Source organism: Uloborus diversus, chromosome 4, assembly GCF_026930045.1.
Source record: "Uloborus diversus isolate 005 chromosome 4, Udiv.v.3.1, whole genome shotgun sequence".
NCBI lineage: Eukaryota > Metazoa > Arthropoda > Arachnida > Araneae > Uloboridae > Uloborus > Uloborus diversus.
The window spans coordinates 176,054,590-176,126,678 of record NC_072734.1 but is presented as its reverse complement, the minus strand read 5'-3'; the positions used below and the strand labels follow the sequence as shown (position 1 = coordinate 176,126,678).

Here is a 72,089-nt window from a genome sequence, read left to right as displayed (position 1 = left end):
AAATTAGTATATAATTCAAAAACATTATGTATTATGAATTAATCCAGGGGTCTGACCAGAGGAAATTTGGATCCGTTAACAAAAATACGATCACTCAAAACGGACCCTTCACAAAATTCCGATCAACCAAAACGGACCCTTCCCAAATTTCTAATCAACAAAACGGATCTTTCGCAAATCATTTATTGTAAATCAAATCTAAAATCAAAATAATGGCTAAATTTTCAAAAGAAGTGTCTGCATATTTCTGTGATCAGGGGTCTGTCCAGGATTTTTCACAGGGTCCGTTTTTTGTGAAAAATCAAATAATTTTGTGAAAAATCAAAAAATTTTGCAAAAAAAATTTTTTTTTGTTAAAACAAAATTTTAGAATTTAGAGATGGCACAAACTGCATCAATTAAACTTAAAAGTTGAGTGTTTTCCTCTTCTATGACGAGAAAATCATTCTGGATTTTTTTCTGATATTTGGGGGGGGGGGGGGGCATCGCTCTTTCAAGTATCAGTATTTATCTACCATTCTGCATTATGTTAAATTATACTAGATATATTTCTGTACAATATTTAAAATAATTGTAACAAAAATATAAATAAATAAAACAAAATTCAGAATAGGGTTCAGCATTCAACTTATTGACCCAAGACACTCTTAAAAAGCACAGAATTTCGTTTAAAACTTATAAATTCCGTGATTTTAACAAAAATAAAAAGATATTTCAATTGTTTACCTCTTAACAAACCTCTTAACTTATCAAAAATTCGAAAAATCGGATTCCCATAGCGGATGCAAAGAGATCGCAATTCTCAAAGTGAAGGCATCAAAGGTATAAAAACGGCTTGTAAAAGAAATATTTTTGATAAAATTATTTTAAAATTGCATTTTAGAGTCCTATGATAACATATCATTAATATCTGTGGACACAGTTGACCCCAAAAAAAAAAATAATAAAATAAAATAAACCATCTATTCAGCATTTTAATTTTTGACTCATAACTAGTGATGTGGATCGGGTAAATACCCAGCGGGTAGGTAAATATTTTTTGGGTATTTACCCAAGGCCTGGGTAAATACCCAAAAACTGGGTATTTTACAAAAATTGCAAAAAAGTGAATGGGATTTTTTTTAAAATCTAAATGTGAAATAATTGGTAAAACTGATAGATACATATATGTATTACACAGTTTATAATATTTTTTTATTGAAAGACTTGATGAAATCATGAAAGAAACATATGGTGAACCAAAGAATCTTTCTTTTCAATGTCATAATTGGAGAAGTATAAGCAATTCATTATGAACTTCAGGATTTCAAAATCACAATCTAGGTTAGTCATATCCAAAATGAAAAAAAGGAAGCATGAGGGATGTTTGGAAGAATAAACTGAGAAGTTATTAAGACTATCGTGTTATTTATTTTATTGATATTTAAGTGATAACATGGAAAATATAGAAACAGTTTTCACATTAATAAGCAAAAAAAGCAAAATATTCTTTTCTGTTGCCTTGCTCATTTGCATTTGCTCCCCTGTAGGGTGGGAAGGTAAATATTTTTTTGAGTATTTTTCCGAAGGCAGGGTAAATCCCCTAATAATTGCGCATTTTGCAAAAAAATTTTAGGTGGTATTAAAAGGTGACTATTTTCTTTTTTAAACATAAATCCTAAAATAAAAGATTAAAAATTTTAAATGTTTATGTATATTATGTGTGTGTGTGTGTGTATATATATATATGTGTGTGTGTGATACAGAATACACCTGAACAATTGAACTAAGTTTGGAGGAAATTTCTGCATAAGATATAGGTAGATAAATAGTAATAATAAATTGAGCGACATTTCGTTACATTTTGATGTCATGCAGGGACATATTACTGCGTTATAAAAGACTAGGACCTTAAAAAATTGATGTTTGCTTTTTTTGTAACCAGTTAATCTTTTTACTTTTTGTAGAATGGCTTTTTATATCTGAAATTTGGCTATCGACATTGATCAGGCATATCCAACACATTTAATGTGAATATCATATTAGATTGCTAAGCTGTTTCACACAATAATTCTTTAAATATGTGATCAAAATACAATTTTTGGGCAAAAATTTATTGTTTTGTATATTGTTGGTTGTATACAGAAAAGTATTTTAGTTGAATATAAATTTTTGAAATAAATACCCGGGTATTTACCCATTTTGGGTATTTACCCTGGGTATTTACCCCTAAAAATAAATACCCGGGTATTTTACATCACTACTCATAACAGAAAATGGAATTTTGCTTTAAAAACTTGAAATGAGAGTTCTAACAGAAATAAAGAGACTTTTCATTTATTTGAATCCTAATAAAGCAAAGTTAGCTTGAAAAAAGAACAAAATATGATTCTCATATCGGATGTTAAGATTGCATTTTTCAAAATGTAGACATCTAAAGAAAAAAAAAACGGTAATTAAAAGAGTTTATTTAAAGTTAATCATCCTTGTTAGCATCGAAAAATCAAAACCCATATAATTTTCTCCCAAAATAACAATTAAACATCGCACCGCACCGTAAAAACGCAAATATTGACAAGCCGACAAAATGATAAGAATATTTTCTAATCAAGTCATTATAAAGGTTCAACGCCAGACGCTAAGTGGTGATAGTTTTGAAGTTGGTAACCCTATCTGAAGCGATCATATTTTTTCCTCACCCTTACTATCCCTTTGCAGTTCTAAGTTCATTTCGCAGATATATATTATTATTGTTTATTAAATCATGAGCGGAGAAAAGTACTTACCAATGCCTTTTCAGAAAAGTTTACAACAACATCGCTGCTAATCAGCTGTGATAAAACAAACAACCATTATATTTATTTGGCAGTAGCAATTATTTATCGCTTGCAGGAGCATCGTAAGAGTGCCGATTTTTTAGTTTTTTTTTTCAAAATTAGCCGATTTTGTATAAGCTATTCCTTTTGTTTGACTTTAAAAAAAGGTTCCAAAAATTATCGGTTTATACACAGAAATATGCGTTATTTTGCTTTCAGATTTGCTCTTTCAATAAACAATTTGTGACATCCGATCTTGTTTATCAGAATTTTGTGAAGGGTCCGTTTTGTTTGATCGGGATTTTGTGAAAGGTCCGTTTTGTTTGATCAAGGTTTTGTGAAAGGTCCGTTTTGGTTGATCGGATTTTTGTGAAGGGTCCGTTAATGGACCCAAATATCCTCTGGCCAGACCCCTGGTGATGCTTACTGTTTCTTTTTTCACAGCAGAATCAAAATAGCCAGCAACAATGTTGTTGTTATAGATGTCTCTGAAAATGTTTTTTTTTTTTTTTTTTGTCTGTTGCTTGATCAGGGTCTGTCCAGGATTTTTCACAGGGTCCGTTTTTTGTGAAAAATCAAATAGTTTTGAAAAATGAATTAATTTTGTGAAAAATCAAAGAATTTCGCAAAAAAAAAAAAATTTTTTTGTTAAAACGAAAATTTTAGAATTTAGAGATGGCACAAACTGCATCAATTAAACTTAAAGTTGAGTGTTTTCCTCTTCTACGTCGAGGTCATTCTGGATTTTTTTCTGATATTTGGCGGGGGGGGGGGGGGGCATCGCTCTTTCAAGTATCAATATTTATCTACCATTCTACATTATGTTAAATTATACTAGATATATTTCTGTACAGTACTTAAAATAATTGTAACAAAAATATAAATAAATAAAATAAAATTCAGAATAGGGTTCAGCATTCGACTTTTTAACCCAAGACACTCTTAAAAAAAGCACAGAATTTTGTTTAAAACTTATAAATTCCGTGATTTTAACAAAAATAAAAAGGTATTTCAATTGTTTACCTCTTAACAAAGCGTAATAATCATTAAAAATTCGAAAAATCGGATTCCCATAGCGGATGCAAAGAGATTACAATTCTCAAAGTGAAGGCATCAAAAGTATAAAAACGGCTTGTAAAAGAAATATTTTTGATAAAATTATTTTAAAATTGCATTTTAGAGTCCTATGATAAACATATCATTAATATCTGTGGACACAGTTGACCCAAAAAATAAAAAAAAACAAACCATCTATTTAGCATTTTAATTTTTGACTCATAACAGAAAATGGAATTTTGCTTTAAAAACTTGAAATGAGAGTTCTAACAGAAATAAAAAGACTTTTCATTTATTTGAATTCTAATAAAGCGAAGTTAGCTTGAAAAAAGAACAAAATATGATTCTCATATCGGATGTTAAAAGATTGCATTTTCCAAAATGTAGACATCTAAAGAAAAAAAAAAGAAAAAAAACGGTATTTAAAAGAGTTTATTTAAAGTTAATCATCCTTGTGTTTAGCATCGAAAAATCAAAACCCATACATTTTTATCTCAAAATAACAATTAAACATCGCACCATAAAAACGCAAATATTGACAAGCTGGCAAAATGATGAGAATATTTTCTAATCAAGTCATTATAAAGGTTCAACGCTAGATGCTTAAGTGGTGATAATTTTGAAGTTGGTAACACTATCTGAAGCAATCATATTTTTTCCTCACCCTTACTATCCCTTTGCAGTTCTAAGTTCATTTCACATATGTATATTATTATTGTTTATTAAATCATGAGTGGAGAAAAGTGCTTACCGATGCCTTTTCGGAAAAGTTTACAAAAACACCGCTGCTAATTAGTTGTGATAAAACAAACAGCCATTATATTTATTTGGCAGTAGCAATTATTTATCGCTTGCAGGAGCATTCCAAGAGTGCCGATTTTTTTTTTTTTTTTTTTTTCAAAATTAGCCGATTTTGTAAAAGCTGATCCCTCTAATTTGACTTAAAAAAAGGTTCCAAAAATTATCGGTTTATACACAGAAATATGCGTTATTTTGCTTTCAGATTTGCTCTTTCAATAAACAATTTGACAGATAAGATCTTGTTTATCAGAATTTTGTGAAGGGTCCGTTTTGTTTTGATTGGGATTTTGTGAAAGGTCCATTTTGTTTGATCGGGATTTTGTGAAAGGTCCGTTTTGGTTGATCGGATTTTTGTGAAAGGTCCGTTAACGGACCCAAATATCCTCTGGCCAGACCCCTGTATTTGTAACATAAAAAAGTAAAGATGAAGATGATTTATGCTATGTGATCAAATCATTATTCTAATTTATTTTTAAATATAGTTGATTCACTAGTTCTGAACGTTTCCATTTATGGCAACACCCCTCTTTCTGGTTTCTTTAATTCACAATAAAAGAGCAGCTTCCATTTTCATTAATTTTTCCATTTTACTAGGCTCCTACACGGTGAACTTTTACGGTTTTTTCCTTTTGTTGTCTTTTAATTGTATGCATGGAAGATTCACTCATACTAAATTGTTGTGCTATCTTCGACGCATTTTTTAATGGAGCTTCAGCCTTTCAAAAAGCTTTAGCATCGCGAAGCTATATAGCTTTTCTTTAATTGTCAAATACTTTCTCTTTTTCTTTCTATCTTCACGAACTTTACATGAAACAGCGCTCTTAAGTGTAATTATATTTCATCAACTTTCTCTTTTAGAATGAAACGAAATAAATGGAAAATAAGGAGTAGTTATTTGTATATGCAATGTTCAGTTTAATACAGTGTTGGTATTTCTGCTATCAGTGACGCTAAAAGGAGGAAGATGTATTCACGATATATATATATATATATATAGTAGCCAATACTTACACACCAAGACTTCCCTCTGAAAATTTTCTCGTTGAGGATTAGGAATTTGCGTCAGGCATTAAATTCGTTACTGGTGAAAAAATCGCATTATAGCTATTTTTTGTAAGTCGTATCGCCTTGTAGCGACAGTCGGGTGCAAACATATTTTGCTTTTTGCTTCAACTGATCAAGAAATAATTCATAAAATCTTGATCCTGTAAAGTCCAGGACTGGAAAAATCTTAAAAACTTTACATGTACTACCGGGCATGTTTTTCTAAAAGGTACATGCCCGAATCAACTTTTACATGCCCAGGTTTTTTTAAGTGTATAATAATTAAAATATTTGAGTTTGTTGTCTAGCATTAATCTCACAAAAAAATAATTTCACAACTTTATATCTGAATCAAGAATTATTTCAATATACAACATAAAAAAAGATTAAATAAATAGTACATAAAAAGTCATTAGAATTAAAAATACTTAATTTAACAATTAATAATTACATGCCCAGCTGGGCATGTAAGGGTAAAAGATTCATGCCCGATCAGAATTTGTACATGCCCAGGCATGTTGGGCACATTAATTCTCGAGCCCTGGTCAGGTCTGATTTTGTAGATTGAACAAAAAAATACACTAGCCAAAATAGCTTTCATGTGAATTATTTTCTGAAACCTTACACATGTCACAAATCTCGAATTAACAAGATCATACCTGCCTACTCTACTGGATTTTCCGGGAGACTCCCGGATTTTTGACATTTCTCCCGGTCTCCCGATTTTTATTGAAAATCTCCCGGTTTTTATTAATCTCTAAAAAAAATCCTTCCATCTAGGGATTTTCTTGAAAATGAAAAAAATAAACCCCTTTAAAATAAAATTTTACATCGTTTTAGCGCTTTTACTCCATTGTTTGAAAGTTTCCTACTCAATTTCAAACTTTAGCACATTGGAATCTGGCAACATCAGTTCTTGTTTACGTTTGCGATCTCTTTAGTGCACTCATCGCTAAGCCTATGTTGCACAACATTTCTTCTTGTACACAAAACGACCGCTATTATCGGGCACTTTGCGACCGGAAAAAGTAGATTAAATCTTGTTGAAGACCTGAAAAAACTTGTCTATGATTGAATTTTTACAGATAATTGAAATTTTTTTTTCCCTAAATAACTTTTCATTGAAAAAGTATTACTTTAACTTTTATTCTTCCATTTAATATTTTCATCAATTAAACTCTGTGTATATGACTCAAGGAACTTGCATATGATTGTACTTTAAGAGATAATAAAAAATCCGTATTTTCCCCTCAATAACATGGAAAAAAGCGATATTGCGCTACATTGAAAAAATCTACTGGATTTTTTTCTTTGAATGTTGGCAGGTATGCAAGATATATTTTTTAGAATTTAACAGGATTTAAAAATGGATGGGCAGAAAACAATATGAGCAGGGTTCGTACGCTCCTTCAAAACTCCTCCAATACTCCTTCATTTAGGAAATTTTTTGGAAGGGCCCTTCAAACTCCTACATTTTGGTTTTAACTCCTTCAAAACTTCTTTTTTTGCTCAAGACATATTCTTCTATGACAATAACTAAAATATTTCAATCGAAAACTTAACTTCATCGCAAGGGCGATTGTATAAGGGCAATTTTAATGTAATTTTTTTTTTTTTTTTGTTTCATAAAGATTTGATTTACAAGTTGATGTAGAAGTCATAGAAGTTGAAGAATGATATGACAGCTAAAAATGCTTTTATATAATCTTATCCAAGAAAAAAATCACGAAGGTCTTTTTTACAAAAATAAAGAAAATTCACAAAAATATTTTGCTTTTGCACAAAATGAGGACCCGAAAAATAAAACCTGGATCGACCCCTGAAGGTGACAATATTATTAGTTACCCAAGACGTTTCATAAGTGAAGTAAAACATGCTTAAATGGTGCTGGCTATTTTTTCAAGTTTTATGATTATTGTTTCTCCCTCCACCACTCACAGCATCAAAAGTCAGGTTGTCTAATTATTTAAATATCTTACTAATATTATATATGCGAAAGTTTGTCTGTATGGATGGATGTATGGATGGATGTATGGATGTTTGTTACTCTTTCACGCAAAAACTACTGAACGGATTTTGATGAAACTTTACAATAATATAGCTTATGCATCAGAATAACACATAGGGTAGTTTTCGTCCTGTTATGGGGGGCAAAACCCCCTTAGGGGGGCAATAAAACACAATTTTTGTATAAATTCTCTAATATTGGGATGAAAAAATACTTGCACATATTTACATTATATGTCCATCGAAAGCTCTGATTTTTCTGCTGAAGATGGCACCTGTTCGAAATTTCTAAGTAGAATAAAGAACGAGTTATGAGCTTTTTAGATCCATGCTCGAAGGCTTTTCTCAACTCAATACAGTATTTAGTGTATCATCTCAACTCCCTATCGATAGCGACAATTGTTGTATTGTTGACTTTCTTTGCTTTTCGTGATTGTTCAAGGCTTTTCTCAAGTCAAATCTTGAAGTAAGATTTTTGCACAAGATTGGCAAATAATACATGATTTGGCTAATGATTTTCCATTTAAACGGAACTTTAATGTAATTAATGGTTTTTATTATTATTTATGCTGATTGAACACTTACTCATTATCCAAACAACCAGCAGATCGCCAAAATTTTTTCAGAAAGATTTCCGTAGCTGATGCATTTGGCAGTTTTTTTCAACGTTGCTGTTTTTGAAGCCGAAGACTACGTCATAATGTTTCTCAGCTTTCACCATGTAAACAAAATATCGCCAATCAAAGAATTTTCAAAAGACTTTTTTTACTGTGTTAAATAATCCAGCAACTAAATTAGGCAAATCCATAAACAGCACAAAAACTTCCATTAATTTTCCTTTTGGCACAATTTCAAAAAATCACCAAATTGTATTACTTATTTTGGTAACATTTCGGATGAAACTGTTTAGCGCCATTTTATGGTGACCAAAAATATCTCAGCGTCTGGCGACGATATCTCTGTAACGAAAATTAATATCATATCGTTTTACAAAGTAAGGAAAGAATGGGGGAGCATAATCAAAGGTACCCCGAAACGACTTTCGCAAATTCGGTAAAATCGCACCAAGAGCCACAATGATTGAAATTTCCCGAAATAACTAAAGCAAGTATAAGGGGATTACGAAAGCAGCTACTTTTTTTTAATCACTTCGCACTTCATTAGCCATACAGAGAAGGTTTTAGACTCCATGTTAAAAAAAAGTATCAACTGATTAATCTTTTTAAATATGAGAAGATTATTTTGATGTTTTTTAAATTTGTATATGCTTAAATATAGTGCTTTCGTTTCTAAATCAATACTACTTTGTTCTTTATACTTATTGCTATTTTAGTTTTATGGGTAGGGAAGAAACTCGATTTTTAATCACGTCAAAAAGATGTGTTTTAAATTCTTTCACTTAAAACAGAAAACAAAAGCAAGTAACGATTTTTTCTAATAATTATTACTGACCCAGGCAACGCCGGGTATTTTTGCTAGTGTATAAATACATACGCTGATGTACTATACTAAGTGAGTGTGTTAAAAAAACAATTGTTTAGTAAATTGCAGATAATGCCTGTGACTTTCTTGCTGATTTAAATCATAATCAGTTAAGTATACACCCAGGCAAAATTAATGAAGCAGATTTTCATCAATTGTTATTCATACAATTGATGGTTTTATTTGCTTCAACAATTTTGACCTCTTCCGGGCATCGTATTTTTCATGTAAAAGTTACCGAGTTCACGAAAGAGGTATATCAACTCAGGCTTGGATGGAACTCAAATTGTTGCGAGATTCTGGCATGCTTGAGATTTATTTTACTTCCCAATGGTCCCTAATCTGGGCAAGTCACTACTGTGATAGGAACAGAAGACCTTCACGTGACCCCTCACCCCCATCCACAAGTGATGGGGGCAGATGGGCTCATGAAATTGTGATAAGGGGAAGAGAGAGGGTGACATCACAGTTATTGTAACAATATTTTTATAAAAAAATGACATGTGGCAAGAGGAAGAGTTAGGTGAAGTGTGGCACTTTGTGACAAGGAAGGAAGGAAGGGGGTCAAATATGTTGAAAAAAAGAGTGCAACATCATTAACTGACTGCCCATTAGTACTCCTTCAAAATCTCATTTTACTCCTTCAAAACTCCTTCATTTTATTTCTCAAATTGAGTACGAACCCTGAGAAGAAGAGCAGTTTCATAAAAAAGTTTAATATTTCTTACTCTGTACAAAACAAAGACATAAAAAAAACAGGCATCATAAAAGTAAAATAAAAGTCATGATTAAGAAGGAATTTAGTAAAATAGAATGAAGATAATTAATTTGAGATTCTATTGTAGTTATGTATAACAAAATGAGTGGAAAAGGAAAATGTAGACAACTACAAAATCTGAACCTTGGGTTTCATCTTTTATACTCTTCAAAAAACACTGAATTTTAACAAGCTTTCCAGCTTTTCCCACCCCAAGACAATTCTTACGCTTTGTCCATATGCTTACACTACTATAATATGCTACAAATGCATCACCTTTTCCCTAAATAAGACAATTTTTTTGGGTTTTATTTAAAAAACTTTGAGTTCACGGGTTTTTGCCGACCCTGTTTACTGTGTGTTAATTGATGGTCAAGATTTGTAGTACACATTTTTAGTTGTCATGCAGTAGGGAAAATCCTTTGAAAATGGCAATGCACTAGAGTGTAACAGGATTTCATTTTAAATGCTCATTAAACATGATAAGTATAGATAACACAAAAAAATGGTCTGTCAAGGTGTGAGGGGTCAAAATTGCTTTTACATTTTAACAAAGCAATTACCTGTTTGATGATAATTTGATAGTTGAAATTTTATCCCAACTCCAGTGGATTAATCCTTAATTCCAGTTGATAGATAGTTGACCGCTTTTTCGTTTCTTCTCTAAAATTACCAGTACAACAGTTAAGCCTTGTCAGAATGAAGCATTACCCTGCATGTCGAACATTACCGAAAAAAAATAAATAATCATGCCATGGTGGGAGTTTCATTTACTGATGACATCAGGAAGCTTTATTCCATCATTCGCTATCATATATATGAGGATTTTGTACAACTTTCAATGTGTAAAAATGTAACGCCATTCCACGAAAAATACCTTTTGTCCCGCACTTGACGATTCATATGTTTCATTAAAAAAAGTAATAACATTAAAGGTTAATGACAAAATCTTTTTGCTTTAGATATCATACATGAGTTTGTAATTCGATAAGCAGAAAAAATTTGTTCAATATGCAAGGCGTCACGCGTGGGTCAAATTGGCCGTTTTCTCTGCAATCTTAACCTTGGACGCCATAAGTGTGCATGTACAAATATTGAATTGAGTATTTCTTGTAATTTTTTGTTTGAAAAATTCCTATGTTAACATAAAATGCAATTAGGTACTAATTTTTTTAATTTCTCATTGTTTTCGGACAGCACTCAGTTGATGGAGCTTTTACATTGCCGTGCAAGAAGGAGGTTTTCTAGGGGACTGAAACGCAAACCAATGGCTCTGATTAAAAAGCTGAGAAAAGCAAAGAAAGAAGCTGGACCATTGGAAAAACCAGAAGTCGTGAAAACACATCTCAGAGACATGATTGTGGTTCCAGAAATGGTTGGATCCATTGTTGGTGTTTATAATGGAAAAACATTCAACCAGGTTGAAATCAAAGTAAGTTTTGTTGAATTATCAGTGTTGTATCCAAAGTTTAAAGTAGTGCAACTTTAATTAAAGAAAGAAAAACTACTCTAGTTATTTTTCTAAATAGTCTAGTTGTAAAAGTAAGTATAAAAATGTGCTATTAAAGTCTTGTAAATAATTCTTAATGAATAAGAGAAACTACTTATGTGGTCTTATTTTTATGAAATGTGAGGAAAATTTGATACATTAATTGAACATGAATCACTCATTCATGAGTGAAAGCCAGTTTTTGGAAACAATGCAACAGTGGCAAAAGCGTATCAGTTAAAATTTAAAAAATGTTTCTGTTTATCTCTGAAAGTTTAAATATTTAAGAACCAAACATTTGGTTATTTAATTGGATTTTTGTATTTAGTTTAGTACCTATAGTTTTTAATTGCCTTGGTGTTACCTGTAATACTGTTATTGAATTGCAGTGTGTCAAGCAAGGCAAACATTAAATTGATTTCATCATTCTCTCAATGCATTTGAGTTTTGATGAAAATTGAACATTTTGACTTGCAGGGAGTAGGCAAAACATACAGAGAAGCATTGCTTATACATTTTTAAAGGGCTGCATGAAAACAAACTTATTAATGAAAAAACGTATAATAGATGTATGTTAATATATATTGCTGGTATAAAAAAACTTATAAAAGAGAAACATACAAAACGGTGCTTCACTGTATCTGTACAATGAGAATCTGCATAAAGTAAGTCTTCTTGCACGGCCAACAATTGTGTTAATTATATGTTAAATACATTAAATGTATTACAAGTAATATTTATAAAAATTAATTGTTATTATGAGTTTACATGCCAGTCATGTTCTGCTTCCGTAACACGTTCATTTGTTTACCACAAGATTCTACTGATTAGACATTGATAACTTGTATGTTCCATGCCCTGCCCATTTGAAAAATTTTATCCAGTAGCATCTAAGTTAATTCAAGCCAACATAGTCTGCAATATGTAGCCTTAATGATTACCAAAGATAGTTCATTTAGATTTTAATAGATGTTTTTTTTTATGGTTGAAAACATTTTGCGATAGATTTGAGGATTTTCTGAAAAATATTATGCAGAACTGTATGAAATTGGAGTTATTCAAATGCAAGAAATGCTTTCAGCATTTTTGAAAGACCACAGTGTCAGTTTTTGTAACTGAAATGTGGCCACTTAATACAGTAAAATTGTTGTTCACGTCTAATGAAAGCTCTTGGTTGTCCAAATTATCTGTCAACCAATTTTCTTCTTTGGAATAAATTGCTGAAATATTTACTCATCAAGGTGTTCAATGGCTTTTCTCTGCTTCAGATCTTAATATGCAGATCATATAGCTAGAAAGTTCACCCCTCCCCCAAATATAATGTTCCACTCAATATTATAGAGATCTCTCCCCCACACCAGTGGCACAGCAAAGTGGTTGGGGTGACCCCCCCCCCCCAAAGCATTGGTTTTAACATAAATACAAATTCTGATACAGTAGTTTATGCATATAAAAGGGCTGTTTTGATTTAAAAAAAAACTTTTTAGAAGTTATTTTTTTATCAAAATTTCTCCTTCAGGAGGTAATTTCTGGCTGTGCTAGTGCGCACACACAAAAAGAATACCTTCAACGGTATTAAAAACTATTTTCATCAGTTTAGTCTGCCTCATGGCTTCCCCTTTCTCCACATTGGCACTCCTGCTTTAGCTATTATTACTAGAATAAGCAGTTGGAATATTTACTTGGAGATGATCTTTAGCCACGTTCATAACACACTTTTCGACCCGGTAAATCCCCGCTTTACCGATTGCAAAATTCCCCCGTTTCCATGTAAAAAGAGGTTCACCCATTGTACCAGAGAAAGCGGTTTTTACCCAGCATCTTTAGCGGCTAGAAGGCGAACTTGTTTTGCGTAATGCATTCTGGGTAAAAACACCGCTTTCACTCAAGAAGCTAGCAGGAGTAGAAAGATTCCACATAAACCTTGTAAATAACCAGAATGCGGTGAAAAGCAGGTTTTTTCCGAGATCGAAAGTGTACATGGAAACGGCCCTTCTGAGTAAATATTCCAGCCGCCTTTTCCAGCTCAATGTTCGGCCATCTCAGGTGACCAATGACTATTTTCTACTGCAGATAATTTACTTATGTGGTATGTATTGCATTTATATCCATTGTATCCCCTTCTGTAAAATGTTAACTTGACAGGCCTGAATATATTGATCTGTCAAAAATATTTTTTTTTGGGGGGAGGGATATATAGCAGTATTAAGTTTCCAGAACTATAACTGAAAATGCCTCAGTGTTACCTGTTTTTCTGATTCTGAATTGCAGTGTGTCAAGCAAGGCAAACATCAAATTGATTTCATTATTTTTCTCAATATATTTGAGTTAAATTCCATGCAAATTAAACATCCTTGCACCATTTAGTATATTTACATTTCCTGACATGTATAGGACCTAGGGTGCAGAGAATTTTCCAGGCCTGCAAAACATATGACCAATTTGCATTATCTTTCCCTACAATAGTATTATTCTGTTTTGCATGTTTTATCTCTTTCATTAAGATGCAATGCAGCATATGTTGTATGCACTTAACTAGTGTCGGTTGAAAAATTTTATTTCGTCAAAATCCATTGGATGTACAGTTTCCCTCGCTACTTCGCGTTTCGGCTTTCGCGGCTTCACTACATCGCGTTTTTTTTTTTTTTTTTTTCAAATATAGTAATTAGCCTTTTTGTGTGCAAGTGTAAACTTTTCCCAACAAAAGAATGACAGAGTATGTCTTTTAAGTAAGATAAGCTCTTCTGAGGGGCTGTAGGTTGATTGAGAGAAGGTATAAAATTGCCGAAGAAAGTATAGGGAATCGCTATCTCAGTTTAACTGTTAAACACTAACTGAAAAGTAAAAATCACTTTACTATTACTAGAGGATAAACACATCTGATCAGTGGTGTTCAACAATGTACTAGCTTTTTAAGTTGTATACGTATGACGGGGGCACATACCGTCACTGACTGGCAATTAATTCCCTATTGAACAAGTTTAGCTATTTTCGTATATTATTGTGTAAGAACTGCATGTGTAGTTTATTTCCCAATAATAACAATGATAGCTACAACGTCTAATGTATCTCCTTTTCTCATATTTTGTGCAATATATTCAATAATAAAAATGTAATGGTGGTAAAGGGTGTTGTTTTATGTCTAGGGGCTCTATGTTAAAAACTTATTTAAATTGTCATGAGTAAGTTTTATGCCCTCTAATTAGGAAAATATTGGGTTTATAAGTACAGAATCCTACTTAGCGGAAATTCAGTTATCGCGGTAAAGTCTGGAACGAATTGATCGCGATAAACGAGGGTTGACTGTACATTAAAAAGTTTGGTATTTAAAAAAAAAATTTACATTAAAGGTGCAATTTTGTTATCCCAATGAGATAGAATTAACTAATTCCTCGAACCTCTAGATCTGACATTTGGATATATTCTGCACCCCTGGACTGAACATTCAAAATTTCTAATTTAATTTTCCTTGCATTATAGATTTCTTCATTAAATCTTAATTTTCTTGCTTATAGCTTTCAAATGCCTTGGTGTTACATGCTTTTCTCTTGTTGAATAGCAGAGTGTCAAACAAGGCAAATAACAATTTAATTTTCATCAGTATGCTCTTAAATCACAATATTTCAGAGCTTAGATGTAAATTAAACATGTTAATAGCTGTGGTGTAATTTTTCTTCACACTTTCTTTTCCCTAAAGTCATAAAAACTCGAAACTTCAAAATACAAATAATTTTAATGCTGATTGAAGGTTGTCTTTTTTTTACAGCCTGAAATGATTGGACATTATTTAGGGGAGTTCAGTATCACATACAAACCTGTAAAGCACGGAAGACCAGGTATTGGTGCTACACATTCTTCAAGGTTTATTCCTCTGAAGTAAAGCATTTTGTACCCTAAAAGTCAATAAAGTGTTGTGTGAATAAATGTTCTATTGCTAGCTTTTTTAAAAATAAAAACAGTTTCAGTTGTTGTTGATAATTGTTTTTTTATTTTTTTAGTAAATTATTAATTTAACTAAGTGAAAATAATATTATGTTTGATATTGACACACACTGTCACTTTTTTTTCATTTTCAAAGCCTTTTCCTAATTCAGTTATTCTTTAAATATAAATATTCTCCAAAATAATTTGTCTTGCTTGCCTTTCTTTTATTGAAACAACAAACCTAGCAACAAATTCTTTAACTGCAATGACAGTGCATTCACCTCTAAGCTCTCTGTGAAGGCCACTTGAGGGGACAAACAACTCTGGGTATCTTCTTTGCCCTGTCTGAATGCTGAGTTCTTCAGACAAATTAATACTGAAATATGTACTTTTGGGTTTTCTTTTCAAGTTTAATACTTGTATTTGCAGAAATGCTGAGCCTTAATTATATTTTCCCTTGCTCTTCATCACATTCCTTAAGGGACTATTATGAAATGAGTCATGAATATTTTATCGTAACTTGGGAAAAATCAAGGTTTAAATAGAAAGGATATAAAAAGTTACTCTGGTTTGAAAGATGATCAAAAGTGTACAATTTCCATTGTGTATGTAAATAGTTCATATCCCTGATACTCCTTTGTTATTTGTTGCTCTTAAGCGTTTCACTAGTTTTGCCATATCTGATGATTACATCAACATTAGAAGTATCTGTGTTCAATTTGGTTTTAACTTATACGCGTATGGTGGTCTCAATCCGGTGTGTCCAAATTATACATTTTGTTAGTTATTTTAGTGTAGTGACTGTTTTGCAATTCTGTGATGAAAATTGGCTGAAATCATTCGCGGTTTCCACTGGAGAATTCTTTCGATGAAAGCTAATCCATGTCTGAGAATTGCATCACAATAAGTTTGTAATATGAATTCTTGGATATCTAGTTGACACTTAAAATTGTTACAGATGATTGTTCCTGTTTTGTGCTTGTTAGATTACAACCGTTAACAGATCAATGATGAAGAGCGGAAAGAATCATTCGCAGTTTCCACTTAAGAATGCTTTCAATAAAAGCTTTACCAAATGTAGTCTTCTTGCTTTGTCTAAAATATATTTTGTTACTGATAGTTATTCTTAGGTGTGGTGAATAATGTTTGCAATTAAATGATGAAACTTGGTAGAAATCATTCGCGGTTTCCACTTGAGAAATCTTTTAATGAAAGCATTGCCATGTCTGATAATTGCATCATGAGTAGTAAAAATTCTGAAATGACTGTATGGCAATTAGAATTGCTACAAATGATTCATACCGGTCTTCTGTATGTTTTGGTCGCTACTATTAACAATTGCATGATGAAGAATGGCAAGAATCATTCGCGGTTTCCACTTGAGAATGATTTCAATGAAAGCTTTGCCATGTCTGACAATTATACCAGCATAAGAAGTCTGCGTTTAATTCTGTAGAGATACTATTTCATGAAATCTCGCACTTATGTCAAACTCGGAGTTAAATCTTTTCGTTCTGTGTTCGATTTAGTTTAAACAGACATGATACTCTCAACTACTTGTGTTCAAATTATATATTTTGTTAGTTAAACTTATTGTTTGGGAGCACCCTTTGGGGGATTAATATTTTCTCGCAAGCCCCTGCTCTATCTGTTTACTTACACATATATTTATATCATGGATATAGGACACCACATGGCACCCACAGACTCTTCTTACCCGCTTTGAGTCATTCTGCTTTAGTGTAATGACTAATATTTTGCAGTTTAATGATGAAAATTGGCAAAAATCATTCGCGGTTTCCACTTGAGAATTCTTTCAATGAAAGCTTTGCCATGTCTGATAATTGCATCATGTGTTGCAGGGTTGCCAACCTTAAAGAAACAATTTGAGAAGCATCTATGGTGACTTTGAGGTGCAATTTAAAATTTTGTGGAGCAGTTGGGTATTTTTTTAAAAATTATTAAGAGTAACTAAAACCACTTATATCCAAAAGTGGTTATGATTTTTTAATAATCATTTGGAGCACCAGTGTAAAAGTATCATTAGCTTCCCATATTTACATATTAGTTATGATAGAATAGTAATATTTTATCTTGAATATGTTCGGCAGGGTAATGCCGAGAAAAAGAACTTCTTTGCAGAGCTGCAGAATTTTGCCAATTTTGTAGAGCAGCTCCACAAATTGCGGAGCAGTTGGCAAACCTAGTGTTGCAATACCGATTCCGGAATGACTGTATGGCATTTGGAATTGCTACAAATGATTCATACTGGACTTGGGTACATGTTTGGTCATTACTGTTAGCAATTGCATGATGAAATGCGGCAAGAATCATTCGCGGTTTCCACTTGAGAATGCTTTCGATGAAAGCTTTGCCGTGTCTGACAATTGCGTGAACAGCAGAGGTATAGGTTTTATTCTGGTCATATTTCATGAAACTTCACACAGAACTTCAGTAAAAAGGATTTCAATGGTAGTCTTCTTGCTGTGTCTAAAATGTAGTTTTTTTAACTAGTAGTTATTCTTTGTTGTGGTGACTGTTTGCAATTAAGTGATGAAACTTGGCTGAAATCATTCGCGGTTTCCACTGAGAATTTTTTTCAATGAAAGCTTTGCCATGTCTGATAATTGCGTTGTGTTGTTATATCAATTCTGGAATGATCGTACAACATTTTAGCGTTTTTTTTCGTATGATTCATACTTTGCATGATGAAGAGCGGCTAGAATCATTCGCGGTTTCCACTTGAGAATGCTTTCGATGAAAGCTTTGCCGTGTCTGACAATTACATGGACAGCAGAGGTATAGGTTTTATTCTCTGGTCATATTTCCTGAAACTTCACACAGAACTTTAGTAAAAGTAATTTCAATGGTAGTCTTCTTGCTGTGTCTAAAATGTAGTTTTTGTTACTACTAGTTATTCTTTGTTGCGGTGACTAATGTTTGCAATGAAGTGATGAAGCTTGGCTGAAGTCATTCGCGGTTTCCACTTGAGAATGCTTCAATGAAAGCTTTGCCGTGTCTGACAATTAAGAAAACAGTAGAGGTATAGGTTTTATTCTGTGATCATTTTATTTCATGAAACTTCACACACAGCTTTAGTAGAAGTAATTTCAACGGTGGTAATCTTCTTGCTGTGTCTAAAATGTAGTTTTTGTTACTAGTAGTTATTCTTCGTTGTGGTGACTGTTTGCAATTAAGTGATGAAACTTGGCTGAAATCATTCGCGGTTTCCACTGAGAATTTTTTTCAATGAAAGCTTTGCCATGTCTTATAATTGCGTTGTGTTATATCAATTCTGGAATGATCGTACGGCATTTTAGCGTTTTTTTTTCGTATGATTCATACTCTGCATGATGAAGAGCGGCAAGAATCATTCGCGGTTTCCACTTGAGAATGCTTTCGATGAAAGCTTTGCCGTGTCTGACAATTGCATGAACAGCAGAGGTATAGGTTTTATTCTCTGGTCATATTTCATGAAACTTCACACAGAACTTTAGTAAAAGTAATTTCAATGGTAGTCTTCTTGCTGTGTCTAAAATGTAGTTTTTGTTACTACTAGTTATTCTTTGTTGCGATGACTAATGTTTGCAATGAAGTGATGAAGCTTGGCTGAAATCATTCGCGGTTTCCACTTGAGAATTCGTACAATGAAAGCTTTGCCATGCCTGATAATTGCATCATGTGTTGTAATATCGATTCCGGAATGACTGTATGGCATTTGGAATTGCTACAAATCATTAGTACTGGACTGGTGTACATGTTGGGTTATTACTTGTTAACAATTGCATGATGAAATGCGGCAAGAATCATTCGCGGTTTCCACTTGAGAATGCTTTCGATGAAAGCTTTGCCGTGTCTGACAATTGCATGAACAGCAGAGGTATAGGTTTTATTCTCTGGTCATATTTCATGAAACTTCACACAGAACTTTAGTAAAAGTAATTTCAATGGTAGTCTTGCTGTGTCTAAAATGTAGTGTTTGTTACTGCTAGTTATTCTTTGTTGCAGTGACTAATGTTTGCAATGAAGTGATGAAGCTTGGCTAAAATCATTCGCGGTTTCCACTTGAGAATTCTTTCAATGAAAGCTTTGCCATGTCTGATTATTGCATAATGTGTTGTATTGCCAATTCTGGAATGACTGTATGCAGGGTTGGTATGCTCCTTATAAACTCCTGCTTTTTAAGAAAACAAAATTAGGGCCCTAAAAAATCTCCTGGATTTTGCTGTTATCTCATTACAAACTCTTTATTTTTTTATTCTACATGACCTTAAAGATTTTCTTCTATCGCCAATCCGATACAAGTGATTACTTTATACCGAATGTTACCGAATTTCTGCTGCGGTCTGTAGTAACGGAAATCTTAGTTTTTTGTTAGACTACTTTCTTCACCTTATCCAATTTTTTTTCCAAATTTCTGACGTTTATGCCGATAAATATTAACAATATACTTTAACCATCTAGACTTGTTAAAGTATCATTCTAAATTTTTTTGCTTTCATAAATTCTTTCAGTTTTTAGACTTGATGTTTTTATTTTGATTAATGCAATCTCTTTGCATCCGATATGAGAATCGATTTTTTTTTATTTTTGATGCTCATTAAGCTGTTTTGGAGGGCAAATAAATGAAATTTCTTTTTATTCCTGTAATATCACAAAGTTAAATTTTCAAGCCGAATTCTGTGTCCTTTATGCGAGTCTAAAAGTTGAAATCTGAATCGCTGGTTTAATTTGATTTTGCTTCAAAGCTGATTGTTATTAATAATAAGTTTATTGTAGAGTGCTAAAATGCAATTCTAAAATAATTTACTTAAATGCTTTTATGTTCCGTCCTTTATACGTTTATCGTGTTCACTTTGAAAATCAATGTTGCAACCGCCGTGGGTATAAGATTTTTTGCAATCTATTTTGAAGATTATAAAATTTTTACAATTTTTTCAAAAGGATTCATAATATTTAAATTGATTTTTCTGTGTTTCAATCTCATATGAGTAACATTACAATTCTATGCCAAGATCAAACACAAGCTTCACCAAAAATTGGGTTGTGTTTAAAATTGGTTCTTTTTTATCCTGTAAATATATCAATTATATTGATAGATGGAAGTTATTTTGGCCTCTACTACTTTCAGTCGACTTATTATAGTTAGTCTTTCTTTTTGGTTTGAAAATTGTTAGTTTCTGTTTTGTATTCGAGAAAATACGAATTTTCAATCGCTATCACTTATTTTGTATTAATTTTAAAAGAAAACGTATTTCAATGGTTATCCCCCCTCCCTCCCCCCCCCCCCCCCCCCCCCCCGTATTAATTTGATTCGGAGACTGCTCACATCTAAGAAGCAGTAAATGCATATTAGTATGTTTGCATTCAAAATATTGTATGAAATGAAAAATAAATATTAGAGTTGTATGCATTTTTTCTGAAATGAGTTTTAAAAAAAGCATATTTAACCAAGAAACTAGTCCTTAAAAAGTAAAATGAACTCCTGCAAAAGTCCTTATAAACTCTTTACTTTTAATTTTCAAAGAGCATGAACCCTGTCTATGGCATTTAGAATTGTTACAAATGATTCATACTGGACTTGTATACATGTTGGGTCATTGCTGTTAACAATTGCATGAAGTGCGGCAAGAATCATTCGCGGTTTCCACTTGAGAATGCTTTCGATGAAAGCTTTGCCGTGTCTGACAATTACATGGACAGCAGAGGTATAGGTTTTATTCTCTGGTCATATTTCATGAAACTTCACACAGGACTTTAGTAAAAGTAATTTCAATGGTAGTCGTCTTGCTGTGTCTAAAATGTAGTTTTTGTTACTACTAGTTATTCTTTGTTGCGGTGACTAATGTTTGCAATGAAGTGATGAAGCTTGGCTGAAATCATTCGCGGTTTCCACTTGAGAATGCTTCAATGAAAGCTTTGCCGTGTCTGACAATTAAGAAAACAGTAGAGGTATAGGTTTTATTCTGTGATCATTATATTTCATGAAACATCACACACAGCTTTAGTAGAAGTAATTTCAACGGTGGTAATCTTCTTGCTGTGTCTAAAATGTAGTTTTTGTTACTAGTAGTTATTCTTCGTTGTGGTGACTGTTTGCAATTAAGTGATGAAACTTGGCTGAAGTCATTCGCGGTTTCCACTGAGAATTTTTTTCAATGAAAGCTTTGCCATGTCTGATAATTGCGTTGTGTTGTTATATCAATTCTGGAATGATCGTACGGCATTTTAGCGTTTTTTTTCGTATGATTCATACTTTGCATGATGAAGAGCGGCAAGAATCATTCGCGGTTTCCACTTGAGAATGCTTTCGATGAAAGCTTTGCCGTGTCTGACAATTACATGAACAGCAGAGGTATAGGTTTTATTCTCTGGTCATATTTCATGAAACTTCACACAGAACTTTAGTAAAAGTAATTTCAATGGTAGTCGTCTTGCTGTGTCTAAAATGTAGTTTTTGTTACTACTAGATATTCTTTGTTGCGGTGACTAATGTTTGCAATGAAGTGATGAAGCTTGGCTGAAATCATTCGCGGTTTCCACTTGAGAATGCTTCAATGAAAGCTTTGCCGTGTCTGACAATTAAGAAAACAGTAGAGGTATAGGTTTTATTCTGTGATCATTATATTTCATGAAACTTCACACACAGCTTTAGTAGAAGTAATTTCAATGGTGGTAATCTTCTTGCTGTGTCTAAAATGTAGTTTTTGTTACTAGTAGTTATTCTTCGTTGTGGTGACTGTTTGCAATTAAGTGATGAAACTTGGCTGAAATCATTCGCGGTTTCCACTGAGAATTTTTTTCAATGAAAGCTTTGCCATGTCTGATAATTGCGTTGTGTTGTTATATCAATTCTGGAATGATCGTACGGCATTTTAGCGTTTTTTTTCGTATGATTCATACTTTGCATGATGAAGAGCGGCAAGAATCATTCGCGGTTTCCACTTGAGAATGCTTTCGATGAAAGCTTTGCCGTGTCTGACAATTACATGAACAGCAGAGGTATAGGTTTTATTCTCTGGTCATATTTCATGAAACTTCACACAGAACTTTAGTAAAAGTAATTTCAATGGTAGTCGTCTTGCTGTGTCTAAAATGTAGTTTTTGTTACTACTAGATATTCTTTGTTGCGGTGACTAATGTTTGCAATGAAGTGATGAAGCTTGGCTGAAATCATTCGCGGTTTCCACTTGAGAATGCTTCAATGAAAGCTTTGCCGTGTCTGACAATTAAGTAAACAGTAGAGGTATAGGTTTTATTCTGTGATCATTATATTTCATGAAACTTCACACACAGCTTTAGTAGAAGTAATTTCAACGGTGGTAATCTTCTTGCTGTGTCTAAAATGTAGTTTTTGTTACTAGTAGTTATTCTTCGTTGTGGTGACTGTTTGCAATTAAGTGATGAAACTTGGCTGAAATCATTCGCGGTTTCCACTTGAGAATTCTTTCGATGAAAGCTTTGCCATGTCTGATAATTGCATTATGTGTTGTTATGCCAATTCTGGAGTGACCATATGGTATTTAGGATTGTTAAATATGACTTATACTTTGCATGATGATGTGCGGCAAGAATCATTCGCGGTTTCCACTTGAGAATGCTTTCAATGAAAGCTTTGCCGTGTCTGACAATAACGTCAACAGCAGAGGTATAGGTTTTATTTTGTGGTCATATTTCATGAATTATCACACACAGCTTGAGTAAAATTAATTTCAATGGTGGTAGTCTTATTGCTGTGTCTAAAATGTAGTTTATGTTACTAGTAATTATTCTTAGTTGTGGTGACTAATGTTTATAATTAAGTGATGAAACTTGGCTGAAATCATTCGCGGTTTCCACTTGAGAATTTTTTCAATGAAAGCTTTGTCATGTCTGACAATTAAGAAAACAGGAGAGGTATAGGTTTTATTCTGTGATCATTATATTTCATGAAACTTCACACAAAGCTTCAGTAGAAGTAATTTCAATGGTGGTAATCTTCTTGCTGTGTCTAAAATGTAGTTTTTGTTACTAGTAGTTATTCTTCGTTGTGGTGACTGTTTGCAATTAAGTGATGAAACTTGGCTGAAATCATTCGCGGTTTCCACTTGAGAATTCTTTCAATGAAAGCTTTGCCATGTCTGATAATTGCATTAATTTGTTGTTATGCCAATTCTGGAGTGACCATATGGCACTTAGGACTGTTACATATGATTCATACTGAACTTCTGTACATATTAGGTCATTACTGTTAACAATTTCATGATGAAGTGCGGCAAGAATCATTCGCGGTTTCCACTTGAGAATGCTTTCAATGAAAGCTTTGCCGTGTCTGACAATTAAGTAAACAGTAGAGGTATCTTTATATATTAATAGGCAAGGCATTTTCTTTCGGTACCGATTTCTCCTCTGTTTGTAAACCGATTTCCTTTATTCTTTTTTTGTTCGATAGCTATTGCCGAGTTTTAGTGTCATCAATGAAAATTTTTGAAATCAAACGCTAATTAACGGAGATATTAATAAAAAACCCATTTTCGTCCAAAATGGCTCTTTTTACGCGAATGGATGGTCCAATTTTTTTCGAATTTGATATGGTTGGAAAGGTCTTTAAAAAACACTCCTAACGAAAAAATTGTCAGGGCGCCCAAGGTCCAATAACCTAATCCACTTGAAAAAAAGTTATAAGCGTTTTTTAGTTAGCAAAACCCAAAACATTTTAATTTTATTTCTTTTTCATTGTTGGAAGCCTGAAACATAAAGTTTTAATTCATTTTTTAAACCACTTTTTCTACACGAAAACTGCATTTTAGCGCTTCAAGTTTGGTATGGTTGGAAAGATCGTGTTAATTACTTCAAAAAACATTTATGGTTAAAAAATGGAAATTCGCTCAGATGACTAGATAATGAGCTGCAAGCAATTATAAGTTAGCGAAAATTCATTTTTCTGACAATTAAGTAAACAGCAGAGGTATAGGTTTTATTCTGTGATCATTATATTTCATGAAACTTCATACACAGCTTTAGTAGAAGTAATTTCAATGTTGGTAATCTTGCTGTGTCTAAAATGTAGTTTTTGTTGCTAGTAGTTATTCTTTGTCGTGGTGACTAATGTTTGCAATTAAGTGATGAAACTTGGCTGAAATCATTCGCGGTTTCCACTTGAGGATTTTTTCAATGAAAGCTTTGCCATGTCTGATAATTGCGTTATGTGTTGTTATATGGATTCTAGAATGATTGTATGGCATTTAGCGTTTTTTTTTCCGTATGATTCATACTTTGCATGATGAAGAGCGGCAAGAATCATTCGCGGTTTCCACTTGAGAATGCTTTCAATGAAAGCTTTGCCGTGTCTGACAATTAAGTAAACAGAGGTATAGATAATACATAAAAACTAGTCAAACTTTGTACTGCACAGTGAATAAAAATATGACAACGTATATAAAGTACAAATTGAGAATGCAAAAAGGTTAAAAAACCAGAAAACAGCTGTTTCGGCACTCTAAAATACAAGTGCCATCATCAGTGCATTAAAAACGAAGACAGGTTCACCCGACTAAAACACAGTCGAGACAGTCGTTTTATTCAACAGAGGTATAGGTTTTATGTTTTATTCTGTGGTCATTATATTTCATGAAATTTCACACACAGCTTTAGTAGAAGTAATTTCAATGGTGGTAATCTTGTGTCTAAAATGTAGTTTTTGTTACTAGTAGTTATTCTTTGTCGTGGTGACTAATGTTTGCAATTAAGTGATGAAATTTGGCTGAAATCATTCGCGGTTTCCACTGAGAATTTTTTTCAATGAAAGTTTTGCCATGTCTGATAATTGCGTTGTGTTGTTATATCAATTCTGGAATGATCGTACGGCATTTTAGCGTTTTTTTCCGTATGATTCATACTTTGTATGATGAAGAGCGGCAAGAATCATTCGCGGTTTCCACTTGAGAATGCTTTCAATGAAAGCTTTGCCGTGTCTGACAATAACGTCAACAACAGAGGTATAGGTTTTATTTTGTGGTCATATTTCATGAATTATCACACACAGCTTGAGTAAAATTAATTTCAATGGCGGTAGTCTTATTGCTGTGTCTAAAATGTAGTTTATGTTACTAGTAATTATTCTTTGTCGTGGTGACTAATGTTTGCAATTAGTGATGAAACTTGGCGTAAATCATTCGCGGTTTCCACTTGAGAATTCTTTCAATGAAAGCTTTGCCATGTCTGATAATTGCATTATGTGTTGTTATACCAATTCTGGAATACCGTATGGCATTTAGGATTTCTACATACAATTCATACTGGACTTGTGTACCTGTTGGGTCATTACTGTTAACAATTGTAACATGGAGAATGATAAGGATCATTCTTAATTTCCATTTGAGGATGCTTTTGATGAAAGGTTTGCCATGTGTAAAAATTACATCATCAGAGGCTTAGGCTTTAGTTCTGTGGTCTTAAGCAAATCTTGCTATGTTGGTTACAGCTTCATTCATCGCTTAAAACAGCAGTGGGTGATTTACCATGTTGCAATTGGCATAGCTTCACAACTGCATGGGCACTGAAGATTTTATAATTTGGATCGTTTTCCTAGTTGTAGGTTCTTTTCTGTTAAAGAGGTTTGTAGTGACACTTGTTACCATTTTTTACTTAATTTTTTCAAGGTTTTTGATGTAATCACGTTTTACTAAGACGTTGACCAGAAACAAAGTATTAGCTAACAATTGCTTTTGCCAGTTAGATGTGTATTTATGTGAATAATGGAATAAAAGAAATTAAACTATCATTGTTTTGTCTTATCAATTCTTCTAAAGAACAAAATTACAGTATGCATTTTAATGATGTGCCTGATATCTAAGGAAAATTAATGTCTGAATACACGCAGTCGTTATGTTTTTGAATGTTTTGAAACAGATGTTCTTTTATTTCAGGCACTATTAAATTTCGTTCAAATCTTTTTAAAATTTTTAGGTACAATCAGTTTCGAATTCACAGGATTCCATTTGATGGAATCAGTAATTGTCATTTTTTAAAAAATGTGTGAAGATGTTCCTAGAAAAGTCATTCTAATTTTTTCAACTTATAAGAAGTGCAAAATGAAATAAATCGTATGATAGTTTCTTGGCAAAGCAGTAATATAAATTGAAACGGCATGTAGTACAGTGAAACCTGTGTAAGTTGACCACTTGCGGTGCAGTCCTTTGGTGGTCAACTTAGACAGGTGGTCAACTTATGGAGGGGGTAATGATTTTTTTTTTGTCATTTCTTGCACCATGTATTCATTTTTGATTGATTGACACTTACTCTTTCTGTTAAACTCACTTTCATTGTTTAGCATTACTTTGAAACAATATAATTAAAAATGTTATTCAAATATTTTTAGAGATTATTTTCCCAGAATGACGTATAATGTGTCATGTAAATTTAAAATTTCAGTAAATAGATCAAAAAAAAAAAAAAATCTTCTTGTTTATGAAAAGTTATTCATTTGATATTAATAGTTCCTAAAAATTCATCGCTTATCAAAAATTGCAAATTTTTCTCATATACATTTATAACTCTATGATGATCTACTTTTCAACAAAATAACTCCTTATTGAATTTGGCGCACTTACTAGACACTAGTTTTAGGAATTCAATATGTGTCAGCTAGCTTTCTCCCTTTTCAATTAGTTTTAATATTTCATACTTTTTATCAATCTCAAGTTCAACTAACTTTCTTTTTGAAGCCATTTTATGTAAAACTATAACACAAAGAGCAACAAGCTGGACTCTCATAGTTCAAAAAGCAGTTGAGAATGAAAATGTCGTATCTCTTAATCCCTTGCACCAGAAATACTGCAATGCAAGTAACTTTACTCTTTAGCACAATTCCATTGTTGTCACAAAATTTTACAACTGGAAAAAAATACTTTGTACTTTTCTATTGACACATGTTTTCATAAAGAAAAACAAGTTTGGGGAATAAATGGGTTCTTAATAGTTTTCCCATGTGGTTAAACTCAAAAGGAGGTTTAGTTATGCTACTGTTTCATTTAGTTAGTAAAACGCTGGTTGGTATCAAAAATGTTCTTGGAAAGCTATAAAAAAAATAATAAAATAAAACAATTTGCTAAGTAAAATTTTAAAAAATAAACCAAGTGGTCAACTTACAAAGGGTTTTTTACAATGCTCCAAACCAAATTTGGTGTTCATTAGTGGTCAAGATAGACAGGTGGTCAAGATAGAGAGGTGGTCAAGTTACAGAGGTTTTCCTTCATTATATAAGATAGGACTAATTCCGTTCCTGACAAAAGCGGTCAACATAGACAGGTGGTCAACTTTACAGGTTTTACTGTATTTCGCTTAGTGTTGAAATGTTAAAGAGAAAGTAAGAAAATGCATAGTACTTTTGTACTTGGAAATGTATTAATTGGCCTTAAAGGATCCTGAAAAAGGGTGGGGGTGAATAATAAACAAACTTGACTGCCAAAGTAAGCGCCCTCCTGTGTGTGATCTCTCCGAGCTGTGTGCAGGGGTGGATACAGGATTTCATTTAGGGGGGGGGGGGGCACGCTTAAGAATGTAGTCTTGTGTACAACAATTTTCTTGAACTGTGGTTTCTTTTAGTGTCAACAAAAGAGCACAAAATCTGCCATTATTTGGTTACAAACTTAATTTTATATTGATTTTAAGGTACTGAAAAAAAATCGGGAATGTTCACATGTACATTATGGAATTCCATATGTCAGGTCAGTCACTTTGACCTCGTCACCATTTCAGATTTTAATGAAATTTCGCGTGAAAGACTCATATAACAAGATAAGTTGCATTAAAATGAAGAGTTTATAGCATTGGACGTCACAATAAAAAAAGTAATTTTACCTATTTTGTGGGTTGCGGCAAATTGAAAATAGTGAATGAAATTGGAGTTAAGATCCTAAATAAATGCAAGCTTATTTTATTTATTAATTCATAGCACTTCTACTCAAGTAAAAAAAAAAAAAAAAAAATCGAATATTACCCGTTCTTCAAGTTCTTTCTCTTATATCTTACGTCACGTGCGTCGGAGAGCTGCGCATTTCACATCATTTACATAACTCGTTGATGTACGTCTACTCTAAAATTTGCGTAAATTTCTGAACACTCCTTGGTGTTGCATTTTCAATGTCGAGCAGTGAATTTCTCATTTGAATTCTGACGCTTTGAATTCGAATTATGTTTTTCGCAATCACCAGTTGCGACAGGATGCTACTCATTGGAGGCTATTGTTTCTAGAAACGACTCACATGTCCTCCCAAGCCTTCCACCTCCTCCTGGGCGGTTACGTGTGTGTAATGATTTGTTTGTTGAAGACGTGTGTGTATGTAGGAGTGTGTGCATGCAGGACATGGACTCCACTACTTAGGAGGAGGGGATTCCGGTGGACAGTGCTGATAGTGGAGGCTAGGATCAGAGGAGCAGTTCCGTCCTCCGGTGGACGGTGGTGCTGTAGAAGCCCTTGGTTCGTTCTGAAAAACAGGGTGGCGACAGATCAGGGAAAAGTCAGGGAACTTTATTTATCAGGGAATTTCGACAAAATAACAAAAAATCAGGGAAAATTGATTTTATGAAGAAAAATTTTTTTTGCATTACAAAATTAAGTACCCTAATTCCCTACGCATTTTCCGCCAATTATCTGCTCAAAAAAAGTAAAATGAATGAGGTGCGATTATACACTGCCGCATATTTTTGCATCTTTTTTCCTCAACGTTAAAGTATTGAATCTTACTTATTAACCACAGGATGAACTTCTTAAGATTGCTTCTGTGTCTGTTAGGTTGTTTATTTTACCTAGCCTGAAATTTCCTTTTACGCTTTCAATGCTACGTAAAATAAACAACCATACAGGCAAAGAGGAAAGCCTTCGTTAATGCCTTAGCTCCTTTCCGTTTATTCCATTGTCTTGAAGTAATTAGTACTGTAATCACAATTTCAAGAAGAAATCTTTGGTTTTTGAATTAATACTATAAAAGCTTAAAAGTTATTACTTCGCGTTTTTAATTTAATTGCTAAAATTGACTTGATACGTTTTTTAAATTATTTTATTAAAAAAGTAGCATTTTTTCAAAATATATCTTTAGTTCAACAACTTTACACAACTTAAAACATTTAAAATACTGCATTTTATACAAACATACAATGGCTTTCAAGTAGAGCAAAGAAAGAAAACCATTATCATTGGTAACGTAAATCAGGGAATGTTTGGTGAACTTAATCAGGGAAAAGTCGGGGAACTTTTTTTCACAGTTCCTGCGCCACCCTGAAAAAGGAACCGGTCATCAGGGACGGTCAAATGAAAGCAATAAGCAATCTTGATTGCTAAAAAAAAAACTAATCCATTAATAGTTTAAAGACAGTATTTTGCCTAATATTTAAAAAATATATATATATGAGGCAGTGAGAAGCAAAAGGTTTCAAGTTGACTATTTCAAGTTTCGAGTAAAACGCATTTAAAGATCAGATCCTAGGTAGGCTTTCATTGAAATATTTTTCTAAATCATGCTGTACAGCAGCACCTACCAGGACTATTAGTGCAATCTGTTGCCCCAAGACAGAGGAGAGGTTCACCTACCATTTGTACTGGTTACGTCCAAATTTTTAATTTTGCCAATTGCATCCCTTTGCTTCCCACTACCACATATATCCAAATTTGAGATTACAATCAATAGTGTTTTGTAATTAACTTTGAATATATGTCATCCCTGAAGATGTAAGTGAACGGGGGGGGGGGGGGGGGGCTAATCTCAAGTCAGAGTTAACGCCCTCGACCTGCCTCTGCACCCACTTTTTGTTTTCTGTGCCTTCTTTTTTTTTTAAATCTTTGCGTGATCGGGAATAATTTTCTGAAGCCAATTAATATATCGAGTGTATACAACTTACTTCTTGTCGCCCTGTATATATATACATACATACACACATTTTGCGGTTGAAACCACGGCAATAGGGGTACTGTAGCAGACGAAAACTCTCTCCTCCCTGCGTCCGTTACCACCTGCATTTTCGTGCCTTGTAATCTCTTCTTTCTATTTAAAAATGAGGGCTTCCGAATGTTTTTTACAGTGTTGAAACAAGCATAAAATATGGGAAAAGGTCAGCAAATCCCTAAAAACTATTGGAAAAGAAATGAATCATAGTACCTGAAAACTTAGGTTTCGTTTATTCGCAACTCAAGACCTTAAATACGTCACCTTACGGTGATTAACAATACTAAAGAAAGAGGTAAAACATTCCATTCCACGTGTTTTTTTTTTTTGGGGGGGGGGTAAATTACAGGCTTCAGACAGTTTATGATGTAATCGGCATTTTTTGTTTTACCTTTTTCATCCGCCATTAGACTGACTGCAGCTCCCCTTGTTGTTTATTGGAGTTGCGAATATGCTTACGTTCGATTAGCGCGACCGGTGGTTGATCACATGACAACAACGACGTCAGAGATTACTAACAGGTTGTTCACGAACAAATGCTTTATGGAACGCTTTCGGTTGATCATCGGTTACTTGCGCAGACGAACAACATGCAGGTGAAAAATATTATAATTGGTCAAAAATGTCACGTGGTTCCATCAACCAATGAACCAGCTTAAGATGCGGTTGACCGGTAGATCAATCGGTGGGGTTCATAGAACGACGTCGGAAGCAACAAATTAACCGGTAGCGTTTAAGAACGCTGCGGTTAGCGAGTGGTTAGTCACCGGTCGGCCGGGTGAGCTCGTCGAACGCAACGACTATCGTTCGCAACGCCATTTCACTAAAAATCGGTGTTTGCATGATATTTCTACCGAAAAGTCTATTCGAACACGACCCATGCAAAATGTTTTTTTGTTTGATGAAGAGGAGAGACATTTGTATCTACGTCCCTTATCCTTTCTGCGCAATTGTACTGCATAAAATGAAAGCAAATTTGACTAAGTAATTTGCTTCATTGCTTTTGCGGATTGGGTGAGAGATAATGGTTTATTAGAGTAATAGAAATATTTCAAGATTTAATTGAAATGAAATTTTAGCAGAATTAAAATAATTTCAAACTCTCTTGAGTGCAAGACCATGGACATTTCTACAGATTAAAATAAGCAACAGGTGGTAATAAACTGTTCTTATTTTTTATGTCAGAATTTTACTGGAACTTTTCTGCTGTGTTGCACCCGAAAATAATTTTAAATTTTCGAATAACATTTTTGTTAGAAAAGAGTTTTTCAGGCACGTGCGGTGACACAAGCAGCTGTAATGTATCCAATTGTCTTCCCTATTTGTTTTGTAGTATATCTGACTAAAAGTTAATGCCGTGTTGAATTGAGCATTTTTAATGCAGTAAAAGCAAAATATGTTTGAGACGTATTACTGATTAATTACAAAAATACATTAGAAATGAATATCAGCAACACCTTAAGAAAAAAAAGCAATAATGAGTGAAACTAGGGTCGAAAATGTGCAGCGTTGTAAAATGCTACTAAAACACCACCAAGTTCATAGTTTTTCAAAGCAAATATTGCATTGAATTTAACCGTTCACTCATAATGAATTTCATTCTTCGTTCATAGCAGCAAAATATTCAATTGCAAAATCGAAAACTGGTAAACTCTTTCAGAGCATGTAACAGTTCACATTCAATCAAACAACCCTGCAATCTCTCCATGCTTGAAACTGCTTGCTTGGTTTCGAATCTGAAGAAGTGCCAACAGCAGTCTCTTAACATTGGATAGGAGCGACATTATGTTGCCATTGCACACTCCTTCACAGGGCCTGATTAAGGCATGGGCCCAGAGCACCAATGGTTGGGGGGGGGGGGGGGGTAGCACCGAATCAGTTGCTAAAGTTTCAATTTGACCATTCCATATCACACTATTGTAACATGTAAATATGAAATCTACACCAGAGGAACCATATTCTTCAAATCTGAGCAAATTTTTGCATTTGCAGACAACATAGATATTATTGCAAGAACTCTTCTCGACCTGAAACAAGCTTTCCAAGCCCTGGAAAGCGAGGCAAGTAAAATGTACCTTACTATTGGTACTTATAAATTTGAAAAGTTGATAGTTTTATATGTCAGGGCTCTGAAGTCAACATTAACAACAATATTAGTTCTGAAATACAAAGAAGAATTTGCAGGGCCAGATTTGAAAGCGTAGTGGCCCCGCGGCAATGAAGGAGTGGAGGCCCTTAATCTGGGTTCGAAAAGATCATAATATTTTCGAAAATATCCGATACTTTGATATATATCTGAATATTTTGATACATATGTATATATCCGATATTTTCGACCCCTGAAAGTTAGGATATTTTGTAAAAATTTTATTGTGGGGGCCCCTTTGTTGTGGAGGCCCTGGGGCAGTAGCCCCGCCGGCCCTAAGAATTGATGCTGCCATTAGATGCTTCTACGGATTGAAAAAGTACTTAAAATAAAATTTACTCAAAAGGAAAACTAAACTTTTTATCTCTAAATCTCATATCAGACCTGGGCGTCATTCCAAGTTCGTCAGCTTGCGAGATCAAGATTTTCGCTTACGTGATCGGTTGTGACGTAGAATTGTAGCAAAGTAGCATTTTAATCTACTCGAACTTAGCTTGCGGCTAGGTTCGAGTAGATTAGAATACTACTTTGCGACATTTCTACGTCACAACCGATCACGTGAGCGAGAATCTCGATCTCGCAAGCTGACAAGCTTGGAATGACCGCCCTGTACTCACATACTCCTCAGAAACCTAGACATTGACACAAAACAATGAAAATGCCTTTGGTGTCTTTGAAGGCCACATTTTAAGGACCATCTTTGGAGGAGGTTGATGGTATTTGGCACAGGCACTCTAAGTTAGAGCTGTATCATGCTTTTAAAGAACCTGATGTGATAAAAGTTATATAAATCCAAAGATTCAAATGGGCATGCCATGTTATAAGATTAAATAAAGAACGAGCAACAAACAAAATTTTTTTGACTAAACCTTCAGGAGTTAGAACAAGAGGTCGACCTAACCTAAGATGGGTTGATGGCCTTGAAAAGGATTTGTCTACCATAAAAGGGAAAAATTGGCAAGCCATGGCCAAAAAGAGAGAAGCATGCAAAAAAACTGTTGAGAAGGCCTGGGCCCACCCAGGGCTGTCGTGCCATGGAGGAAGGAAGGAAGGAAACATTAAATCTATAGAAAAAAAAATTCCCTTAAAAATGTAATATCTTTCTCAAATCCTAAACTCACTCAAAGTTTAGTCTTTACACTATTAAAAATTATATTATGGATAATTTTGATGTTTATAGCTTACTACAATGTCCAAAGTCTGAAAACATCTCATATTATAATGTTTAATCATTGTATACTGTATCACTTTTATTTTTCATTTTGTATATATATTGAATCATAAACTATCGTCCAATTTAGCATGGCTGTGTTAATATGCAAGTATCAAAATATTTTATTTTGTTAGTATATAGAATAAGTAGGGGGGAGGGATGCACCAACTTTTAAATTTTGTGCTCAGTGTCTTCAAAAGCCATAATCGAGCCGTGCCCCTTCATGCTTACTCATGTATGGCTCAAACTTTTGGCTTTCTCTTTCATTCGCCTGGGGATAAGTGCTCCGAGAAAATCGTCATTTCGTCTAATAAATATTTTTTTAGTTTACTTTCAGTGAAAGTCAAAATAAGAAAAAAATAAAATTCATACTTTCTGTCAATTATGAACGTACAAACGAGGAATGGAAATTTTTTTAGAGTGCCCAAGCTTTGCTTGGTTTTCTTGAGCAGACCTTATGTCACTGGAGTTTTTATAATTTTAACTAGATAGACTAGAGGTTCTCAAAGTGTGTTGCTGTACCCCAAGATGCAACGAGAAGAGGCAAGGAGTGCCATGAGGGGCACATGTTTTCAATATATTCATCTACAATAAAATAAAGATAGAGGCTAGGGTGTTGTAAGATAATCCTATGATCAACAAGAAATAAGGTATTTCTTGTTTTCAAGGCTTATCTTCATTTTTTTTTCCAGGCGACCTTTGCGCTGAGCTGGTTGGTGTCTTTAGTTTTGCCTAGAGCCACTCGACCGACCTGTCAGATTAAATTTAGCTAATTAAAAAATTCAGATCCAGTTTGGATCTGAATTTTTTATTGTTATGGAGCTAGGGTTACCACAGTAAAGTTTACAGAAATTGCCCAATTGGCCAAAATAATACTTTATTTAATGAACTGTTCACTTGCTGCTAATAATTGCTCGCGAGGAACAATCAACTAAGGTAATAACTTTCCAGAAAAGACAAGCACTCAAACACGCACTGGCTCATCTATATAGTGACCTTAGTTCTGCCTAAGGCCACTATTTAGATGAGCCCAACACATCAGCTTAAGATCAGCCATTTTGGATTGGAACGCGAGTTTGAGTTGCTGTCTTTTCCGACAAGTTATCGTGTTTGGTGATTTTTCACTGCAAACAGTTATTGGCGGGATGTGAATTGTTTATTAAATAAAGTATTATTTTTGTTCAGTTTGGCAATGTCCTGAAACTTTGCCCTGGTAACCCTAGTTCCACAACAGTGAAAAATCTGATACAGAAAGGAGAAACTTAAGCTGATGCATCGGCATAGGTTTTCCCATCCTGAATGAAATAATAATTTTAGAATTTAATTTTTTAGATTAAGTTGTACCTTAAGATTAAACAAATCATTTTGTGAAAACTCGAAATCTCTAAGTGGTTTAGTTGTTGAGATATAAGCAAAAGCATGCCTCAGATTTTAGGTCACAACCATAGCAGGGTGCTTTTGTACTCAAACCTCACAATTTTAGTCGGAAGCTAAAATAGTTTTAACCATTCAGAGACCCTTAAAAAGGGGGGGGGGGCTCATGGACCCCGCCTAATTGGCATATTTAGTAATAAAGTCCTATGAGTAGGGTGTCATTTTACTGCCCGTCGGACATACAAGTTCCAGTTTTGGTGTCTTACTCTTAAATTCTCATTCAGCAGCAACCCTGATATATCATTTATTTTAATATTTTCCCTTACATTTCTTTCTGTTTCTGTATGCTTACAGTTTTTGATATTTTTGAGTGTTCACTATTCCAGATATTTTTGAATGTTCTGTAACATGGATGCTCTTGGAAAGTCTGATTTGGAAGTACTCTCTGCTCCTACAGTTCGCTGCTATAAGCATGACCGAAATGAAAAATTGAATTTTATGCTTAATGTCTTGATGGTTGCAGCTTTGGTTTCTGCTTTTAGTTTTGGAACTGGCCATTTCATTGGTGAGTTTTCTAAAATTCATTTTTTTTTATATTGCAAAATGCTGTCAAACCTCGATTGAAGGAAATCATCGGGACTGAAACTTTATATGTTAAATCAGGGTTGTTTGTAATATCGAAGTGCAAAAAAAAAAAAAAAAAAAAGAAAACATGCCTAAACTGAAAGCCCTAATAAGCAACTGCATAAAAATAGCCATGATTTGAGAGTGTACACTTTTTATTCAGCATTCTGCGACTTATTACAAACTAGGTAATTTGAAATTTTAAAATGCTGAGCAGTAGCTTGACAATTTCCGTGATACTCGACTCGAAATAGTTCTCTTTTAACTCTATGAAGACAGGGCCCGATCAAGACAAACTGGTGCCCAGGTCCTGAGTAAAAATTGGTGCCCCCCCCCCCCTGCAAAAATCAGCACAATTTCAAAGTCAATGTTTTATACTAGAAACCTAATACACTAGAAACCTACACATTACTGCAGAAACCTGGGATTTGAATACCAAACACTTGATAGTCACCATACTAATCATAGTTAAATTGCCGTACCTTAAGGTAACAATGAATTAAAAAACAATTTAAAACTGCAAAAATAGCAACAAAAAAAAAAAAAAAAAAAAAAAAAAAGAAAGAAAAAAACTAACTAATTCTGACATTAAGTTTTAAAAAGGCTTCTTTCTGGCTTTAACAGATGCAAATGTGTCGATCACATCATCGAAATCTAATTTTGATGTCGCGGAATTTTCAATGGTCAATAAGAAAAACGCCTGTAAATTATCCTGAGAAGCGCATCTTCTCAAACGATTTTTGATTATTTTCAAAGCTGAGAAGGAACTTTTCCTTTAACAGAGAAAACTAGTATGTTGTGGCCATCACGAAACTTTCTTCTATATTTTTCTTTTTTTTTCTGATCCCTCCCCATGCTTGACGAGGAAGCAATATTCTCAACAAAAACAAAATTACACATGCAAAAACTTGACGACCATCCCAATGTTTGAATTATTTTAAAAGCAAAGCAAAAGAGCGAAAACTGAAAGTTATTTTAAAAGCCTTGCTTGAATGAATTACAAATATTTTATTTGTTAACAAACATAAGATGGCAACAGTTAAAAATTTTAAATCATTGAGATAATATTTCCTACCATTTCCATACAATTAAAATCACGAGAAATACGCAGACGACAATCTATTACGATTTATCTTTCTTATTGTTGCATTAATAAAAATATTTTTATTCGCAAAAAAAAAAAAAAAAAAAAAAAATCAACACCTCTTGGAGCGATTGGCGTCAAAATAGAACCAAAGCCTGTTTACATATGGATTCACATATATTCCAAATTTCAACCAGAACGTAGCATTACTTCTTGAGATAGGGCACTCAAAATGGAAAAAAAGAACGGGTGATTGCGCTACCCCCCCTTTTTAGCTGTTGACACAAAAATAAAATCAGTTTTTATACCCACTAAGGGCTACTTGCCGATAAATTTTTCTTTCATTCCGTTCATTATTTCTTGAGATACAGCAGTCACAATTGACGACCAAAAACGTTCTATAGCTCAACCCCCGTTTGAGTTATTGACACCAAAATTGAATCAGCACCTGTTCCTGTTAGTACCAACATATGGACCAAATTTTGTTTGATTCCGCCAGTAACTTCCTGAGGAATAGCAAGCACGCGTAACTCGAAAAACGTCCCATTGCTCCACCCCCCTTGGAGGAATTCGCGCCAAAAACTAATGGGCACAAGTTCACATAGGGGCACATATGTGTACCAAATTTCGTTCGATTTCATGCGGTAGTTTTTGTTGTAGAGCGGCCACAAAAAAACTGGTCACACACAGACGTGACACACATACATACACACACACACACACACATACATACACACACACAGACAGACAGACATTTTCCAAAAATAGTTGAAATGGACTCAGCACACCTCAAAACGTTCGAATCCGTCAAAATTCGAAATTCGAAAATTTGCACGAATCCAATACTTTCTTCTATATATTAGATATAGAAGAAAGTAAAAGGAAGTAATTTAATTTAGTCTATTTTAGTGCCCCTAAATTTGTGGTGCCCAGGTCCACGGACCCGCCGGACCGTGCGTTAATCAGGCCCTGTAATGAAGAGAAAAAAAAAATTACTGTGTCATTTACAGCCTGCTGCATGAGATATGATTGCACAGTTTCCAGGCCATGTAAAGCATTAGAAAAAGTAAATTTTAATGGGATTTTCATTATCGCTTTTTGTATCGGAATCGCTATTCATTAGTTGCCCCCTTGCCCATCAAAAATGGCTGATTCCAAGAAAAGTCTTTTTCTGCTTTGGACAATATGGATGTAATATTTGGAAAATAATCCAATATTTCCAAACTCAATTTAACAAAAATTTTTTTCCCCGCTGTTAAAATAATTTGTTAATTTGGGGTTAGTTATTCGTTAAATAGAGGTTTTTGCCTTCATTTAGTCAAAGAAAAGGAAAAATTCGCTAAATTGAGAAATTCGTTAACTCGGGGTCTGACTGTAGCTATATTCTAGCATGTATAAACTATTGAAATGTTTTTGTTGTTAAATATTTGATGCTTAAAATTTATCCGATGGATGTGTGTTAATGTTTCTTTGTTTCTTAGTGTAAATGATAAAAAGAAAGAAAGCAATCGTTATACTATTTTCTTTTTAAATTAGAGTATAAACCCCAATTTAACGATACCCGATTTAACCATTTCCTCAATTTAATGATATATTTCACTGGTCTGGATTTAACTTCGTTGAATGTATACACTTCTCGATTTAACAATAACTTTTTCCAGCCCCCTACAATCATTGAATTAGGGTTATACTGTAGAAAACAAAGACTAATAATTTCTGTAATAGAATTGCTTTTTATGAGATAGTGGGTCTCAAAAACCTGATTTTGTGAGCACTGACAACATTTTTGAATAACTGAAAGTCCATGTAATTGCATTAATCCAATTTATTTTATCTTATTCATGTCACGTAAGTTGTAAAACTATGTAATTTCTCTGAGATTCCAATATTTTGAACATTTATTTACATTACATTACTGCTTATGATACTTCTTTATGTACTTTTAAGTATTTTAATTATCAGTAATTAATGTATTTTTTTATATTGATGATAAAGGCTCATCACACAAATGTAGGAGTATTGATGGATATTTAACTGAACCCTTAGTTATACAAACTCCTGATGGCCTATTGAAACATAATGTAAGTTATCTGAACTTTGTCTTAAATTTTTTAGTTAGTACTAATTTATTTTGAAATAAACCAGAAAGTGTTTTTTCAGTTTGAAGCAATGACCAGCAGACACTTTTTTAGTGGTCACAGTTTATAAATTATGTCTCTTCACAACTGTTGATGAAGTGAAAAGGAATAATAGGTTTACTTAGCACTTAGTGAAATAAAAAGTTCCATGTGCAAACAAACTTTAAACTGTTTTAACCCTGAAAACAAAGTGCATACTTCTCCTTTCTCTGGCAAAAGAAAAAAAAAAGTGAACAAAAGAGTGTTGTAGTAATATTAAATGAAAAATGATCAAATAAGCTTTGTGCTAATAGTTTTTGATGCTGAATATGCACCATATCCTGGAAGTCCAGTTACATCTCATTTTAGGGTGTCCCAGCAAGAGTGTGGTGGAAAGGTTTTCGCTACAGCGATATAACCTATGCCTACCAGCATCTACTGGAGAGGATTTTCTCCAGTTTTGGATTGATTCATTCTGAACTTAGAAATGAAATTTGTGTATAAAAGGCATTAAGACTAGAATTTTGTTACTGTATGATTTGAGGGAGAAAAGGTTTTGAACAAGAAGAAATATAATATGTAAATTTCAACTAAAGATACCCATTTTATTTGTGAATGTCAGTTTGCAAATTAAACCAAACAAGAATGCTCTGTACCTTTAGTTTTGAAAAATTAAAAGCATGAAGAGACTTCTTTTTTTTTATAATATAATTTACAGTACTTTTTATTCTGTAATTATCGTAGTTCTTTTATTTATCTCCTTCATTCTACAGACAAGCGCTTTTTTCAATCCAAATTATGTTTGGGATCTTCGTTGTGCATTATTTAAAAAATCTAAACAAGTCAAAAAGTTTGGTTTAGTGTATGAAATCATAATTAATAAAACTAATAATCACTTTTTTAGGTAAATTTTTTGACAATATTAATTTTGGACAGGTTTTGGACAGTCATGTCAAAAGAGGTTTTTGACATAACAGTAAAAAGTGTGGTATAAAACCACCTTTTGTCCAAAACTGACCAACACTGCTACTTGCATTTGTACAGTTCTGAATATTAAAAAATGACAATATTATGTTCATTTATTGTTTTATTTCTGAATGCTGGTTTGATCATTTGTTTTCAGGTCTTGAAGAAACTCAGTTCTGAGAAGCATAGCTGTAAGCAGCGATGTTTGAATGACATTGATGTCACTGAAGGTGTTACTATGGAAACAGCTGGATATAGCTTTGCCAGAGAAGTTGTTGATGGAGAAAAAGATATGGTGACATTGGTTTCAAATAATTTACTTAAAAACTCTGCTGTGGTACTTGATAAGTCAATGAATAGTGTGTTCAATAGTCTAAGTGAAAAAAACAATGTAAATGATTCAGGTGATACTCATGAAGCAGAAAATGACGAAGTAACCCAGAATTTTATGAATACTGTATCTAAAATCACAGAACAGCAAAGCAGTGATATTTTAAATTTAAATATCATGGAAAAATTCCGGGAGAAAATAAAACATGTCAATAATAAAGAATTAGATTTACTGACTAATCTCAAACAGGACATTACTGTGGTAATAAATTCTCTGAATTTAATTTTTGGTTTAAAATCTAAATTTAGTGATGAAGATCTTAAAGCAGTGAAAAATATGCACAAAAGTTTTGAAATGGGCTTAAATACAAAAATATCTGAATTAGAAATGTATGTTAATGATCCTTTGTATGAACAAAGACCACAAACTTTCAGAAAGCAATTTTTCAGTTTGATTCAGTCAATTGATGGCTTGTTGAAAGCTCATATAAAAAGCTTTAAGAAAAATAATGTACCGATGAATAAGACACGATTAAATAACGTAATTTTGAAATCACTTGATGATCTAGAAAGAAAATGGAAAAACAGTCAATTTAAATCTAAAAACTTCAAAAAGAAGCATTCTGAGAAGATTGAAAAGTTCCCAAAAAAGAAGACTAAGCAAATGAAAAAAAAAGTCTTCCATGCTAGCGATAAAGTAAAAGTTACTCATAAAAAAAATAATTATTTAAAAAAGTATAAATTTTAACATGGAGTTTCTGTAAACTATCGTTGCAGTTATTTCGATGATCAATTTTATTAAATATCAAGATTTAATGCAGGGATATTGTTCTTAACTTTAAGATGAAAGTTTTCGTGACCTATAATGTTTTAAAACTAATCATTTGAAAGGGGTGCTTCTTAGATTTCTCTTAGGGGCCATTCATTAATTATGTAAGGATGATTTTGGCAATTTTTGACCCCCCTCCCCCATGTAAGGGTAAGTAAGATTTTTACCCCCCCCATATCTTACATAATATTTCATTTCATCTTTCAAAATAATAAAATTACGACCCTTACATCATTGGAATCATTATTAAATTCACTATAATAAATTATTTTTTTAAAACCTTTTTGTGCAAAGAAATATTTACTAAAAGGAACCTAGGCTGCATGCTTTTCAACAAATATTTTTTGTATATGATGCAATAATAATTAAAAATAAGATGCCGTACACAGTGCGATTCTTTTATTATATTTTACACTGTTTATTCTTTCAAAAACAAGTAATAAACAACACATCCTTATACACCTTTTTACCTTCCAGGAGCAAATGAAATATGTTCTCTGCCAAACCACTTGACTGCGCGATTTCTAATATAAAATTTTGACTTGGAAAACATTACGTAAGATTGGGTCTGACCCCCCCCCCAAGTAAGGGTATGTAGAGATTTTCCCAACCCCCTCCCTTCGGGACCCTTACGTAATTAATGAATGGTTCCTTACTGCACTCTCCTTGCCCCGGTAATGTGGCAGGCATCCCTGAAAATAATGAATTTGGCTCCCTCTAAATTCTTGGGTGCACTACTGTTGAGCTTATATTTCTAAACTTTGCACAATAATATTATCTCATCAATTGAGGCAGTGAGAAGCAGAGGGATGCAAGTGGCAAAATTAAAAATTTGGAGATAACCAGTACGAAAGATAAGTGGACCTCTCCTCTGTCTTGAGACAAGACATAGTACTAGTAGCCCTAGTAGGTACAGCTGTATAGCATGATTTAGAATTTTTTTAAAATGAAAGTCTACTGTCCGACCATCACAAGACATCTGTGCCTGTCTGTTGCCATAGCAACGAAACATGTCTCATTTTTCCAAGGGAAGCTTAATGGTTGAAAACAGAGGCACAGCCATGGAAGGGGTTTTGGGGTTAAAACCCCTCCCAGAGCTCAAACACATTCATTTCCTCCGTACAAATCAAGGGGAAAAAAAAAGTATTTCTTTTCCAAGAGTGACAAGTTCAAAAAAAGATCTTAACTGCTTTAAATGATCAGGAAGAAGCAGTCACAAATTACTTTCCAATTCTTAAACATACAAGTAATATTTCATGATAAGCACCTCTATGAGTATAAGAGAGCTAAAACCGAGCTCAATAAAGGGAGGAACATGGTATGGTCAAGCAACACTTCCAGCACTGAACAAATCCTTTTTAGAGGCTCCTTCCCATTTCTCATTGAAATATCAAAACCATTATTAGTTAGCATTTGACATTCAGAAAGAAACTGATGTATCTGAAAACTAAAGAGGAGTTTTTTAAAATGATCTCGCCAAAAAAAAAAAAAAAAAGATTAAAGTAAAACTAATTTTACATATACTGTGTGCTTTTTTTCTGCTTTCTTTGTTTTAATGTTATAGTAATATCAATACAAAATATTAATTTTTTTAGCAAGAGTTATAAAGGAATAACTTCTAATCCGAAAAAACTCTGATTAAATATATGGAATAATTTTGCATCATAAAGAAAGCAACGATTTTCAATTTTGAAACCCCCTCCCAAGAAAAATTTTCTGGCTGCGCCACTGGTTGAAAAACCCGTACCACTGCACAAAGGTGAGAAGATGATTGGCAAAATGGTGCCAAAAAACCTCTCCTGCTAACCCTTGCAGAAAATGACTGAAGTCGGTTTCTATGGCAGTAGATGAACTCAGACTTTACGGCAGGAGCTTTTCTCGTGTAGGACAGGCAGAACTTTGGATCCGAACTTTAAACGCAATTTATTTGAAACTTTTAATAGTTTACTTACATCTCTTTGCTTCTCACTGCCTCAATTGTAGTTTGCAGAAAATATATTTCTGTGTCAAATGGCACGATGCCAAAGTAGTTTCTGATAGATTAATATGTGGAGTTTTTTTTCTTAAATTTAGCCATATTGAACAAATATCCAAGCTACAAGTAGAAGCTTGTAATTCAATAGTTAATGATTCATCTGAATGATTAGTTTAACTGATTCCAAGTTGTTGGTAAGTTTTTTTTTCTTTTTAAACGAGGAATTATTTGTCTGGATTTTGAAGCTCTATGTTTCTTTGCTACACCTATACTACTGCTGTAAATTTTGCAAGATAAAATATTCTTTTTATCAGTGTAAAACATATGTTTTTAGTTAACAGTTATGTATTATATTATATCGTTTGTTTTACTTTGTTTTATATGGAGTTCAAATGCATTCCTATGAGAATGAAATGTTGGCTATCTTTAATTTGTATACAGTAGAATACCTTTATAATGTCGATCTATACAAGGCAATTCTCTATAAACCGCACACAACTTTCCAGAAGTAAACAATAGGTTTTGAAGTTTAAAAAATCCCTCTGGTTTGAGTAGCAAACATAAAAATTGTTAGAGGAATCAAATTTTGAAACAGTTTTTCATCTTTCCATTATGATTCAAAGCTTTTAAATGAAAATAATTATTCACAGTAAAAAGAAAATACCAGATGCCTCTTGAAAATGCACCTGTTATGCAAACCATAAAGCTATTCAAAGTGCAAGATAATTCTTATATAACGCAAAAGCTGTGGTCCCAAGGTGTGCGTTATAATGGTCTTCTATTGTATTAATTACTGTAGCAGTGATCAGGTTAAAAGCTGAGGTTCTCGTTCTTAAATGTTAACCTCAAAAAATAGTACTGTCAGCCTCGCTTAACCGGGTAACGGATAAACGAATACCCTGCTTATATGAATAAAACCTCCCGGAACCGAATATTTCCCCTTAGACACGATGTAAAAGATCCTCGCTTAATCGAATAATTTCCCCAGATAATCGAATAACATTTATCAGCTTTCGCAAATATTTTTGTTGAAAATTTTTTGAATAAATTAGAGATAAGTTAAGTAAGAACAGTTGTTGACGTAAAAATATAAAACTATTTTTCGCCTTCAACAAGTGAGAAAAAACTTTTTTCTTTAAAAACATTTAATCCATTCTATCTAATTTCTTATGTGGTTGCCATTGCAAAAAACAATAAACAGTGCAGTCGATAGTTAAATTAAATAACACAAAGAAATATACACATTTCAGACAATAATAAATTGAAAAGTATGAAATGTAAAACACGGCAGAGAAGAAGGGAGAAAAGGACTTGGAAAAGTATTCCCAAAAGACCTTGGAGCAAGCAATCCACTAATTACAGAATTTTTTTCAAAAAATATTTTGCTGAAATTAGGTGCTAAAACAAACATTTTATAATTCAAGTTGAAAGTTACATTTTTATAATTTTTATACGAACTATAATGTATGAATAAATTAGTAAACTATTTTGTTGTTTACTTAGCTTATTTCAAAAACTTTTTACAAATAACATTAGTTATTTTCTTGGCTATTGATTTATAATTATTACGTTTTAAGACATATGATGTCAATTTAGAAAGGTAAAAAAAATGTCCCCGCTTTATCAAATACCCCACTTAATGAAATGATATTTCTTAGAACAGACGATATTCGATGAAGCGGGGCTGATGGTATTTGTTTGAATTATAACCATATCTTACACTTTCAAGACAATCTTATTTTTCGTATGATGTTATCAGTGGGTCTTTTACAACTAGTACATTATTCTCTTTAACTGTAGGACAAAAGTTTGGGAATTATACTCCTTAAACATAGAGATTTAAAAAAAAATCTTTTTAATAAAAATTCTTTTTTAACTGTGCTGTCTACATTTTGGCTGTAAATGAGATCTAAAGTTTTCAAACAATTGATTCAAAATTAGAGTTGTGAAATCTTCATAGATTTATCATTAAATTTTCCAGATTATATAAAATAGTTTAAGTATATTGTTGTAAAAATGCATTCGGTGTCAGAGTTAAGTTAATTTATACAAAATATATAAGATAAGAAAATACCTTCTTTTTTTTGCATTACTATACATTTACGTTAGGTATGCATTCATTTCAGTTACATTCCTTCTTGAACAAGTTCTGCTTGCTAGATGTATATATCTTAATGAATTAGTGATGTATTTTTGTAATGCTCAGCAATGGACCAATATTTAAATTTTCTATTTGTGTTTCATGGATACTTGACCTGCATTATTTATGGGGGAACCCCTCTTTCCTAGTTATGGGCCTGCTTTCTTATATTTAGTAAACATTCAGTTTCTCCAACTGCAATTCCATACTGATTTGCTTCATTTTTTTCCCTTTAATATTTTTATTTTTGTATTGACTCTTAATGCTACAAATGGCTTTCATGAAGCAAATTGAAAAAAAGAAAAAAAAAAAAAAAAAAGGTATTTAAAGAATCTTCTTAGGATATAAATACTTTAAGGATCACAAGTAGTAAAAAATAATGTTCAAGTTATTATTTTTTTCTTTAGATGATGGAGCTATTTTACAATATTTCTATTTACTTCGTTGTGTGTATGTTGAAATTGCATTTCAGTACAGTGTTGAATTGAAATTATTCAAACATAAATTTTTATTTGGTAGAAATACAGTGCGAACCATAGAGTTTTATTTCTGTTACATTTCATTTTAGTTAGTTCATATGTTTAGCGATTTTAGCCTGCAGATTATGAAATGTGAACACAATATTTTTATGTTACGTTTTGTATTTGTTGTTATTTCTGTATTTGACTGTTGAACATTAATTTTAGACCAGTGACTTCTTTATTTTGTTTTTGTTGGATACATTTTATTAATATTATTCCATTTATTTTCAACTGAAATATTTTGCATTTATTTTTGACATCTATTAGGTCAAACAATTCGTTTTAGACTTCTTTGAAGGGAAGTTGATAGATTAGGATTCATCCATGTAAAATATAAACAAGCATTTTGCATTTATATTCAGAATCAGTTGGTTTGTTTTTAATTGGTTTAAGGTGTTTAGTTATGGTGATGAGCTCTTTAAACATAATTACAGTAATTTCATCACATGTTAGGGGAAATAAAATCTTTTTGTTCCATACAATTTTAATGATATCAAAATCTTTTCACAGCAACTCATTGTGTGAAATTATTTTATGATTTTTTTGAAGCACAATAATAACGCTTGGCAGGGTCGGATTTGGAAGTGTGGGGGCCCTGGGGCAATGGAGTGGAGGCCCCTTATCAGGGTTCGAAAAGATAATATTTTCGAAAATATCCGATACTTCGATATGTATCCGAATATTTTGATATATATGTGTATATCTGATATTTTCGACCTGTGAAAGTTAGGATATTTTGTAAAAATTTTATTGTGGGGGCCCCTTTGTTGTGGAGGCCCGGGGCAGAAGCCCCGCCTGCCCTCCCCTAAATCCAGCCCTGACGCTTGTTCTATTGATTATTTGTCAGGAACAATTCAATATTTTCTCCATGTAATATTGTAAATTGTTTATAATAACAGAGTTCCTTAAGAACTTTAAAATTGAACATGGCAATTATCTATAGATGAAACAGTATGATTTACATGGAATATATTTTTCTTACCCAGAAAATTGTACATATCATGCAATATTGTTGAAAATTTTAAAGAATATAATCAAATTTTTAGTCAAATTCTTTCATAATTTTCTTAAAAGAGTCGTTATGATTCTAAAGTGAGATTTTGAGAATTTTGTGTAAGCTGGAGTTGTTTAATTTGATCATTAAAGTTTGATTGTTGCTGGATGTATTGAATTGTTAAAATATATATGCACTGTTATTTTGTATTGTTTATTTGTAGCTTATGCTTAATAAAGTGGATGTAGTTGATTGAACTCGACTAATATTTATGATTTGTTTTATTAATCGTTATGTAAAGTAATTTCAGCTTATAATAAGAGGGACAGTGCTGGTAAAAAAAATATCATCCTTCTCGCATTTTCACAACAATGGGATAATGTAAGAAGTTTTGGTCGACCGATTAACGATGAAAGTATTAAATTCTGCAAAACTTATGAAATAAACATTTAACAGCAGGAATCCGATAATTGTTTACGTAGATCGGGGCTGTTTCTGGGCCAAGACAAAGTGCTGAGCCCATGCTCATTTTTCCATTTCTGAACCTGCGTGTGAGTTTAGAGGAAAAAAAATTACTTAACCCCATGTCAATTTAAGTCTAATAACAGGATAAAGGTTTTTTAATTGTTACTTACCAGTTTTGTCCCATGGCACGGAGCAAAATCGTCCTGGAAAATGACGTTTGGAAGTAAAGTGATCCTGGATAGTAGGAAGCAGTTTCTCCTCCAAAATGCCAATATACACCTGAGCGTTAAAGTGAAGCCCACCAACTCCTTGATCAGAAGTACATCCCCAAATCATCTGGGATACGGGATGCTTGACTGTGTGTTGAATGCAGTCGGGATGATATTCCTCTCCTTTGAGGCGCAAGTGATGCAATTTTTTTTACCACCACTGTATTTATTACTTATTGAAAAACATTTTGTTTCGCAGCATGATTGCGTGTGACCTATTGAAGTGAAAGTTATGATGACGGATCCCTAATTCGACGTGTCTCTAGTAATACCATATATCTGTTCATCTTGTTCTTGGTTTAAATTAGGTGGCCTATAAATGTTTTCCAAGCGCAATGCAATTTTAGTATAATGCATGAAGCGTTTAGCATAAAAAAGAAGAGCTCAATCTATTTTCAAAAACTTTACAGGAGAGCCAAATATTTCACTCTCTGCCCACTTTATTTTTCTAAAAGATTTTCTTTTTGTTTGAAAAACATTAGTGTACTTTCAGTAAGTTACCGCCCTGTAGCCAGGGATAAGGCAGAAATACATGAAACACACCGTCAACTCAGTCAATTCCAGCCGAGGACTGCAGTTTCGTGCTAATTAGCACTCATCAGCCTGGCTTATGAATTATGAGTGTCAAACAAACTATCAGTTTGTTTGGCACTCTTGGCTTCCTTAAGAGGTTTTCCACCTCCAGCTCAGTCACTTCCTAAGCCAGGCTGATGAGTGCTGATAAGCACGAAACTGCAGTCCTCGGCTGGAATTGACTGAGTTGACGGTGTCTTTCATGTATTTGGTGTACCATTTAGTTTTTATTATTTTTTTAAATAAGCAAATTTTTTAAATTATTCACAGATAGAAATAATTTGGATTGAGTTGGTTTTGAAATAAATTTGCCCTTATTTTTAGCTTTCAATTTTTCATTCAAATTTAATTAAATTCATGTGGTTTCTCTTTTATGCCTTGTATTAATCTATTATCATAAATGTAAGCTGATTAACCAGTTTATTATAATAGTGTTGTTTCTGTTACTCGTATGTTTTTGCTGTGGCTATGCAGGGCCAGATTTGGAAGTGTGGAGGCCCCTAATCAGGGTTCGAAAAGATAATCATATTTTCGAAAATATCCGGTGTTTTGATACATATCCGAATCTTTTGATATATATGTATATATCCAATATTTTCGATCAGCACTTTAATAGCAAATACATCCTGAAGTTACTGCTATTTCTTTTTTTATATTATTATGTATTATAATTTATAGGGGAGAAAAAACGTAAAATTTGGATATTTTGTAAAAATTTTGTTGTGGGGGCCCCTTTGTTATGGAGGCCTCGGGGCAGTAGCCCCGCCTGCCCTCCCTTAAATCCGGCCCTGTGGCTATGTTGTAAAAGCAACTGAGCTGGTTTTGGAGCAAAACCGGTTTTCGGCATCGGTTTTCGACTTGATTGAGAGGGAATTGTTCCAAATCGCATTGTGGCATGTGGCATGACACTTATGCCACATGCCACAATGATATTCAAAGAAGTAGGGTCTGGTGGGGGAAAGTGGTCAATGGGGTAAAGTGGTCATAATTCAAATAAATGGCTATACCTTAAAAATAAATGTTCGAATGAATGTGAAAATTTTATTTTAGAGTAGTGCAGTTAGAAACTACATTTTGAATACAAAATTTTACATCTGGCAAAATTTTATTTGGTAAAAAAAAATATTTTGAGTGATTATGAATTTTTTAAAAATATAAACACCTTTTTTAACTTCCTTGGGAAATTTTGTTTGTTAGAATTATGAACAGATTGACTGCACAGGAAGCTTCCTACATGTCTCAAGAACTCATACTCATTAGCAGTTAGCTTAATCTATTTTGAATAATTTTTTAGAACAATTTTAGTAAGATGGGGTAAAGTGGTTATAATATTAGGCTTAACGAATATTGTTCTTTTAAAATCACTTAATCTTTAAGTATAAGGCAGGTATAAATTAAATATTAATTTCACTTAATATGTATTGTTTTTACAGTAAACAAGGTTAAATATATGAGTATATGCGCATTCATACGCATATACTCGTGTAGGCACGTATATATACGTATTCACATAAATGCACCAATAAACAGGTATTTGGGTATCTCGTAGTATTTTTTATCTATACAGATATACATTCGACTATACACGTATATACCCGCTTATACTCGTACATATACAAACACTTATATACTCAGGTAGACACGACGTATATACACGTACATACTCGAGCTGACACTTACATACTAGCATATGATATACATGCATGCAGGGTGAGTTTAAACTCATGGGCAAATTTTTAAAAGGTGTTAGAGAGGAGGATAAGAAGTAAGAATCATAAGAAACATATGTTCACAAACTCAACGCTGACGCGCTACATGCACGCAAAGCCAGAAACTAATGAATGCAAAGCATGTCACAAATTTATTACAAAAAAGACAATTTTACACAACGACTTAAGAAAGTTTTAAAGTCATTGATGAAACTTGCGGCCGGCATCTGTAATACATGCGTCGTAATCACTCTGTTGCAATTACGAGACTCTTGAAAAACTTTCATCAGTCGCTGCGCCTTTGTTGCGATGCGTGTATTAGAGCTACTACAGGCCTTACTTTTTAACAACTGTCTAAATATTTCTTAAGTACTAAAATGTTGGGTAAAATCATCTTTGTGTAACACATTTGAGACCTGTTTTCATTCCATCGATTTCTGGCTTTGTGTGCATGTAGCGCGTCAACAACCATAAGTTCCTTGTGATTCTTTGCTTCTTATCCTCCCCTTTCACACCACTTAGATTTTGCCCAAGATCTTGGATTCACTATGTAAGCATACATGTATATTAGCGGATAAACTCGTAGATATACGTGGATACATGTACTGGTATTTACACGTAAATGTACGTATATACGTCTAACAAGTATAGAATCGTGTTTACACGTAAGCATACGTATATACTCTTGCTTCCATATATATATATATATACGTGAGTAGACACGTACCAAATACGTACTAGATATATCCACGAATTAACTCGTGTATACCCGTATATGTATGTAAGTACACTACTGGCCGTTGAAATTGCTACACCAAGAAGGAATAATCTGAATGAAACAAAATTTTGCACACGTGATGGCAACATTGACACTAGAAAACGCTTACAAAATGAAAGCAAAATGATCATTTATTGCTGAAAAAATCTCACATGAATGGAGGTTTAAATACCCTGTTGCGCCACCTTTAGTTGGAATTTAAAAACTGATACGGTCGAGCATTGAGGTACAGCAGTTTCGTACGATGTCTTACGTCTTCTCGTACCACAGTTGCTGTAAACGCGCCACTAATTTGATCAAACTTACAGGCTGTCCAATTTACCGTCTCAAGTGATCCCAGATATGCTCAATTTGTGACAAGTCACAAATCGCAGACCAGAGCATCACGCAGACTAGAGAAAGTGATAATGCGGAAGAGGAAATCCCTTTACACCCTTGCTGTGTTTGACCAAGCATTGTCATGTTAAAAAATGGTTCCTGGGAGCCCCGTCGTGAGTGCTAACACGTATGAGTTTCATCGAATGAGTGGCACGTTTACAGCAACTGTGGTACGAGATGACGATATCGTAGGAGACTGTTATGTCTCAACGCCCGATTGTTTCGCTTCAAGTACATCGTACATTCACGCTAGAGGTGGCTTAACAGGGTACTTAAACCTCCATTTATTCGAGATTTTTCCAACCATAAATGATCAATTTGCTTTCATTTTGTAATCACTTTCTAATGTCAATTTTACTATCACGTGTGCAAAATTTAGCTTCATTCTGGCAATTTCCGCTTGGTGAAGCAATTTTAATGGCCAGTAGTGTATCTATGTACACTTATATATGCGTATATACGTCGACCATACACGTATATACTCAGAAACTCAGGTATGCACATATATACTCGAGATACATGTGCAAACACGCAAATGATGTTCGTTTTGCGCGTATATACTCGCATACACTCGTGTAGACACGTATACACTCCTATCGGCAATCACGTATACATGCTTATACGCTCGTGTATACACGAATATACTTGAGTAGGCACATGCGTGCATGTATCTGATGTATACATGTATTTATTCATATATGAACATGTTTACTCTTGTTTACACGACACGTATATACTCGTGCATACCCGCATATACTCGTACATATACTTGTAACTATAAAAATAATCGAAATATACAAATAATAGGGTTATTTGTAACAGTTTTGCAGCTGTTTTTAACTATGACCACTTTACCCCATGCTATGACCACTTTCCCCCACCCCATGGGGTAAAGTGGTCATAAATACAAAGGGAAATTAAAATGTTATAAAAGTACTTAAATCAATATTTTTTTTCCTAAAATTCAATGTACGTGTTCTTTAATAATGCAATGTAAAATAATAACAAAAAAAGTTGAAGTATTCAAAGAATTTATTGTATTTATTATCCACCTAAGTTGAAAACCTACGATTTTATGACCACTTTACCCCACCAGACCCTATCAAATTTTGGGTGGGGAGAGGGGGGATGGCGGGGATCCATGGATTTAGCTGGTATTAAGACAGTACTAATATTTTCTGAATTTATTTTATTAGCACTTCTTTGCAATTACAGAATTTATTTTGTCAACAAGCTACATTTCTAGCCTCAAAATGATTTTTTGAACTGCTTTTTTATAATATTGAATTGTTTTTGAAGAAATAAAAAAGAAATACTTCAAACAGGGGGGAGCATTTCATCCCATTTCTTGTTTTAACAATATAGCAGGTTGATTCTCCAAAATCCTAATAATATTGCGTTATTCGTTTGTGTGGGGACAGGGCTCGAAAATTATATTGCCCAACATGCCCGGGGCCTGTAAAAATTCCTATCGGGCATGAATTTTATCCTTACCTGCCCAGCTGGGCATGTAATTATTACAATTTTTAAATTAAGTATTTTTAATTTTAATGACTTATTATGTACTATTTATTTAAACTTTTTTTAAGTTGTATATATTGAAATAATTCTTGGTTCAGATATGAAGCTGTGAAATTAATTTTTTGTGTGATTAATGATAGACAACAAACTCAAATATTTTTATTATTATAAAATTAAAAAAAAAAACTGGGCATGTAAAAGTTTATTCGGGCATGTACCTTTTAGACAAACATGCCCGGTAGGACATGTAAAGTTTTTAAGATTTTTTTCTAGTCCTGGTGTTGGAAGAACAGCACAAGAAATGCTTAACCCACTAAGTTTTTTTAAAAAAGTAATCATGAATTGCTTATTGTTTTCACTTGACTGTTGAATGACGTCCCCCATCCTTTGATTTTATTTTTCTATGCTTATAATGCAGGCAGCTAGTGCCTCTAATCAGGCCTGGATCTATAAAGTTTAGGCCCCCTGCAACAGAATCCGTAGGGTCTCTCCCCAGAAGCCAATAGTGTATACTTGTATTTGTAGCGTTAATTAGTCTTAAAACTAGTTTTTGTTTTTTAATTTTTTTTCTGAATTTCTTGGACCTAGGCGCCTTATGAACGTGCCCCCCTCCCCCGCACTATCACACATCAGCTCGTTTTAACACGCTTTTACTAGCTTCACCTGTGTAACTGAATCTTGCAGCTCAAATTTCGCCCACTTCCTGCGATAGAATTCTTTTGAAATTGGACATGCGACCTCAGACCCGATGACAATGCAATATTCTATAATCGAATTAATTAACTACTAATTATTCTTTTATTATTATTTATTTTTGTATAAATCCACTAATATGAGGATGAAAAATACTCCCAAAAATTACAATGAAATATCGATAGAATCCCCTGATTTTTCTGCATCAGATAAAATTTGTTCCAAGGTATTTAGAACGTGAGTTATAATTGTTTTTAACTAATTTCATGTCAAAATGTAGGTAAGTTTTCAAATGAAAACTCATTGTTGATCACGGTCATTGTTGAACTATGATTTTATTAAATTACCTATACCTCAAATTTTTAAAAATATGATTTCCACAAACATGTAAATTGTTGACTGGAATAGATTAGCTGGATCAGACAATTTTTAATCCGGCAATTTATCGAGCAGTTGAACGTGTTTAGAACTCGACTGTTATACCTTAAGGAGTATAATTTTCCTTTTTGGAGTTCGAGAGATCCCCAATTCAAATGTTGCCCGAGTCTTTGGCTTTTTCTTCTGGAGGGGGGGGGGGAGGGATTTCATGAATGTAAAAAGTCTCAAATTATATTAAAAAAAATATTTTTTCGTAAAACAAGTAAAATTAAAAGGAAGAAAATAAAAAAATAGTTAAAAAAACTAAAAAAACTCGCTTTTGTAGCAATATGAACTAAAAAGTAAAAAATAATCTTTGGATGTTAAGTACAGTAAAATTATTGGCCAAACAATTTACTTTAATGTAATAAATGCATGGGGCTTCATGTCTGTTGTCTTAAATTTCTTCCTTTTATTGTCAGAAAAATCTCTTGCATGTTTTGAGTTTGAAACGACAATTTTTTTTTTACCGATCACTGAACTGCAATGTCTATCTTTATCTTTACTAATAATAAAGCTGAAAGTCTGTATCTCTGGACGTCTGTTACGCGCATAGACCGTTCGACCGATTTTCATGAAATTTGGCACAGAATTAGTTCGTAGCATAGGGGCGAGCACATCGAAGCGATTTTCCGAAGAAAACTCGATTTTGTTCTTTTTCTATTATATTTTACCAAGAATATTTTACCAAGCAAATTATCACAACGTGGACGAGTAAATTACGAAATTATCATAACGTGGAACCGTAACATGGGTAAGAAAATGAATATAGCAAATTAGTGAGAAATGCATCATCCATTATTTTTAAATATATAGGCGAACCAAAAGAACTTTTAATTTTCTACTACGGGCAAAGCCTTGCGGGTTCCGCTAGTATATAATAAAAACAAAAGAGGATGAAAAATAGAAGGATATTTCTGTCCCAAACATCTCCAACTTCATTTCCGAGGCGTTATTTATCAACATTCCGTTCGAGCTATCAGCCGCTATTCAGAAGCAATTTGGGAAGAACATCATCCAATAACAGTGGGGATAAAAGGATTCGCTGGAGCGAGTTTGTTCCTGACATCCCAAATATATCAATTTTTGGCGTTTATGTGTGAGGGGGAGCACAGATATCGATGTGCCCGGTGGTAGGAAGAGAACGCTGATAGGAAAGGTTTGGCGCTTGGAATCTTTTCAGTAACATGAATCCTGAGGATACGGGAAAAGGAATGCTGTTATGATGCTCGTTATGTTGCTGTACGAAATTAGAGACTATGATTTGTGAGAAAGCGTTTAGTCCAATTAGCTACAAGAATTTATAATAAAGTTAATAACAGAATTTTTTTAAAAAAAATGCTAAGCACTTTTCATAACGCACTCAAAAGGACAAAATAACCTTTCTGGGTCAGAAAGGACAATTTAAGCATTCCTGTAGTTTTCGAAAATTTCAAGAAAATGACACCACAAACGAAGAAAAGTGCGGCTCAAGTCATGAAGAGAATTTCTCTCTTATCATTATCTAGCTTTCAATCATAACTTTGAGTGTTCAAACATGCATATTTTTCCTATTGGGGAAAGTTAGGTTTGAAATGATTAGAACCGCACTTTTCTTCGTTTGTGGTGTGGTTTTCTTGGAATTTTCGAAAACTACAGGAATGCTTAAATTGTCCTTTCTGACCAGGGTTGGCCGGATTGGACCCAATTGGGTTGGACCCAATGGGTTTTTTTGAAAAAACCCATTTAAAAAAACCCATTATTTAGCCCACTTTTGGGTTTTTTAGAATTTTCTGAGAACTTTTTTTTAAAAAATAATTAATTTAAATACTTTTAATATTTAAACTTCTTTTTTTATTTCTTCTTCACAATAGGCAATGGACATAAAAAATGAATTTTGAACTTTAATAGTATTTCTTAACTCTTAAGGGCATTAAAAAATGCTTCAAAGATTTTAAATAAATATATTTAACTTTTTCCTTCAACTGGTCAATAAGGAACTCAAATTATCTTGACTAAGTCCTGTCACGTCAGATTTTCTCGGTATTTGCAGATTGTACAAAGGATACTACTTTAGCTAAAAGGCTCTCATGTGAATTATTTTCTGCAAACCAACACGTCACAAAACTCAAATAAACAAGGTATATTTTTTAGAAATTAACAGGTTTTACAAATGGTCGGACAGAAAACGGAATAGGATGTACAGTATTTTCACTATCTTACGAAAAAGTTTAACATTTCTTACTCTGTACACAGAAATAGAAAAACAGGCAACATAAAATTCAAGGAAATGTCTTAATTAAGCTGGAATTCAGTAAAAAGGGATTTAAACTACTTGAGGTTCTACAGTAGTTTTGCATAACAAAATGAAATACAATAAAGTAAAATGCAAAAAAAAAAAAAAAAAAAAAAAAAATGTAGTAATTAAAAACGAACAATAAATTTTATCACTCAAGAAATAACTTTGCCTTAACTGTTGGTAATCATGGAAACTAAAAAAATCTGAAACTTCACCATTCTTGAATTTTGTCGTCTTTTATACCCTTCTTCAGAAAACGCTGAATTTTCCAGCTTTTTTTTATCAAGACAATTTTTGTGCTTTGTCCATATACTTATGCTACAATATGCTACGAGTACCCCACCTTTCCCCTAAAAAAAGACAAAAAAACCCACATTTCTTTTAAAAAACCCAGCTTTAGTTGGGTTTTTTTGGGTTTTATTTAAAAAAACCCAAAAAACCCTGGGTCCATGGGCTTTTTTAAAAAAACCCGGGTTTTTGCCAACCCTGTTTCTGACCCAGAAAGGTTATTTTGTCCTTTTGAGTGCGTTATGAAAAGTGCTTAGTATTTTAAAACAAATTCTGTTATTTTATTCCTTTTAGTGTAAATGTATTTCAGAAATAGAATAATTTTAGCATCACGAAACTTCACCTTATTTTTTCGTATAAATGCTCGGTACTTAAAGGGAAAAAAACTATATACGTATCTAAAACTTTAAGCAGTTGGCACTAAAATTTAATCATTGTTCCTCTCTAGGATTTATGCTTGCTAATTTCATCCTTGCTTCAGATTAGCCTTGATTTAAAATTTTTATTATGATTGCTTTTAACAGTACTGTTGCAAGGCAACAAAATTTGTAACAATGGGTTTTATATTTAAACATAGAATGGGGAAATTACATGAAATTTGCTATTTTCCGTCCTAACGGAAGTTATAATTTTATTTCAGAATTTTAATTTTTCAGCGTGAAGTTGTACCTTAAGATTAAGCAAATCATTTAGTGAAACCCGGAAGTCTCTAAGTGATCTAGTTGCTGAAATATAAGCAAAACCGGGCCTCAGATTACTCCGTGACAAACAGGCCAAGTATAATAAAAGTGCTTAAAAATGAACCCTGACCCCCTGATTGCTGACTTCATATTAAGATGAATCTCGTGGGTCGGAACACCTCGCTAGAATGAATTTGAAGAAACCTCAAATTTTGCTCTTTATACTCAATAGCATCGAAAATGCTCAGAATAGCGTTTTTGGAGCTTTAATTTCGAAAAATCACTGGCCGTAATATTACAAAATATGGCCTTACAAATTGCATTTTAAGACTTGAGCAGAGTCAGATAAAAACATAAAGTATCTGCAAGCTAATCATTGTCTATCACGTAAAAAAGGGGGGGGGGATTGTCCGGATTCAAAAAAAAAAAAAAAAAAAAAAAAAAAAAAAAAAAAAAAAAAAAAAAAAAACCGAAAAAACTTTTTTAGTCATAAGAAATAAATACTTGCACGTATATGCTTAGAGGTTACAAGGAACTAATTTTCATGCCAATTATGTGAGCCTATGGATGCAAAGACCCAAGATAAATTTCAAAATTTTAAAACTAAGCTTCTTTTAGCAGATATCTTTGCATTCGTAAGCTCACATATTTTTGGGAATTATATCTCCGCTGCAGATCATAATTTGGTGGGACCTTTCTTTTCTTAAGCTGTCAAGTCAAGAAATCAATAGCATACCCAAATTTCTGAGAATGAAGGAAAAACTAGCAATTCGCTGCTTCTTGGAAATGCTCTGTTGAGAGAGGGGACAAAAACAAGTGCAATAATTCTATTAGCAAAAGTGTTATTCATGAAGACGAGAGATACCAGTAGGAGCAAGTCCCCCATCTGTCTTTGGTCCCTTAATAGCCCAATGCACACAAGGATTACAAAACTATGCCGTATTTTCGGACGTAAGCGCCGCGGCACATACGCAAAAAAAAAAGTTTATAAATTGCCGATGCGGCTACAGCTGGTGCGGCGCATATGCTTTTTTTTTAGTTTACAACATTTTACAGAAAAAAACTATTTTGAAAAGAAAGAAAATGAAATGCTTCGAACTTTCTTCGAAATGATCGGCAATGTGTTCAAAATGTGTTTTGAATAAAAAATAACAACATTTTCCTTTTGAATTTCTGGTAGCATTATTAAACACGCTTTTTCCCTCCCAAGCGATCAACTATGCAAAAAAATTGATGAATTCATAATCGGCATGTCCCGCCTTTTTTGCACAGTTTAGCTTCTACTGTAATTTAAGTCTTTTTTAATTAACGGGAATATAATATAAAATTATGCCAGAATGTGTTTTATGTCTTTAGTTTTTAATTTAAAGAATTGAGCTAAAATCGGAAAAATGTCCAAATTTTCGAGTAAATTCGGGAAAATTTGCGAAATTCTTATTTCGCGGTAAAGTCCGAATCTCCTGCTTTAAGCATCGTGTTTTGGACTAAGGTGCTGAAAGTTAAACGAGTTTATCCTGTAATTATTTCAAAGTAATTAACTTTTTTAAACATCCATAAAGGCGATCGTTCAAAGTTTTTTTCATGCACAATGTAAAAATTTTCGGCAGCGATCCGAAATTCAGCAAAGTCCATGGTTGTGGGATTTAAGGTAATTAATTATCAGTAAGTAGTTAAGAATATATTTTTTAATATTTAATCTGTTTAAATTGCGTTCCAAATATCTTTGAAAAAAAAAAAAATAAAAAAAACAACTAACAGAAACAACTTTTCTTTCATTGTTTGTTAAACTGAAAGCGGCGCTTACGCCGGGTGCTGTGCAAACTTCCAAAAATACGGCAAGTGCAAACTTGCTGGCCCCATATGGTAAGCTTTAAAGCCACAGAGGTGCTTTTGTGATTTGATATCAGCACAAAAAAGAAAAAAAAGAAAGAAAAAAAAAAAGGGAAATTCAAAGCCACATGAAAAGAATTGCTGAAATGTCACCACTTGATGCATAGGAGAAAAGGGAGGATTAACACTTTAGTATTTTTTTAACATAAGGAAAAAAAAAGTATAGGTAGAAAACTAGAACATTACTCTCGATTATGGCGATATGCGCATGTCCGCAATGAATATATCTGCAAAGCAGCAAATCACGGGACGCGGGAGCGTCCCGCCCTGCCAAGGAAACCAAACGTCAGCAGCCAACACAAGCAAATCCAAAGACGAAAGAAAAAAAGGCGACCAAGACCAAGTTTACACGACAGAACAAGTTGGGGTTTTTTGGGTTTTTCACCCCTCTGTATCTCAGCCCCATGAAGACCCCCGGAGTTGATTTTTGGTACACTCAATCTCTAGTGGCCCCTGACGCCGTAAACCAAAATACAATCCCCTGGACCATCGGGGGGAGGCGGTATTAAAGTTATAAAATCGCTGTTCAAAAAAGTTTTCGCTTTCTTTGACAGGGCTACAGCCCAGACGAAAAAAGGAATCAAGCTGAAATTTCGCACATACATTCCTTGTGCCCTACTGATGTGCCTTTTGTGTCATTTGACCCCCCCCCTCGTTTTTTCCCCACAAATCGTACCTTCCCGGGGTTCTGCAGCAACCCCCCGGGGGACTATGGCAATGATTTTTTGTATACATATTCTTTGAGGGGCATTGAGGACATATACAAAAATTCGAATCCCAGGGACATCATGGGCCGAAGTAATTAAAGTTTGAAAATCACTAATTTCAACCTAAATTCATGTGTACTTACTCTCAGCTTATAGGGTTTGTTAATCTCTGACTGCAATTGCAAGGCTAGAACAGATCTAAGATTTAACGATTATTCAAAAGTTGTCTTTGGAAATGAAATTTAATAGTCCAAGAGCCCAGGGCCGCCAGACCTAAGTTATTTTCTAAGTAACAAAATGTGTAGAACAGAATAGAGTTAGCATGTACTTTCAACAGAGGCGTGTTTATTAACTTGGTCCGCCGGCCAATTTGCGGGTACTGGGTACTGAATGTACGCAAAAACAGTGCTAAACTAAGTTATTTTCTAAGTCTCAATTTTTATATTATGATACTCAGAGAACTATTCCAAAGCATTTTTTAAGCTGCCAGACCAATCGTATGGGCCAAACATCCCGCCAGACACTGTTAAAACAATCTACCAAACTACCAGATACGTCCCATGGGCACTAATGGCTGCCAGTGGCGCAACCTTACTTATTTTCTAAGTCTCAATTTTTATATATTGATACTCAGGGAACTATTCCAAAACATTTTGTAAGCAGTCAGACCAATCATATGGGCCAAACACCCCGCCAGACACAGTTAAAACGTCGCTCTGAGTACGAGCGCGACGCTATTATTTTTGCGCTTAAGCACTTAAAAATATCGTCTGCTTTCAAAAAGCAATATTGGTAAAGCAGAAAAATTAGTTTAAAAAAAAACAAAAAAAAAAAAAACCCTTAAAATAGGATTTCAGTGAAACCCCGATTTTACGTCCCCCGAATCTACGTTTTCTCCACATTTCACGTTTTTTCATCAGATCCCCCAGTTATGCCTGCTAACTTAGACCCAGGGTTAAATTTCAGGTACGGGATACTGAATGTACGCAAAAACAACAATAACCTTACTTATTTTTTCCACGCGATCGTACTCACAGCGACGTTTTAACTGTGCTGGCAGGATGTTTTGCTTATACGATTGGTCTGGCAGCTTACAAAATGCTTTGGAATAGTTCCCTGAGTATCATAATATAAAAGTTGAGACTTAGAAAATAGGTAAGGTTGCGCCACTGGCAGCCATTAGTGCCCACGGGACGTATCTGGCAGTTTGGTAGGTTGTTTTAACTGTGTCTGGCGGGATGTTTGGCCCATGCGATTTGTCTAGCAGCTTACAAAATGCTTTGGAATAGTTCCCTGGGTATCATAATATAAAAATTGAGACTTAGAAAATAACTTAGTTTAGCACTGTTTTTGCGTACATTCAGTACCCAGTACCTGCAAATTGGCCCGTGGACCAAGTTAATAAACACGCGTATGTTGAAAGTACATGCTAACTCTATTCTGTCCTATACACATTTTGTTACTAAGAAAATAACTTAGGTCTGGTCATGTCTGGCGGCTCTGGGTTCTCCGTCTTATAATCAAAACTAATAAAACAGATCCAACAGTCATTCCTAGACGTTAAATCGCGGATATCACAAATTTGCCACAGCGACTGCACATGCGCGCAGACTTAGCTCATTGGGCTTTCTGCTTTAAGATTCTATGTAGTTTGTTTATATTTAAGCAGAGAAACATTAAAGAATAAGATTAAAATACAGTCCCCCCCCCAACCCCAATTTCGCCGATACGAAATTTCTTTTCTTCCTGTTTTTCAGTTTTGATATATTTAAGGAGGAAGAAATTTTAAATGTCGACGAAAGTGGGGTTAAACCATGAAAATATTTTGCGTGACATATTATATGTAACTCTACGCATATGTATATGATACATCTAACTTTATAATTGAGAGCGAAGAATAGCACTTATTTATTGGTTTGCTTATTTTCTAAATTAATGCATTTTTCACAAACATAACACATTATGAATTGAAATATATGATATACTAGCAAAAATACCCGGCGTTGCCTGGGTCAGTAATAATTATTAGAAAAAATCGTTACTTGCTTTTGTTTTCTGTTTTAAGTGAAAGAATTTAAAACACATCTTTTTGACGTGATTAAAAATCGAGTTTCTTCCTTACCCATAAAACTAAAATAGCAATAAGTATAAAGAACAAAGTAGTATTGATTTAGAAACGAAAGCACTATATTTAAGCATATACAAATTTAAAAAACATGAAATTAATCTTCTCATATTTAAAAAAGATTAATATGTTGATACTTTTTTTTAAACATGGAGTCTAAAACCTTCTCTGTATGGCTAATGAAGTACGAAGTGATTAAAAAAAAGTAGCTGCGCTCGTAATCCCCTTATACTTGCTTAAAGGCCATATCACACGTAACGAAATTCGCTCAACCTACCCGTTCAACTTCAAGCTTTCATTCAACTTTCTCTTGGAGAAGTTGAACAGGGTTTCCAGGCTCTCAAACGAAGGGTTGATCCTAAACGTGGCTTCTGTCTACCACTTTAGGCGACTTAGCACAATGTACTCTGAGCGATGTTTTTTGGATTTAATGGGGGTTTTTTTCTCAATTTATTTCAAAACTGTAAATAAATTTCAGTTTTGAAAGTTGCAATCATTCGAAATTATGAAAAAGTGATTTATAAACATGTTAATTTTACTAGCTCAATACAGCGATAACAGCCTTTTTACCTAATAACAATGAGTAAAAGCAGGCCTGGATCTGTAAGTTTTGATCCCCCCTCCCCCGATAAGAATTGAATAAAAACATGGAAGCTTTTCTTCACTATTTTTTTTAAATTCAATATTATTATTTGTTTATGTTTTAAACGGCTATTTTAATTATCAGACAAAGTTTTTTTTTGACTTATTTTGTTTTTGAGGGAGTTTGAAATTCTTAACTCCTGATTTTTTTCCTCTCATTTTACGTATAAGTTCATTACAAAATCAATGGACCATAAGAAACTTTTTACAATAAAAAATTTTGTTTTATCCATCTTTCTGGGTCTAATAGCAAGTTTTTTTTTTTTTGCAAAGGTTGGTAACTCTTATGTAACTATTACGTTTTTTACACTTTGATTAGTCTTGCTGCTTTTCATAATATATTTAAAGTTTTTTTTTTAATAATTTTATTTGAAACGGACATTTTCGTGGCTCATATTAAGGTAATTCTATGTATTTATTTCACATTTGCTGATTTTCCCAAATAAAATCTTTTAATTATCCTGATACTTTACAGAAATTCCCAAATGTGTTTGCAACGTTGAAGGTTTAAGTGTATTCGTTTATCTAAAAAGTTTTCCAATTTCTTGGGTCGTTGCCCTGACTCCCCAACTGCGGGCATGTAGATCTGGACCTGAGTAAGAGTCGATATTTATAAATAACTTGTCTAATTATGTAAAAGCTGTGATTTTTAAACCAGTAAACTTGTCTACCACTTTAAAATATGTGACAAAATTTAATAACAGCAGTTATAAATCAAGTAAATGGACATTTCTGAGTTATTACTTTTAAACACTTATCTGCCCAAAACCTGACTAAAAAAGTTGTATTTAGTATGAAATTGCTACAACAAATGATTCTCAGTTTAAAGTATTTTGATTTCATACACTAGAGGAAACTTTTCGACTCTTTTGGATTTAAAAAAAATATATGTTTAGTAAAAAATCCCAAACAGAATGTTGATTCAACAAGCTGCTTGTCTGTAGAATGAGAGAGATGAATAAAAGAGCTACTATTAGTATAGGATAACAAGTAATGGAAATAGCAGTATATTGAATAGTAACAATAATAATGACTATTTATTCCTTAATTTTTTTTTAAGCTGAAAGTGAAAGGCAATGCATACATTTGTCTAGTTTAATTTTCAAACTTTAATAAAACTTGGATCTTTAGTCAACATTTACATTTATTCCCACTCTAAATCTTTTCTCCTCAAACCATGCAGTGATAAAATACTAATTTCAAATCCTTTTGCACACCATGTCTATTTCTAAGTTTGGAATGGATCAATTCAAAACTGGAGAATATCCTCTCTATTGATGCTGAACAGGGGTATATTGTTTTGTCTAAAACTTTCCCATCATACTTTTGCTGGGACATCCTGAATTGAGAGATAACCGCTACAAAAGCTATTAGAGTTGGTATTTAAGTTTTTGACACTTATGTCTTTGGTTGTATCAAGCAACTATTAGTTCCTCTATAAACAGAGAATATTTATATTAGAGAAAAAATTAATAACATAAAAAAAGTAAATATCACCATTCAAAATATTTAGATACTATTATACTTAACTATTGAGTTCTGATCAACTTAGTTTCATTTTTACTCAAAAGAAAAGAGACATTGCATAAATCCTTTCCCAGAAAGCCTTTTTGATTGATAAAATTAATTGTATCTAATTGTTACAAATGAATTAAGTTATTAAAAAGTTTAAAACAAAACTACTTTGAAAACAAGCTGTATCTGTTATCCACAACTACTTTTACAGTGTAACAAATTTACAAGAAAATTTATCAATTAATTTTAATCAAACTTATTAATTGAATTATTAATTTTAATGATATAATGTGAAATAATTTTTCAGCATCAGGAAACCATATGTGTTTATAAAAACTATCAATGTCAGTATTGGAGTTTTTAACAGGTCATTTCAAAAACAGGTTTTTTTTTTTTTTTTGGCAAAAACCCAACCTCGTCTAAGTATTATTATTTTGCTATTGAATGTACACCAAGTTTAGTTGTTAAAATAGAAATCTTTTTAGCAATGCACAAAAAGTGGAATAACAAAATTTTCTACTTTTATATATACATGCTACTGTTTTCATATGAAACCTCTGTACATGACCCATTCTATTTTATCTTTCCAACACATGCACATAAAATTTATTACTTTTAAAAAAAATCAAAACTTAAATTTTTAAATAGTGAAGAGTATAAAGTACTTATTGCATAGTTTACAAGTTACATAGAACGCAAGAGTACCAACTTTTCTACTGATTTAGGCAGGTTTGTACTACTTTTCATAGTTTGAAAAATTGGACTTAAAATGGTTCTATTGATTTAATTGAGTCATGCAGGTACATTCAATTAAGTAAGAAATTGTGAGTTGTTTTACTTTTGTTCTCTGAGAAGAACAATGCTTCATAGATGTTTTTACAGTGCATACTGAAAGAACATTATCTTTTATAATATATACCAAGAAAGAAAAAAAAAATTAAAAAATGGTTCATTTTTTCTAGTATTCTTTAGAGAAACTGACACATAAAATTTATACATAAACTTTATTTACAATAAATTCCATACACACACACACACACTCATATGTATTAATACATAATTTCAATTACATTTCAAAGTTCAACAATAATTAACTTCGCCCTGGAACAAACAGTTTTTGACTGCAACCTCTATAACTGCATCTGTAAACAATAACTTGAAATTCTTTCTCACATAATCTAAAATTAAGAAAACAAATTAGACAAGTATATATAACATGAATATTATACAGGGAGGAGGACAGGCAAAGTACCCCCTAGCTTTTATGAAATGTAAAATCAATGTATTTCCGTAAAGTATAGACATGGTGTGTGTGCTGTTTTTAAACAATAAACATGTTATACCAGACAGCCCGATTATCATATCCAGAGACTACAGTTTCGTTTTTATTGGAACTCATCAGTCCAGAAGAGCGAATAACCGAGCTGGAGGCAGATGTCATCTCAGCGATAACATCTGCCTCCAGCCTCTGAATGTGATAACCGGGTGTCTGGTATTTTATATACAGAAGAAAACTTAAGTAAAAGATGATAAATTGTAGCAAAAAAAAAATGTGTTGTTATTAATAACAATTGATTTATGATGTGTATATACTTAAATGTTTAGGACAAAGGAGCTAAACATTTATTTCATTTATTCATTTGCTTATTTTTTGTGCATAATTCTATTGCATGAATTTAATTTGCTAAAGAAGATGAACTTTTGTTTCTATTAAATGTTTGGAAAGTGAAGCTTATCTATGAATTAATATTTAACTTTGTGTATGTGTAATGCAATATTTGGCCAATTTTGATGCACTATAACTCTAACACCAGTTGAATCTCAGTCACCAAATTGCAATCATAGGTTCATATAATAAAACGGTGCTACCTGCTACCTGTATCAATTTCATTGTTTTTCACTCGGTCCCACTTGAAATAATTTGCTTTAAACTTTGCGAAAATGCAATATTTGGCCAACTTTAATGCTCTATAACTCTAGTACCAGTTGAGTCTCAGTCATCAAATTGTAATCATATTTTCATGTCATAAAAAAGGTGTTACCTGTATCAATTTCATAATTTTTCACTAGTCCCTTTTGAGATATTTTACTTTAAACTTAGTCAAAATTCGATTTTTTCCATTTTTGAAAAAGTTTGCAAAAATAAAAAAAAAGGACAAAGTTCTTAAGTTTAAAATTCCTACAACAAGTAGTCCTATATTATATCTACAGAAGAAAAAAAATATAGCTGAGACTCTCCTCCTTTTACTAATTTTGTTGCACTAAAACTCGTATTTTATGCTAATTTTCAGTTTGTAATTGTTATTTTTTTTTCTTCACCTTTCTCACCATTTAAATAATATTTTGCAAGCAAATCGTATCTGGGGCATCCTTCTGGTGATGGATTTTGTTTTGTCCTGATAACTGTAAAATTGACCGAGTTAGATGCATTTACGTAAAACTTGTTTTTGGTCCAAAAACGGCAACTAAGCAAACTTAAAGTAGTGGGTTAAAAAAAAGTATGAGCTTAAAAAATTTTCTTTTAACACTTTTGAACTCACCTAGTAGTGAGAATTAACTAGTAAAAAAATTAGGAAAATCAAAAATGTCGAGCAACACGGCCTGGGTGATTTCTACGGATTGACCCATTACCGTTGCTCTTGCTTCAGATTGTTTATAAACATTCATTGATTTGGCAAGATTGCACACTACGAGATTGGCGAATTTGGCAAGGAAATTCTTACGACGACTTTGAACTAGAAATTAACCTTTTAACACAATAATAAGGTGGAGATTTATAAAATATTACGTTTTATATTTGTTTTTGACGAAAATATAGTACTAATAACTCACCTGAAGTTATTCTAGCAGTTTATTCCATTCCTTGCACACGCTGTTGATGTTGTTACAGGCGGCCATGTTGTATTTTGACGTAACAGGTCAGAGGATTGCTTCCTCCTGATTGGCTGAAAGTTGAGGTTGATCCAACTTTTTTGCCGAGAAGATAAAAAGTTGAATGGAATACGTTCAACCTCGGAAAGCATAGCACACGGGGATTTTCCGGTCGGAATTCGCTCTCGCGGTTGAGTCGAACCGAAGTTGATCGTCAGGTTGAACGAATTTCGCTACGTGTGATATGGCCTTTAGTTATTTCGGGAAATTTCAATCATTGTGGCTCTTGGTGCGATTTTACCGAATTTGCGAAAGTCGTTTCGACTAGCCCTTCATTTCCAAACTCACTCCCTATGGAAGTGGATCGTTCCATTACTATTGCAGGTGGGGAAAGGAAGAATATTTCTTCCTGAATTTAAAATAGTGGCGCCATCTACTGGTTTCAAATTGAAACAGCAATAATGCTTTTCAAGTTTTTTTTATATTTTAAAATAAAATTTTTCTACAAGCTGAGGTACTACTTCACTCCTGGAAAATTTTCCTTGTTCGGCAAATATTCTCTAACGACGATTTGGCGACATCTTTGCAAGATTGATTTCCAATGTCAGAATATCCGTTTTTATTAAATCGATATGTGTCTAACCATATTTTATCATTTGGCACAAGTTGGAATTCTGTTCCGCAAATTAAGAATTTCTGCCCTCCCAAATTTAAGTTTGGGGCGCCCTGCCTACGAGTTACATTTCTTTTGTTCTAATTGTACTTTTGAGTCATTATTATTATAAAATCACTTTCTTCTCTACTTAATTAATTTTTTAGCGAAACAAACAAAAAAAAAAAAAAAAGAGCAAAAAATAAACAGTATATTTTGCTTACAGAAAATTATTAAATCTGTACTCGGTTCATTTTTTGAATTTTTTAGCAAGACTTATGAATACTTGATTATAGTACACATTGAGTTTAAGAATTTTATGAAAATTTTGATTTGTATTTGTATTAGCTGTATTTTAAAGGATTGATCAATTGTCTTTGATTAATCATGACATAGAATCTACTAGAATATATAATTAAAGATATCATTGATTGAATTTATCTAAATTTAAGATTCAATTTTTTATTCTTTTTTTTATGAATAACTGCCGAAAACGTTTTCATCACTAAAGTTCATCCAAATTATTTTATACACAATCAAATATTTAACTAAAGATGCTATCTTAGTTCCTTTTAAAGTAAGCATTCTGCATCATTAATCATCAACTTAATGCAAATATATGTTATATTGCATGAGGTTCTGCCTTAGCCCTGGCTTAGGTGCAGTAATTTACTGTCATAACCTTAATGTTTCAGTTCACTTTCATCATCCAAAATCCGTTCCGAGTCGTCAGCATTATTGTCTGAAGTCAATATTTGATCAGTATCCATTAATTCATTATCCAAAATCCGTTCCGAGTCGTCATCCAAATTAATTGAAGTTGGCCCTGAAAACGGCCTTTTTGTTTTAAAATGGTCACACATGGCAAAATAGCACGCTGTTTCTGAGCATGCGCATTAGTTTGCTTCGAGAGCAGCGAATATCTCTACCTTCCCCACCTGTAAGGGAAATGGAACGATCCACTCCCGTAAGGAGTGAGTTTGGAAAAGAAGGGCTAGTGTCGTTTCGGGGTACCTTCGATGGTGCTCCCCCATTCTTTCCTTACTTTGTAAAACGATATATTAATTTTCGTTACAGAGATATCGTCGCCAGATGCTGAGATATTTTTGGTCACCATAAAATGGCGCTAAACAGTTTCATCCGAAATGTTACCAAAATAAGCAATACAATTTGGTGATTGTTTGAAATTGTGCAAAAAGGAAAATTAATGGAAGTTTTTGTGCTGTTTATGGATTTGCCTAATTTAGTTGCTGGATTATTTAACACAGTAAAAAAAGTCTTTTGAAAATTCTTTGATTGGCGATATTTTGTTTACATGGTGAAAGCTGGGAAACATTATGACGTAGTCTTCGGCTTCAAAAACAGCAACGTTGAAAAAACTGCCAAATGCATCAGCTACGGAAATCTTTCTGCAAAAATTTTGGCGATCTGCTGGTTGTTTGGATAATGAGTAAGTGTTCAATCAGCATAAATAATAATAAAAACCATTAATTACATTAAAGTTCCGTTTAAATGGAAAATCATCAGCCAAATCATGTATTATTTGCCAATCTTGTGCAAAAATCTTACTTCAAGATTTGACTTGAGAAAAGCCTTGAACAATCACGAAAAGCAAAGAAAGTCAACAATACAACAATTGTCGCTATCGACAGGGAGTTGAGATGATACACTAAATACTGTATTGAGTTGAGGAAAGCCTTCGAACATGGATCTAAAAAGCTCATAACTCGTTTTTTATTCTACTTAGAAATTTCATCTTCAGCAGAAAAATCAGAGCTTTCGGTTGACATATAATGTAAATATGTGCAAGTATTTTTTCATCCCAATATTAGAGAATTTATACAAAAATTGTGTTTTATTGCCCCCCTAAGGGGGTTTTGCCCCCCATAACGTGACGAAAACTACCCTATGTGTTATTCTGATGCATGAGCTATATTATTGTAAAGTTTCATCAAAATCCGTTCAGTAGTTTTTGCGTGAAAGAGTAACAAACATCCATACATCCATACATCCATACAGACAAACTTTCGCATATATAATATTGGTAAGATGTGTGTGGATATCCGTGTTTTGCAGTAATTTGTTAACAGACAAAATTTTTGCAATTAATTTAAGCAAGACTTTTGAAAGGAGCTAAGTCCACGTGCATACGCAGTCGCTGGTGACAAATTTGTGATATCCGCAATTTGACGTAGAGTACAGTTGCATACATCTTCTGACTCATTCAAATTTAAAATATTTAAAGACTTTTTTTTTTTTGCTTGGTCATAAGATACATTATTTTGTCTTTTTAGTGAACTTTTAAACAAAACTAAGTATTAAACAAGACAAAGAGTTCCACCAAAAGAAAGATTAATTACCCAACAATTAAAATTATCCCATAAAACGTAAAATAATCCGCGATTTAAGAAAAGAAGTCATTAAATAAAAGCTAGATTGATAAAAACCGCAAGTTGTAAAACATTAAAAAAAAAAAAAAACCCAATGAAAATGTTGAATAATCCACCAAATAAAAAAACTGTAATAGAATTTATGGCGAACTTGTAAAATACTTGAAAACAATATAATTAAATATATAGTATTTTTTTATTCAAGCAGTTTTCTTTGCAGCAGAGAGGATACAAGGATTGCAATAAAATTTAAACGACCCAATTCTCACCAAACGAACATAGAATCTTACTGGTCAGAAAGTAACATGACGTAAAATTAAGCTTGCCATTATTGTTCCTTAAAAACACAAAACAACGTTGTTTCAATTGAATATTTATGACTTGAAATTCTCAATTCTTAAAATTCTTATGCTGTAAAACGTAGTAATTATAGCTAGATAATATAGATGGACGCAGGTACATTCGCTGCTGTAAGAAAATATCTCAGCAAAAACAACCCTGTTGTAAAAATTTCTCCGCCAAGAAAACCTTTAACTCTTCCCCACAAAAAAGAAAGCCTTCATCCTAAACCAAAAAAAAAACCCTCAGCCTTAAAAAGTTATGATATCTAGTTGCCCGCCAAGTATCTGCCAAACTATCATCCTCCCTGTTCTCCTCTTTCATCACACCTACTTCAGTTAGATCCTCCTCCCACCTTCAACTCCTCAGAAATATGGATAGATCCTTTAAATTGTTTATCTTGTTTGGCGGGAAGCTTTTCTAGTTGAGGTGGTTGCTTGGTGAGTAAAAAGCTTCCCGCCAAACTAGATAAACAATTTAAAGGATCTATCCATATTTCTGAGGAGTTGAAGGTGGGAGGAGGATCTAACTGAAGTAGGTGTGATGAAAGAGGAGAACAGGGAGGATGATAGTTTGGGAGATACTTGGCGGGCTACTAGATATCATAACTTTTTAAGGCTGAAGTTTTTTTTTTTTTTGGTTTAGGATGAAGGCTTTCTTTTTTGTGGGGAAGAGTTAAAGGTTTTCTTGGCGGGGAAATTCTTACAACAGGGTTGTTTTTGCTGAGATATTTTCTTACAGCAGCGAATGTACCTGCGTCCATCTATATTATCTAGCTATAATTACTACGTTTTACATTAGCAATATTAATTTTAAGTAAATTAGAAGTAAAGGAGAACCTGAATGATTGTCGCGAGATGCGCGTGCTCGCAACGAATGTATCCGCACAGCAGCGAATATATTCGCCTTACGCGCTTGCGTATATACTATCTATTAATAATTTTTACAAATTAATTAAATAATATCAGTTTAAAACAAATTAAGTGAAAAGTAAGAACTTCAACGATTATCGCGAGGTGCGCGTTCCCGCAGCGAATGTATCGCACAGCTAAGAATACATCCTCCGAACGCGCGGGTATACTATCTTGTAATAATTTTTTTTTTTACAATCTAAATAAATAATATCAATATCAATTTAAAACGAATTAGAAGTAAAGATAATATCTTTACTTCTTATTCGTTTCAAATTGATCTTCAATTGATCAAATCTTTATCTTTTATTTAAGAACTTTTACAATTATCGGACGACGTGCAACTCCGCGGCGAATGTATCCGCGCACGGCGTGCGCGCGTGCGTCTACATTATCTAGCTGGGTACTTGAGTTTAAGAAAATATTCGTGCAAGGGACCTCATGACGTCTTTCTTTAATATCACAAGCAATGGGTTTTTTACACGACACTTACAAAGAATTTAAGTTGAATAGCCCCTGAATGTAAAACATTGCTTGAAGCTAAAGTTGCGTTTCTGAGACTTCAATTTCGAAAACTTGCAGGGGGAGAAGGAATTGATTTCAATCTATTTAAAAAAAATGATGGATCAGAAACAGTCTCTAAGCCTCCCTTACCGTAACGTCAATAAACATATCTTATAATCGCGTTTTTAAGGCTAAAAATGCGTTTTTAAAATTAAAAATGTAAAAATTTTGACCGGACAGCTTTTGACCTTTTTTCCTATCCGATCAAAAAGAAAATTTTTTGGTGTTTTAAATGTGCTCCCTTAAAACTTTTTTATGGTTACGTCACTGCACGCAAGGGCAGAATTCAAGCAAATTTGGTGAGAACTAGACAAAGGGGAAGTGCCTTTTGTTTGATTCTAAACAGTTATATTCTCAGAAATTGTACCTGCTTCAACAATACAAAGGAAACCAATGTTTTGGAGACTTAGAGAGAGGAATATTTTCGGACTCTAGGAGAAAATAGGGAATCCTTGCAATGATTCTCTATTTTGTGTGTCTGTGACTGTGTATCTATGATACACGAAATGAGGGGGCGCCGCAAGGCGTTCCGTCGAAACGAGGGGTGCCCGGGGCGATTGCCCCGCTCGCCCAACCCCCTTTGGGACGACCCTGATTGCCGATTTCATATTTAGAGGAATCTCGTGGATCAGAACACATGGAATTTAAATGCAGAGAAATCTTGTTAGAAATAACTTGAAGGAACATCCAATTTTGCTCTTTATAATGGGAATTTCGTTGAAATGTAATTTAAGCCACGTGGTGAAATTGGAACTGAAAACTTGTTCCGTTGAAAAGGATCTTTCGTTGCATTGGTATTCGTTGTAACGGGATTTCACTGTGAATTGAAAATTTTTTTGGAAACA

The 72,089-nt window shown here is 33.3% G+C and overlaps 2 protein-coding genes and 2 non-coding genes across 4 annotated transcripts; all 4 read left to right on the top strand.

Moving 5' to 3' along the window:
• Positions 1–11,142: 11,142 nt before the first annotated feature.
• On the top strand, positions 11,143–15,355 carry LOC129220350 (uncharacterized). Its single transcript, XM_054854755.1, has 2 exons — positions 11,143–11,374; positions 15,198–15,355. Exons 1-2 carry the CDS (start codon positions 11,150–11,152, stop codon positions 15,309–15,311), a joined length of 339 nt encoding a protein of 112 aa, XP_054710730.1. The 5' UTR covers positions 11,143–11,149; the 3' UTR covers positions 15,312–15,355.
• LOC129221660 (small nucleolar RNA SNORA13) lies at positions 11,782–11,898 on the top strand. Its single transcript, XR_008580537.1, has one exon. It is a non-coding gene; the product is annotated as a small nucleolar RNA SNORA13 (small nucleolar RNA).
• Positions 14,955–15,082, top strand: LOC129221659 (small nucleolar RNA SNORA13). Its single transcript, XR_008580536.1, has one exon. It is a non-coding gene; the product is annotated as a small nucleolar RNA SNORA13 (small nucleolar RNA).
• Positions 15,356–31,292: 15,937 nt separating the features above from the next.
• On the top strand, positions 31,293–41,004 carry LOC129221531 (uncharacterized). The gene is made up of 4 exons (XM_054856022.1): positions 31,293–31,428; positions 35,396–35,574; positions 38,713–38,798; positions 39,958–41,004. The coding sequence occupies exons 2-4, from the start codon at positions 35,406–35,408 to the stop codon at positions 40,876–40,878; spliced, it is 1,176 nt and encodes a 391-aa protein (XP_054711997.1). The 5' UTR covers positions 31,293–31,428; positions 35,396–35,405; the 3' UTR covers positions 40,879–41,004.
• The last annotated feature ends 31,085 nt before the right edge of the window (positions 41,005–72,089 follow it).

Excerpts from the sequence above, each read along its gene's own strand:
- LOC129220350 (XM_054854755.1), top strand. The coding sequence starts at position 11,150 with ATGGAGCTTTTACATTGCCGTGCAAGAAGGAGGTTTTCTAGGGGACTG. Across the intron at positions 11,375-15,197 it reads TCAACCAGGTTGAAATCAAA|CCTGAAATGATTGGACATTA; the intron begins GTAAGTTTTGTT and ends TTTTTTTTACAG.
- LOC129221531 (XM_054856022.1), top strand. The coding sequence starts at position 35,406 with ATGTTCTGTAACATGGATGCTCTTGGAAAGTCTGATTTGGAAGTACTC. Across the intron at positions 35,575-38,712 it reads TGGAACTGGCCATTTCATTG|GCTCATCACACAAATGTAGG; the intron begins GTGAGTTTTCTA and ends TTGATGATAAAG. Across the intron at positions 38,799-39,957 it reads ATGGCCTATTGAAACATAAT|GTCTTGAAGAAACTCAGTTC; the intron begins GTAAGTTATCTG and ends ATTTGTTTTCAG.